Source organism: Leptonychotes weddellii, chromosome 3 (genome assembly GCF_054177405.1).
Source record: "Leptonychotes weddellii isolate Sample4059 chromosome 3, ASM5417740v2, whole genome shotgun sequence".
NCBI classification, from domain to species: domain Eukaryota; kingdom Metazoa; phylum Chordata; class Mammalia; order Carnivora; family Phocidae; genus Leptonychotes; species Leptonychotes weddellii.
Genome location: NC_138371.1, coordinates 100,104,713 through 100,174,760, shown reverse-complemented (window position 1 = coordinate 100,174,760; position 70,048 = coordinate 100,104,713). Strand labels below are relative to the sequence as shown.

General features: G+C 55.7%; 1 protein-coding gene across 1 annotated transcript; it reads left to right on the top strand.

The window, feature by feature from the left end:
- Positions 1–10,012: 10,012 nt before the first annotated feature.
- Positions 10,013–54,614, top strand: HS6ST1 (heparan sulfate 6-O-sulfotransferase 1). Its single transcript, XM_081814653.1, has 2 exons — positions 10,013–10,835; positions 51,040–54,614. Exons 1-2 carry the CDS (start codon positions 10,309–10,311, stop codon positions 51,746–51,748), a joined length of 1,236 nt encoding a protein of 411 aa, XP_081670779.1. The 5' UTR covers positions 10,013–10,308; the 3' UTR covers positions 51,749–54,614.
- The last annotated feature ends 15,434 nt before the right edge of the window (positions 54,615–70,048 follow it).

The window sequence follows — 70,048 nt, the reverse complement described above, 5'->3', positions numbered from 1 at the left end:
AAGATGAGTCTCAGAAAGAAGTAAAGGAAAAGAAGACAAGGTTGAAGACAAGATTCTCTTTGACTGCCATTAAGAAGTTTTTCTTTTTTGGGTGCCTGGGTGGCTCAGTTAGTTAAGCATCTGCCTTCGGCTCAGGTCATGATCCCCAAGTCCGGGGACTGAGTCCCACATTGGGCTCCCTGCTCAGCAGGGAGTCTGCTTCTCCCTCTGCCCTTCACCCCACTATAGTGCTCTCTCTCTCTCACTCTCAAATAAATAAATAAATTTTTTTAAAAAGGAGTTTTTCTTTGTCTTTCATTTTCACAAGTTTAATTATGATGTGTCAACATAAATTTCTTTGACGTTATCATATTTGGGGTTCACTCAGTTTCTTGAATGTGTAGGTTTATTCATTTTGCCAAATACAGTATGTTTCAGCCATTATTTCTCCAAATACTCTTTCAGTCCCTCCCTCTTCAGCTGGACTCCAGTGATACATGACACATATGTTGGATCTTTTGTCATCATTCCACAGGTCGCTGAGGCTTTGATTTTGATTTTGTTTTTGTGTTTTTGGTTTTGTTTTCAGTCTATTTTCTCTCCCTGGTTTAGACTGGGTCAATTCTGTTGTTCTGCTGTCAAGTTCATGGATTTCCTATTTTCTGTTACCTCCACTCTACTATTGAGCCCATTCAAAGGGCTTTTTCAAATTTCCATTATTATATTTTTCAGGTATGGTTTTTATAACTTCTATTTGCTAAGATTTTCTATTTTTTAATTTGTTTCCAGAGAATCTATTATTACTTGTAGAAGCATTTTCATCATGGCTACTTTAAAACCCTTGCCAGAGGGGCACCTGGGTGTCTCAGTTGGTTAAGCATCTGACTCTTGATTTCGGCTCAGGTCATAATCTCAGGGTCATGAGATCAAGCCCTGCATGGGGCTCCATGTTGAGTGTGGAGTCTGCTTGAGATTCTCCCTCTCCCTCTCCCACTGACCCTCTCCTGTCTCTCTCTCTCTAAAATAAATAAATCTTAAGAAATAAAAATAATTAAAAAAATAAAATAAAACCCTTGTCAGATAATTCCAACATCTGATTCATCTTTGTGATGGAATTAATTAATTTTCTTCTCATTTTCAAGTTGTAATCTCCCTGGTTCTTGGTATAATGCATGATTTATTATTGTATCCTTGACTATTAGGAGACATAGTGTACGATTAAACATTTAATTTTAGCAGACAGTTGCCAGTTTAGGTTCAGCATGCAGGTCCTGGCCTACTTTTGTGGTCTGTGTTTCCAATGAGAATATAATTTTCAGAACTTATGGCATTATTTTGATCTGCTTGGTTGGTCTAGTGCTGCTGGGGTTCCCGCTGATCCCTGCTGGTGCTTAAGGGACAGATGAGATTGCCTCAGGCCCAGCCAACTGATGTTCCTAGGTAGTGGAGGGATTCTCCATCCCACAGTGATGAAGGGACTTCCTAGGCTGGGCACTAGTGGGGGTAGGGTACCCCTTGCTGGTGCCATTGTTTCTGGGTAGGGGAGGGGAGTGTCAGGCCCAGGAGGGACAGAGAGCACTTCCCTTGGCCACTTACTGTTATCGGACCTCCTGGCTGAGCTTTCTGACTCACCTGTTTTCAGCATCACTGCCAGGGGAAAGAATGAGCCCACCAGGCCTCCTTACATTGCTAGCTTGAGGGCTGGGGTCCCTTCTTCTGTCAGGAGAGTTCATGAGCAGCCCTGCCGCTGTCTCAAACCAGCTTGCCTTCCTCCTCCACCTTCCAGAGTCCTCCTTTACTTGTGTCTGTGCCATTTCCAAGGTCTGTAGCTATATTTAGCAGGGAGGAGAAATGCATCTCTACCACTTTGTCCAGACCAGAAGCTGAGACATTGTTTTTTATTTCTCCATCTGCTCTGGTCTGCCTGAGAGCACCATCCCAATGTGCAACAGACAAAACCTGATTTCACCCATCCAGTCACTCCCTTCCAATCCAATGACTGTTAAGCCTTCATTTCTTAGCTTTTGTTTGTGAAAAGTTTAAATTCACACAGAAGTAGAGAGAGTAGCATAATGACCTGCACCTGCTCTTCCCCAGCATCTACAATTAGCAGCCCATGCCCATCATGCCTCATATGCACCCCTTCATCCCTGGGGCACTTTTTAAAAGATTTTATTTATTTATTTGAGAGGGGGAAGAGAGAGAGAGAGCACAAGCAGGGGAGAGGGGCAGAGGGAGATGGAGAAGCAGACACCACACTGAGCAGGGCCCGACGCAGCGCTTAATCCCAGGACTCTGGGATCATGACCTGAGCCAAAGGCAGATGCTTAACTGACAGCCACTCAGGTGCCCACCATTAGGGCATTTTAAAGTAAATTCTGTAAGTGCCTCAGTTTGTGTCTCTAACCAAGAGCGATCCTCAAACCCTCTCTTCAGACACCCTGGTCTCTACTTGCACGGCTCAAATAAACATTTGGTCTTTCAGAATTCAAAATTCTTCAAGAGACCCCAGAGAAAGAGGGCAGTCAAGATTCACAGGCTGCAAGCTAGCTGTCGGGCATGTCAGCCGCTGCCCCGCGTGGGAAAGCTGGTCGAGCCTACTGGGCAAGCGTGGGCAGAGGCCGTGCTGCAGGCCCCAGTCCTGGCCATCACAGGAATAGCCTGCCCCCAGTGGTCCACGGGGAGCCACCCTGCCCAGCCTAGAGCCCAGTCAGGTTCTACATCCCTACTTGAAGCATCAGGAGCCTCGAAGCCCCATCTCGGCCACAAAGAAACCAAGTTTGCTTAGGAAAGGAAACAGCCCGTGCACCCTCCTGAGCATGCAGCCCACCGTATTTTATCCTGCTGGGGCTTCTCCCTGTTGGCACAGGCAGCCCGGCATAGCAGACTACACCCAGCAGTTCCGAAGGGACTAGGCCCTTACAGACACCTCTGTATTCAAGAACAGCTGCTCCCATCTTGAAAATGTTAAAAGATAAAAGATTTAGAAAATCCTTGTCTCTCAACAATGTCTGCCTTTCAAGCCTACTGGCCAGGTGCAAAGTCAGAAAGCTTCAATGTGGCATTCTGAAACTGAATATTCACTCTTGCAAGCCCAAACCGCCTGAGGCAAAGGATGCCTCCAGCAGAAGAGGGAAAAGGCAGGACCAAGAGATGCAAATGAGATGCATGTATTAACATATTTCAAGAACTGCTGTCCCGGTAAAGCTGTGATGAAGACTATCTTAGGAACACAAGCAGGAGGGTCCCAGGTGGGAATACTGAAGTCCCAAACCCTGCCAGACCAAGGAGAGTCAGGCCAGCCCAGAAGAACCAGAGAGAACCTGGTTCTCAGGTCCCCAAGGACTGAGCTGTCCAGAAGTGGGACAGTGAAGAGTCCCCTCAGCCAAGACTCTTGCCAGTCAGGGGACAGTGTAACCTTGGCCAAGCCACTTACACTTGCTCAGCCTCAGCTTCCACATCTGTGAAACGGGCGAATGATGCCCTTAGGGCAGCTGAGAGAACCAAATAAATTACAGCACAGAGGAGACCAGCAGAGGGCCTGGCCCACAGGAGGATCTAAGCTGCTGGTATTTAATACACTAATACAGTGCTCACCCCGGGTCAGCAGTATCATTAGCCCTTTATATATGTCAGCTCACTTGTCCTTACAACCCTATAAAGTAGCTCCTATTATTATCCTCTTCTTATGGATGAGGAATTCGAGGCTCAGAGAGGTTAAGTAATTTACCCTGGGCCACACAGCTGGGTAGACAGAGCAGGGATGTGAACACAGTACCCCTTAGCTCCTAACAGCCCCACTTGACTCTGTTTTTATACTGTTGAGGCCAGGATTCTCCTCCTTGAGCCCCCAGCCCAGATGAGCCTCTAGGGACCAGCAGGATGGGGGGGAAGGTGGGTCCCAATCCCCAGTGACCCCAAAGATAAAGTCAGAAACCAAACACCTCCCGGGAGGCCCTCACCCCCAAAGATAAAGTCAGGAGCCAAACACGTCCCGGGAGGCCCTCGCCCAGTCCCGGGGGAGGGAGGCACCAGGACACCGAAGGCAAGTGTCACCGTGCAAGCACTCTTCCCCAGTTTTCCCCACCGGAGCTGTAGCCTCTCCCGGCCTGGCAGGCCTCAGCCCTGGAGATGGACGCTTCTGTTCACCCTCCATTCATGCCTCCTCTCACGGCTGGCTCTGTGGCCTTGGAGAGTGACCTGGCCAGAGCCTGGCTAGGCCTGTGTCTAATTCTCTTTAAAGGAGGGCAGTAAAAAGAGGGGAAAGAGAGAGAAATGAACAACAAGAACACAAAGGAAGGTGGTCAGTGCACAGCTGGGAGAAAGTGCCATGGCCAGCCAGGTCCACCACTGCTGGCGCTGGGGGGCCGAGGGACAGCGCCGTCCAAGGCCTGGTCTCCGGGACAGACAGCCCCCTCCCCACAGTGCCACTGGGGCGGGTGGGCCACCCAAGTGGCCTCTCTGAAACCTGCGCCCTCTCCATAAAGCCGCCAGTACCCCCTGCTTCTGAGCACACGTTCAGGGCCCTGACCCCATCAAAGGCCATGTGGCTCTGCCCAGGAAAGCAGCTTCTGTCAGAAAAATCAACTGACTTGTCTGCCAACTTTCATCTATCAGGATGGCAAATCTTTAATAACAGTCAAGATGAATCGAGTTAAAAAGAGCCAAGCCAGATAAGGGAGAGAGCAGGCTGCTATCTTCCAGCAAAGGGCCTCCGCAGCCGAGCAGGAAGAACACACAGGGTGAGTTTTGGAGGAGGTGCTGGGGCAGGCCTCCTCAGTGAGGGGGCCCAGTGGAATGCGGGAGGCAGAAAGAGAGGCACATGCTGTCCCTCACATAACATTCGGGTGAAGCTGCCTGGAGAGTGCTGACTCTCCGTACCTCCGCATTGCAAGGCATCAGGGCCTCTGCACGGATCTCCTTCACCCCATGTCCCGTCCCACGTGGCTGAGGGGAGCCAGCGTGCAGGGCAGAGGCATCGAGCACCCAAGGTCCTGGTGGCTCATCTCAGCCTACATCACTTAACTCTCAAAGGGCCACTAGCCCCCTGGGAGTATTCCTAGCAGTACATCTTTCCAAAGTGCCCCCACTGCCCTCCCGGCGGCCCCTCCACCCCAGCTGGGTTGGGCAGAAAACACAATAGCACAAATCAGGGATGAGGTCCCACTGGGAGCTAGACTCTACACTGACACACCTCTTACTTTTCACGCCACCCCTCCCTGTGACACAGGCTTTACCAGGCTTGACTTTGCTCTGGAATTTCTAAAGGTGTGTCCCTCTAGGAGAAGTTCCAAGTGTAAGAATGAGGACGATGCCCTCAGGATAACATTATGCCCATGCACAGCTCACTGAGCTGGCAGAACCTGCCCCTGCCTGGTTCAGGCACTGCCCTCTCAATAACCCCAATAGCAGGAATGCACCCAAGGAAGACGGGGGGGCTTCCCTGCTCCCTCGCTGATCCAGGTGGGGAGGGAGACCCAGAACAGGGCCTCCACTGCTGGACAAGGAGTCCACACCAGGCAACAGGCCAAGCGGACCCCTGCGCCACCTACTCACCCACTATCAGTCCTCCTGACACAGGAGGCCTGGTGTGAGTGGTTGGCCAGGGTAGACAGTCTGGGCAGGGCAGGGGCTGTGGAAGGGCCACAGCTAGGTCACAAACCTCTGCTCTTGGGGGCAGGTAGAAGATCAGGGCTATGTTGTGTCCATCTAAATTGCTCAGCTTCTCATTAATCTATTGATACTCCCACCTTCTTCCCCAAAGGGCTTAAGGAGGCCTTCAAATCCAGCAGAAGAGCGCACGAAGTGAGGAGGAGCTGCAAAGGCTCCTGCAGGATCCTGCTCAGGGCTGGCTGTGTTCTGCCTTCCCACCACTGCCCACTGGCAAACTGGGCCACCGGGCTCAGGACAGGCACGGAGAATTAGAGACAGCTGCTCTAGGGCGCCCCTCCACAATGCCTGGCCTGCCCAGGCCCTTCTGAAGATCAGGGGGAGATGGGGGCAGACATGGAAGACATGTCTGGAAGACATGGGCAGGTCTCTGTGTGGGGCTGGGGTGGGAGGAACGGGGTACCTCCCAGAGCCAGTGGTGCTAGCCAGTGGTACTACAGGACAGGGACCTGGTCACAGGGGCGGGTCTGCTGTGAGGAGGGCGGGCTTCCTGCAGGAGGAGACCTTAGACAGGTGGGTAGGACTCTCCAGGAGACCGGGGCAGCGGGTACAGAGTGGGGGGGGAAGACAGGAGGCACCAAGGGGCAAGCGTGGACAGCTCAGGAAAAATGGGCCTCCACAGGGGAGAGCGCCCAGGTTAAACCAGAGTGGCCACCAGTCGCCTGGCTCAGGGCCCTGGCGCCCCACGCCCCCAGGTCCCCCTGGGCCAGCCACTGAGGTCAGCGCAGGCGGCTTGCGGCCCCACGGCCGGCCCCTCGGGCGGGTCTAATAGCAGGCGACGCTGTCCGCCGCGATCCAAAGTCCCCTTTAAAAGTTTGTCCCTAAACAAAACCCCTCTCTCCGCTCCGCCGTGGGAATAGGAGCCATCCCCGGAGGAGGCTCTGAGGACAGGCGCGGCTACCCTCCTCCACCCCTTCGGAAACAACAATGGGCGACCGGACGAAAGAGAACGAGGGAATCAAGTGTGGAAAATCCCCCAGTCTTGCAATGTCAACTGCTGGGTGCCCGGCCCGCCCGCGGCCGCTGTGCTGCCCCCGCGCGCCCTTCCACGGGACTGCACGCCCGGGAGGGAGGAGCGTCGCGGGTTGATCTCCTGGTTCTCAGATTCTGAGGACGCGTGGCGCGTAGAGAGGGAAAGCTTGCGTTTGGGTTCTGAGGTTATTTTATATTCAAAAGAAATTCCATTTCACTACCAAAGCCGAAATCGTATCGCGGCTTACACTTTCCCGGAGCAGAAGTACAGTGACTTGTTTTTATTTGATCATCGCTTCCTACCACTAGCCGTGTTCTTTTCTTCTTCTTCAACATTAAGTCAGAGATCATACATTAAAGAATTTATGAAGTGGATATTCAGAGAACAAAGATAGTCACAGCAGAAGAGCTGCAATTGCTTTTCTCTGAACTCTGAAAATACTCAGGGCTGGGCGCTGCCTCCTGCAAACAATTAGCCTTCCTATACTCACATGCAATCTTAGGACTGTGGGAAACCTTTCGCTTACCCACCAGTCAAAAAGTGAGAAAACGCAGACAGCAAGGGAAGAGGACCTACTGAGTGTCAGGCCCTCAGCTGGGGGACCTCACTTGAAATCCACAACTGCCTTTTAATGTGTGTGTTTCTGCCAATTTGTCAGGGATGACACGGAGGGTTCAACATTCGTGGTAGGTTGAGGAAGCCCCCAGCCTGCAAGGGTTAGCCAGAGTCTGCATTCCATCCTGGTCCCAAATGTTGACTGACTTTTAGGATCAGTGGCTCATCTGACTTGACTTTGAGATATGAGAAAATCACTACAGCCTTGGGGTCTCACAGTGCAAGAGCAGCGCTTAAATCAAAGGGGAAAACTGAGTAAAATCCTGGAGGCAACTAGGAAAATTTTCTTCTTCCTAAGAGAATTCTAGGAATAAAAGATTTCCTGCCTAAATGGGGGGTTCCCTATCAACTCTCCTGGCAAGTACAAAGCTGGATTAAACAGTCTCCCTGGGGGAAGCACCTGGGCCTCAGTTTCCCCATTGGGACAGTGAGATTGTCCCAAGATGAGACCCTAGGCCAGGCACAGATGGGTTCAGTGGCCTTTCAATAAAACTTCAGCTCTCTCTTGAACACTCTGCACCCACATCCCTATCTGGCAGCAGAGACTCATTGGGAGCTGAAGAGCAGCTCCTCTAGACCCTCTCACTGCCCCCATTCAGCCTTGGCATCTGGTCTGGGGGAGCTGAGATGAGTACAGGGGTGAATAAGGGCTGGACTCTGAAGCCAGACAGCCCAGGATCAGAATTTTGACTATTATAAGAGTGAGAGGAGCTTGGCCCACCCTGTGGCCTCCCTGCTGGGCCCAGAATTTCAGGCCTCAAGTGATGAGGGTGCCCTTGGGGCAGGCTTTTGCTCAAGCTTTATCCACCCTGCTGTTGTGGGTCAAACAAAAGTAGCGCCCGGAGAGAGGAGACCACCAGTCGGCCATGTGACCCTCTGTTCACCCTTCTGAACCTCAGTTTTCTATTCTGTGAAATGGGTATTACAGTCTACTCCACAGGCTTGCCAATGGGATTGGAAATGACACACCTACAGGGCCTAGTACCCAGTAGTTGTGGATAAAGAGCAGCCTCAGTTATGATTTACTACTTGGTAGAGGATTGTCACCTGGGTAAGGCTGCCTAGTGGTTGGACCCAGGGCGGTTCTGCCCTCCATGGCTGAGCTGCTGCCTTTAGGCCCATGAAGGGAGACTCCTCAGGCCCCAGCCAAAAAAAAAAGGGGGGGGGGGAGGGGTATCAAGTAACTACAGGCAGAGGCAGGTACCTCCAGGCATACCACTGTGCCAGCCCTCACTCCTGGCAAAAATGAATCATTACTGGAAGGTCGGGCCAAAATGCCCCCTGTGGCCTCCCTGGGGCCACGGTCGGTTAAAGCAGCTTCAGTGTGGGCAGGGGCTTTGGGCCCCTGGGTCACACCCGGACTCCCCAGCTCACCCCCAGCAGCTCTAGGTCACTCTGCATTGTGTTCAGGGTGCTGCACGGGGCTGTTCAGAGCTGATGTTCCTTCAGCTCCTCTTGAAAACTAAATGCTCCCCTCTTTGTCGGGTTTTGGGGTGTTGGTGGTTATGTTTCCAGTTCTCTGGGTTTGCTTCCAAGAGGGCTTTCTGGTGTGATTTATTTTTTAAAAGTTAATTGCGGTATAATTGACACAACAAGCCCTTATCACCCCTCTCCTCCCATCCCCCCGCCCGGGCATGCTTTCAGGACCCCCACAGAAGGAAACCAGGGGAGCCCCCTGCAGGGGCTGATGGGAGCATTTGAGCCCATCCCAAGTGCTATTCTGGCAGGTCATTTCACCTCTCAATGGAGGTGCCACAGCCTCTGAACACAGTCAAGGGCCAGGGCCCTGCGCTTGGAGCGTGGCCTACCCTTTGGGGTTTCTGCAAGAGCCAGGTGGGGGGCCTTCTGTTGAGCAGCCGGCACCTGGCCCAAGCTGGAAGGCGTAAGCAGGCGGTGGGCGACAGGGCACGGAAGCCCGAAGCACCCACGACGGCGCCACCGAAAACAGCACAGGCCCAGGGCTGCCAGACCCTCTGACCGACCTACCAAAGCTCGAAGTTGGAAATTTTTTGTGGACTTCCGCGATTTTAAATATTGGCCCAACTCTTTATAACTTTTTCACTGGGGTTATAATAAACATGGAAAAGAAAAATGCATACTGGCTCCTTTCAAAGAAGAAGGTGGACTGCGTAAAGCTGGGCCCAAGGCCTCTGCGGACACCTCAGTATCTCTCCAAGGGGAGCTCCGGATCCTTGTCCCAAAGCCGTGGGGCAGAGGCATACCGATCGAGGCCGCGCGCCCCGGGCTCTGCGCCCCCAGCCCTCCCTTCTCTTCCCCTCGCCCGGGCCCCACCGCCCCCAGATCCCACCAATCGCAGCCCGCTCCTTTCGCATTTGGAACTTCAGAGCGCCCAGCGTGCAAGGTCAGTAGCTTTCCTCCGGAGAAGCGCGGAAGTGGGTATTCCATCAGCAGCCGGGACTTGGGGGGAGGGGGACCCAGGCGCCAGGGGTGCTGGTTGCTGCGCTCCCCGAGCTCTAGCCCAGAAGGGCCGCCGGCACCCCTGTTCCCCAATTCCCCAGTCGCTCCCCTCCCCGACTCTCGGACAGGAACCAGTTTCCAGTCGGCAGCGGCCCGCCTCGGAGCGCTCTGGCCGCGGCCAGGGACCCGGGTCCTGGAGCCCAGCACCCGCCTGAGGCCCCGCGAGCTCCAGGGGGCGGAGCCGAGGATCGGCGCGGGCGGCGACGGCAAGAGGCGCCACGGGGGCGGGCCGGGGGCGGGCCGGGGCGGGGCGGCGGCGGACTGCGGAGACGCGGCGGCGCGCGGGGCGGCGCAGAGCGTTCTCGGCGCGGAGCGGAGTGGCCGGCATCGGGCCGCCGGGGGCGCGGGCCGGGGCCGGGGCCACAGCGGAGCCGGAACCGAGCCCGGGGTCGGGCCCGGGGAGCCGGGGCCGGGCGGAGAGCAGCCATGGCGCCGCGCAGGGCCGGGGCCCGCGCCGCTGCGGGCGGCCTGGGCGCCGAGTAGCCGGGTCGGGCCGGAGCGCGGGCAGCGGCGGCGACGGAGGCAGCTGCGCCCGCGCCCCCCGCCCTCCCAGGCCCCGCGCCCCGCGCCCGGGCCGCCGGCGATGGTGACACATGCGGCGGCGGCGCGCCGGCGGCAGGACCATGGTTGAGCGCGCCAGCAAGTTCGTGCTGGTGGTGGCGGGCTCAGCGTGCTTCATGCTCATCCTGTACCAGTACGCGGGCCCGGGGCTGAGCCTGGGCGCGCCCGGCGGCCGCGCGCCGCCCGACGACCTGGACCTCTTCCCCACGCCCGACCCGCACTACGAGAAGAAGTACTACTTCCCTGTGCGCGAGCTGGAGCGCTCGCTGCGGTTCGACATGAAGGGCGACGATGTGATCGTTTTCCTGCACATCCAGAAGACCGGTGGCACCACCTTCGGCCGCCACCTCGTGCAGAACGTGCGCCTCGAGGTGCCCTGCGACTGCCGGCCCGGCCAGAAGAAGTGCACCTGCTACCGGCCCAACCGCCGCGAGACCTGGCTCTTCTCCCGCTTCTCTACGGGCTGGAGCTGCGGGCTGCACGCCGACTGGACCGAGCTCACCAACTGCGTGCCCGGCGTGCTGGACCGTCGGGACCCCGCCGCGTTGCGCACGCCCAGGTGAGCGCCCGGAGCGACGCGGTCCCAGCTAGAGGCTGCTGCCCCAGCCGTGCCCCCGCCGGGCTCCCCTAGGCCTGCTCTGCCCTCCTTGCCCTCCCTGCTCCCCTCTCCTGTACTCTTGGGGCCCCCACTCGCCGCAGCCGCTCTGGACCCCCTCCCGACCTGCTGGGCGCCCGGAGCTCTCAGTTCCTCCGCTGCGGCCCGTTGTCACCCTGCCCTCTATTCTCACCTTCTCCTCCTCCTCGCCTTTCTACTTTTCCCCCTCCACCACCCCCGCCCCCCAGGCTGCGCAGTGCCTGGGCTTCCCTTGGGTCACAGCCCACTGTCCTGGGGCCGTCACTTGCCTTGTGTCGCGGGCCAGTGTAAAATCTGGCCCGCCCCAGCTGTGGGTCCAGGCTAGCCTGGTGTCTTCGGGCGCGAAAGTGGGTTCTTTGGCGTGTGTAGCCCACCTGGAGTGTTCGCTTACCTTGGCCGCTCACACACCCGAAGCGGAAGTGAGAGAAGTGAAGTGCCTCTCCCCCTGCACCTGTGAGGCCCCCAGCCCCCCAGCCTACCTGGAGAGGGCTGGGGAGGAGCTGCCAGGGAGGGGGGTGGGCTCTGCCTGCCGGTGTGTGCAGGTAGAACAAAGGCATGAGTGTGACCTGGGGCTGGGGGCGGGGAGGAAGCAATGCTGCCTGCCCTCACCAGTTGGGCCAGAACCGGTTGCAAGCTCCCTCTGAAAGAGGAGCAAAAGCAGACCAACGGCTAGATTGGGGGAGCTGAGTTGGTCAGGGGTACCTATTCAACCAGACACTTTCCTTGGGGGCCCCCCATTTCTGTGGAGGTTGGAGGCACAGGGCTGACCTGTGTGGGGGGCAGCTCTCCTGGGAGGCATTTTGTAACCACAACCTCAGAGAGCAGGCTGGGTTTCCAGTGCTTAAAAGTTGGATTCTTTTCTCCTGTTCATATTGGTGCTCTGGGGGCCTTCTCCCCATGATATCTGGGCTGGGAAGAGCCAGGAGTGAGGTCTTCTTGCCTGTCCTTTGTTTATATTCTATATTTGTCTTAGGACTGCACTTACAGCCAGGCTGGGGGTGGGGGAGCTTATGTGAGCTGTGTAGCTGTGTTTGTTGGCACTCTTCTGGGTCAAGAGGGGGCAGGGTCTCTGGTGTGTTTGGGGGATAAAGGTTGAGGATCTGGCCAATCCACAGTGAAACGTGGTCCATGGCATTGCTCCTCTGCTCAGCTCTTCAGTTCTCCTGTGGTCTTTCCCTGACTGTCGGGAAATTAGGGTCGTGGAGCTGGGGACAGAGGTCATCTTACTTTCCCTTGGCTGCCCCACCCCCTGCCCCCAAATGGCAGCTCGAGCCTGCGAGGTGATGTTCCAGGTCTCTTAAGTCCCCACTGGTAACAGATCTACCACCCCAAAGCCCTTGAAGCCTTGCTTCCTGTTCAGCACTTGGTCTGCTCTGCATGGGTGAGCTTTCCTGGTGTAGCACCCACCTCCCACACCTTTGCCCCTGTGACCAGCCACTCTATGCTAGACTAAGCCAGGTCTGGAGTTTGCAGCTGCTGGCCTACCAGGACTGTAGTCCCCCAGACCTGGGCACGGACCAACCCAAATAGGCCCGGGTGGGCACCTCCCTGCCTTCAGTAGTGGGGATGGGGGTAGGCACCATCCTGTCTGCCAGAGGGAATTAGCGTGGGAGACTCCCAGAGGGGACAGTGTGCAGAATTTGTTCTGGGGGCTGCCAAGACTGGGACACTCTCTGCAGCCTATTTCCTGAGGCTGTTTCCCTTTGGGTCACCAGGATGAAGGGCCCCCTGACCTCCATTCTCTGGAGTTTGTCCACCAGAGAAGGAGGCCCAGCCACCCTTGCAGACAAGAGCCCGGAGACCAAGTGGAGCAGACAGAGCCCCCAGGTGCTGCACGAGGGAGGCCCAGCACCCCCTCCTCAGGGTGGGTGTGTGTAGCAAGAATAGAAAATGCCGTGCCTAGTCAGCCAGATGCCTCTTGCTATGGTGGGCTGCCATCCCCTCTGCCTGGAAGTTGCTGAGCTCAGCAGCATGCAGGCCAGGTGGAGGAGGGGTTTCCAGGGTCCTCAGGAGGCCCTTCCTCTCCTGTCCACTTTGGGAGTGGGCTGTGCCATGAGGCAGGGGACAGAGCTTCATCTTCCTGTGCTGTTCTCCCCCGCCCCCTTCATTTCTGTTCCAGGCGCTAGGTAGATTGCTTTTTTAATGAGCTTCCCTGAGAGGCCAGGGTAATCTTGGCTTTGTGTGTTTATAAGCCTATCAGACTGAGGTTCACCTGCTGAGTGTTCCCCTAGTCTGGGGCTGGACCAGGGTGCTTTGAAGGTCAGGATGCAGTTCTCCCACCTGCCCCAGGGACACAGCACCTCTCTGGATGAATATTGTCAGTGGCCAGATTCCATGGGATGCCTGGTTTCGGGAGCTCCAGATGTTACCCTCGCTCTCCTTCCAGCAGACCAGGGCTTGCCCTGCCCCATGGCCCTGTGGGTGCTGGAGTGACCACCTGGCTGGGTAACTGCGGAGGGGATGGGCCTGGCTCCAAGAGCCACCCTGACAGGGCCCTGGGGGTCTGGGCTTAGGGTGAGGACCTTTCCTTCCTCCCTGGTCCCCTGGGCCAAGCATGTTGCAGGGTGTGAATGAATGCTTCCCTGCCATAAGGAGTGCTTCTAGAAACTCCACCAAGCCTCTCCCACTCCTGGTGCTAGTGACTCAGTGGATTGGGGATTTCCACAGCTCCAGAACCTCCCTATCACACGGCATCAGCTTTGAGGGTTCTAAGCTGGGCAGGTGTTGAGGTCACAAACCTCAAGATGAGGAGACGTACTTTCCTGGAATACAGTTTTGCAGCTTCTAGCAGTGGTTAGTACTTCCTAAGTTGAAAGAGAGAAAAAGGTGCGTGAGCAAAGCATCAGTAGGTCCCTGTTATGGACTGTGTCCATTGAGGGGGCTGTCACACCTGCTAGCATCAGCCAGTGTGCTTGAAAGTCTCCTAGGAAGGACTGACCTTGGAGTAGTGAGGCTGCCCATAGGCAGCAGGCAGGTGGCCGGCCAGCTGTTGCCAAGGGCCGCTTCGGTTAGTGTCTCTGCACCCCATGCTCCATGTCACTTCATAGAATCAGAATGGCGCTCTTAACGGCCAGAATGTCTCTCCTTCCTCTCCCCATTTGCCTAAAGGGGACAGAAGAGAAGACACGGATCTGGCCTGGGTGGCCCTGGAAATGTTTCTGAAATTGTGTAGCCTTCATTTGGAGCCACCAGGGGCATTTGGGTCCCCAGTATGGCTTCCGGGAGCCCCTCGTGGGCTCCCAGCATCTGTGATACTGCTGTGTAGGAGCCCTAGAATCGATGGCCTGTACCCTCCCAGTCCCCAGCCTCTTTTCTGGTCATGTATCCTCCGCTATCCTGAGTTCCTCTGTGTTCCAGAAATCTGCCAGTGCTCTCAGCTGAGCCTTTGCTACCTTCTGCCCCGGCATGCTGTCCTCTCCTCCCACTCCTCTGCTGGCTCCTCCTCTGCCTCAGCCCTGCTGCCGCTTCCTCCAGGAAGCCTTCCCTGGCAGCACCCTGTTGCCTTAGATGCCCTTGGCCATCCTGACATGTCCACAGCATGTTGGCACTGGCCGGATGCTGAGTGGGTACTGCCCACATGTTGGCACCAACTAGAATGTTCTTTTCCTGGCCTCACACCCTCTCTAGGAGCTGTGCCCCTCCATGAGTCCTCTAGTGAATGAGATTCGAGTCAGCCTTGAGTGCAGTGCTGGGCCCAGCCAGGTTGGGCAGACTTAAGATTGGGGCATTTTTGTAACAATTCTTTCTGCAGCACTCAACAATTTCCAACTTGCCTTCACAATTACTCTCTTACGTGTGATCAAGGGACAAAGCCCGCATTTGCTTACACTGAGGCAGATGTTACCTAGAGCATGTGACTGGAACCCATGAATGGGGCCCAGCCACCTAAGGGACCTGGATGGAGTGTCACCATGGCCTGAATCGCCTAGGGAAGCCTTGCGTGGAGATGAGGGGACTGTGAGGTCAAGATTGAGTTCAGAATTAGATTTTCATTCATAGCCAAAACAAAACACATCTTTTTAGGCAAATGCACAAGAAGGCAAACTTTCAAATAGCTTACTGACAATTATGTTAAATGGTGCTCTGGCTTGTGGAATTAGCTAATTCATGCTTTCTTTAAAGCACCAAAGACTTGCAAGACCAGGGCTTCCTGTCCTTCTAGGCCCCTCACTTGTAAAACCTGGGGCGACGCAGAGTAGGCTGGACCACTGTGCTATAGTGGGGCTGGCTCTGATCTGGGGACTGTCTGCTCCCCGGTCAGAGAGCCTTTCCCAGGGGGCGCAGCTCCTACCCCTGGGGCCTGTGAGGCTCCTTGTCTTTTTCTTTCTTTCTCAGTTGGTGGTGTGAGAGGTTTAGCTGCTGTACTTGGGGAGTGGCAGGCGGTCAGCAGAGGCCTGGCTTTGTCATCCTTAAGGGACCCTGAGTCTTTATCTTTCACATCTTACCCTCTTGTTGTTGTTGTTGTGATGATTATGTGATAATTGGGAGGAAAACATAAAAGAGAAAAGAAAACTGACTATTCCTCACACATGCTTTTTTTTTTTTTTTTTTACTATAATTGAAACCTAATGTGAATTCTCCATAAATGTTGTTACTTCTTATTAAAAACTTAATGTTTTAGTAGCTGCAGACGACCCCCCCCGGGTGCGTTGTTAGTTCTGCTGTGCTGTTGAACGTGCAGATTTCCCGTTTCTGGCTCCTGTAAGTAATGCTGGAGTGGATGTTCTTGTGTGTAAATGTTTTGCCTAGCTCTCATTTCCTTTGTAAGTTCCTAGGAGTGGAATTTCTGGGTTGAAAGGTCTGAAGGTTTAAATACTGTCAGTGTAAGTGTGAAGTTACTTTTCAGAAAGTCTGTGCCTTACCATGTTGCCACGTGTGGTATTTGAGTGCCTGTTTAGTATTGAATGGTGTTGTGGGTTTGAAAAGAGTCTACTTTCTTAAATCAGCAAAATACGTCTCTCTGTGGTTTTTATCAAAAAGTCCTGCTTGGTGCAAGCACTGTCAGGGCTGGTCTAAACTTCAGGCGGTTTGGGAGGATCCAGGCCCAGTCACCACAGTACCTGCTCATCTGGTCACGGATATCTGCTTTTCGGCCCTGCCCAGAGAGCCAGGTGCAGCTCTGCCATTTGGGGTCTGAAGGAAAGGGGTGGTGGGCTATGGGGGACCCAAATCTGAGTAAGCCAGGGTGCAGGCAGGAGGCTGGCTCTTCTCCCCCAAGCACTCAGTGGGTACTTGGAATGGGTCATCTCATTTGGCCCCACCACCCCAACGATGCAGGCGTATGACGATTGTCCCAGTTTCCCATATGAGGAAGTCAAGGCCCAGAAAAGTTGGGGAACTTGCAGAGTGTCTCAGCTTGGAGAGTCTGTCCTGAAGCCTGTGTGCCCCACCAGCCCTCTGCTGCACCAGCTCCCCCCGCCCCCAGCCGGGAAGACTGTCTATGGGTGAGAACAATAGCCAACCGTTCAGGCAGACCAGCCAGGTTCAGCACATGCAGCTTCCAAGACCCTGGGCAGACAGGGGCAATTTCACGTGCAGGCCTGTGTCACTGCTTTACTGGGAAACATCTGGCGGCCTTCACCGGAGTAGCAGTAAGACAAGAATCAGGCCACATCCTCCTGGCTCTGGCAAGGTAGTGCCGGCAGGGTTTGCCGATGTGTGCACTTCTGGCTGCCATCTGCGGCAGCGAGCAGGGGCCTCCAGCGCTGTCTGGCCGGTGCCCCCCCCCCCATGCTGCCACTCCCATGTGATCGGCTTGTCCCCAGGTGGTCCTGAGGGCCTGCAGCCACCAGCCCACCACCTGGCCCTGTTGGAGGGCTGTGTGATTCCGGTTGGGACACGATTCCGCTGGTCTTTGGAGAATTCGAGAAACGGGAAGGGCACTCAGGCTCTCTCCTGAGAAGGTGGTTTCTGAGTACTTCTCAGCAATTGTTTATAACCACGTGGATCCTTCTTATTGGCAACCCTGCTCCCCTTTTCCTTGAGGCCTGTAGCTCAGCCTCACTTGCCGGCACTCACAGATGAGGAGATGTGTCTGCAGGAACGTTTCTGTCTCTCCAGACCCTTGTTCTTGCCTCTTCCAGAACTCCATTGGCACTTTTTCTTCCTGTTAAGTTTTTGCTCTCTGTTTGGGTTGCCAGGGCCCCTGGGGTGAGATGCGGTCCCAGCTACAAAGATACAGAGGCCCAGGCACTGGTGTCCAGGCTGTCCCGGAATGTAGGCCTGTCACTTTCGGGCTGTGGTCTGATTTCTCTGTTCTCCCAAGGTTCCCGGTGTGGCTGTGTCCCAAGTCCCTAGCTTGCAGGGCTGGTTATTCTGGAAGTGTGGCGTGTACATAGACACACACCGGAGAGTTAGCATGCTGATCCCAGGCCGCCCACCCACCATGGGCAGCTGTTAGAGGACATCAGGACCAGCCAGGTGGCGGTGGGCATAGGCTGCCCAGCCACTGAAGACCACACACATCCTGCCCCAGCCTGGGCCTGGGGCCTGTTTTCCTCGATGGGGGAGCAGAAAGCAGCCGGGGCAGCCCTTCTCTCCCACGCCACCCGCTGCCCCTGGCCAGGCTCCGGCCAGCTCTGGGTGCTAGGAGCTCTGCTTCGGAGGCACAGCCCTGAAGGTCAGCGAGCATCCCTTCCCTGCAGTACTGTCTGCTTCTGCCTCACTTGAGGCTCCCTCCAGAGCGCCTGGACCGCTTGCAGGCCCCACCCCCACCCCAGCTGCTGGTCCTTCATTCGTTTAGCCAACCATCCTGGGTCTGGGGCCTCTGTTCACCAGGGCTGCCTGTGGGCACTGACATGCCCAAGTTCCACAGGAGCTCATGGGCCGTCTCTATGTAGACGGGGCTCTGAGGCCCCAGTGAGGACAGAGAGACAGGTGGGACTCGACTTTGGGTTCCATCCAGAGGGTCCAGGCAGCAGCTCGGGGCCTCCACAAGGAAGCAGAGAAGGAGAGAGGAACCCCCTGGGCAGCCTTTCTCACCCTAGGTCTGAGCCTGTTTCCCCATCTCAAAAGTGGGGTATGGAGTTTGTCATTTGGTTCTCTAGAGGAACCAGTGACTTGTTATCCGTGACTTCCGGGACTGCGTAGTCCTTCCAGCCCCAGATTGTGTTTGGGTCTTAAAGGAGCCGCTCTCTAACCCCTTAGAATTCTGTGATCCGAGGGGGAGCACGGGCCTCATGGCCCAGGAGCGGGGCCCAGGCCCCCGGGTGTAAAGCGGGCTGTCAGTGGCTTGCCACGGCCCAGCGGGAGGCTGGCTGTGGGGACGGGGCGGGGGCTTCAGTGAGAGGCAGCCCCCCACAGCTGTGCATCTGGCCTGGCTCTGAGGGCCGCACGTGGGCCGCACAGCTGCCTCCGTGTCTTTTCACAGGGAACGTCAAAAGGCCCAACAGGGGGGGGGAATCACAGCAAATCAGTAATTGTCTAGAAAGATAGTAACTAGAGAGATTAAAATTCTGGAGCTAATTGTTTATAAAGCTGTAGAGTTGAAGGGGGTCAGTGGGCAGGCAGGAGCTGGGGACTCTGGTGTCTCTGGAGACGGCCCCAATGCACCAGGGTGGACATTTGAAATTCTGAGCTCTTGAGTCACAGCAGTCTGGGACTGGATATGCCTGGAACTCTCTGAGCCTTGTTGCCCTTGCCTGCCTGGGTGTAGCAGGAGGCGTTGGACAAGCCAGACCCCAGCAGGTAGCCAGCTCCATAAGCTTCTCTCTGCCCACCGTGGCCTGGAGGGACAAAGGCCATCCACAGGCAGCCCAGCAGCGAAGAAGCCAGCGGGAGGAAACGGCTCAAAGCAGGTGGGAGAGCAGGAACAGTGCGTGGTCAGGGTGGACAGCAGAGCAAGGGTGGGGGCCCAGGCTTGGAGCCGGACCCAGCTGGGTCGAATCCTGACTCTGCCAGTCACAAGCTCTGTGACCTCGGTTTCCCCATCTGTAAAATGGGCACACTGATAGTGCCTGCCTCAGAGTTGGAACTGTGCCTGGTGCTGGAGACTTTTTTGCAAGAGGCCACAGTGCATCCCCTCTCTCTGTGGACAGGGAAGGGCCCTTCAGGGCCCGCTAGGCATTTGGCACCTGTTGTGGTCAGCTTGAGAGCCAGCAGGGGGCTTCCTTACAGCACCCGAAGTCTGGGTAGCTAGGGTCCCATTATGTGGGACATCCACCAAGCATCACTGGCCTTCCAACATGACAACCTGAGATGTGAGATGTGCCATGCTTCGGCCATGGGGGTGTCCTGCTCACCCCGGGCTTTGGCATTGGGGACCACCCTGTTCCTTCCCATCAGGGGCTTCGCTGTGCTTCCTCCCTGGATGTCGAGAAAGCCCTGGGCTGTGCTCACCCTCCCACAGGTGTTGATGTGTGATGTGGCAGGCTCGTGTTTTCACTTGGTGATGGCCGCGGTCTGTGCTGCCAGTCCCTCTGTCCTCACCGCGAGTTTAACACAGGGGCACCAAGGCAGCCTGCTGTGGCTCCCCTCTGCCACCCCGCCCCCTCACCACTGTGTGCGTTTCATGGTTTTCGGCCCCCTTTTTTAGATTTCCACCTCAGATGCGTATCCCTTAAACAGCACCCAGCACTGTTGACGCGCTCTCCAGAACCTGCATCAGACTGTACTTGATCTTCTGCAACTTGCTTTCTTCACTCAGCCTTGTTGTTGAGATTTATCCACGTTGGTCCATGACATGCATATTTAATTCGTTGACCGCTGGACTTAACATCAAGTTTGTCTAGACGCATCTCTTTTCCTCCCGTGCTTTGTTCCAAGAGCAGACAGGAGTAGCGTCTCACAGACCAGGTGGCAGTGGCCAGGCCTGGCCTCCCATCCTCGTGTGTCCCTAGGAGTGGGCTGGGGGGCAGGTGGTCCATGACTGGTGCTCTCCAGTCTGGCTCCTCAGACTCCCAACACCGTGCCTGAGGTTCATCCCCCACACCGTGCCGGCATGCCCCCACCGTGTGGCCTGTAAGACACGGTCATCTTTGTCAGGCCAGCAGCTGTGAGATGGACCGCTGTGGTCTTAGCGCCTGACCCTGTGGCTGGTGAGACAGGCATCCCGTTACCAGGTTGCCGCCACTGAGGTTCCCCCTGCCACTTACCTGTTTGTGTCTCTGGGCTGCTTAGTGCCCTGAGGGGTGGTGTGTCCTCCTCGCGTCTCCTGGTACCAAGTTCTGTGGGTGCCGTGCTTGCCAGGCCTCTCCTCCCTACTGTCCTTCCACCCTGCAAGTCATCCTGAGTGGTTTACTGATGCCTGTGCCGGTGTGGGCCAGGCGGGCCCACCAGGCCTCCTTCCTCCAGCCGATGGCACCGAGTGCACGTGCAGGGGATGGAGGGGGTGAGCCCCTGTGGGACCCCACGTGGTTGGAGCTCAGCCAGAAGACTGAGTAGATAGACAGATGGCTGACTAACCAGCCGTCCTTCCTACAGGAGGAACACCCCCAGGGCCTTCCTTGGAAGTCCTCAGCAGCACCGGGCAGCCACTGCCTGAGCCCAGCCCAGAAGGCCAAACAAGTCCGCGGTCCTCCTGCTTGTCGTCTCGCACCCATAGATCCTGGTTGTTGGGGCCCCTGTGAGACTGGAATGGGAAAAGGATCCTGCACTCAAAACCAGAGCCTGGAACCCACTGCTCTGAGGTCACAGGAGCCTCCTTCCTGCCCAGTGGAAACCTAGGCAGGGCTTCCCCAGAGCAAGGCCTATGTCACTCCCCAGCCTGGCCAAGGAGCCAGACACCACTGCCTTGGCCCCAGTCTGGTGCCTGGTCCCTGTCTGCTGCAGCCGCACCCCAGGGCTGTCCCTGCATGGCCCTTCTCTGTGGATGAGGTTCCTGCACCCTCCTCTCATCCCTGGGCCTTAGAATGTACCCCACCCGCTCTTAGCCCCACGTGGCCCCAGCCCAGTATGTGCAGCATTTGCTTCTAGACCACATCCCCAGTTGGCCCATACATCGCTGTCCATCTGAGAATTAGCTCCTGCCACCACAGGGCTCATGGGGCCCCAAGAACAAACGTGGGCAGCGGGTGGGCATCTCCCCTCTGAGTTATGAGCTTGAGAGCCTCACGTATAAATACTGACTTTTCTGGAGCACTGGTGTCCTTGGGAGAGGAGGACCAGCACACATTGAGTTTGGCGTTTGCATCCCAGCAGCAAGAGGTGGCATGGGGTGTCGTCTTAGAGCAGTGAGGCCGGCTGAGGCCCCGTGGCATTTTCTCTGGAATTCTGCTCCCCATTCCCCGTGGGGGAAACTTTGCACCAGTAGGCGGAGGCCCTCCAGCCAGACAGCACCTAATGGCAGGGGGTTTGTGTGAAGTGAAGGTGCTGTGCCACATGCAGCCCGCTTACAGGACAAGCAGGTGTCCTCGCCCGGAGGGCACAGGTCAGGGGCAGAGTGACTGTCCTGACCGCCACGCTCGCCCATGGCCAGGCCGTCCTTGCTTACGCCTCTCTCTCAGGGGCCCCACTTGACAGATGAGAAAACCGGGGCTCAGAGAGCCTGAGTAACTTGTCACTTGGCCAAGGTGGGATTCACACACAGGCCTCTGGCTCCGGGGCTTCCCGTTAACCCCTCCCCAGGGTCCCCACCTGGAAGGCGAGAGCCAGGCATCTCCTGGGCACAGGGTTCAAGCCCAGCACTCTGCCTGCCGTGGTGAAGGGTAACAGGGCTGCTTCAAGGGTGGGCTTTCTCAGGAGCCCAAGATGGTACAGTGGGGATCAAGGGCAGGTGGAACAGAGGAAGGGCAGAGCACATGGCTTCCCAGGGGAGTCTGCTGTGAGGAGAGGCCCTGCCCAGGCAGGCACAAAGCCGGGGAGGCGGAGGGCGCTCCTGCCCTACCTGGACAGCCGAGGCCTCACCCATGCAGCCTCAAACCCTTGCCACAGCCCTCCTTCCTGCCCAGCCCACGGCAGCCCTCTGGGACCCCTCGTCCCAAAGAGGAGTGGCCACAGCTCCAGGCACAGCCCCCCCGCCTGTCCTGTGTTCCGTCGTGGCCGGCAGGCAGGCGGGCAAGCAGGTCTGGGCAGCTTGTTCTACTCGTACAAGTCCAGACAGAAGGCTGCTTGCCGGCCCACCATCTGAACCCTGAAAGTTCAGGGCCTACCGAGTCCTGCTCTAACCCATTCAACACAAGCATTCAGGAAGCCATCTTGTAAGGGAAAGTTTGTTCCTTCGCTTTCCTGGAAGCTAGGCTGACAGTATGCCCAGTGGAAAACGCCGTTTTTATCAAGTAAAAAGTGGTCAGGTTTTAGCCAAGTTGAAACAAGAAGGGTGGTGGGATGGATGTGGGGCTGTTCAGAGCAGAAGCAGACGCCTGTCCTCGAGCAGTTGAGTGGGCGGGGAACCCAGTGGGCATCAGGCAGGGCTTCACCCAGAGGCACAAAATGCACACCAGGCCAGCAGAATCCCAGAATATGAGAGCTTTGCAAAGAGGCCCCGGTGTCCTTCTGGCTCATGGGCCCTCTCTCACCTCATGGAGGTGAGATGCACAGAAGACTCGAGAAGCAGAGACCAGCAGCCAGTGCCTTGGGCTCCCTCACATGCCACCACGTCTGTCTGGAGGACGGGCACCGTCCATGCGGCCCAGTCTGAACCACAGAGCAGTTCCGCATTTGGCAGGGGCTCCCCACAGACCAAAGAACCCCACCTGGCTAGGGGAGATGGGCCTTGTGTGGCGCGGCAAGGTTGAGCAGGCTCCTGTCGTCCCTCTCACCAGCCCTCCATTCTCTGCGTGCTCCCCAGCCTGAGCCCTGCCGTCTCCAGCCACTGTGTCCATCCGCCCGCCAGGCCAGAGGCAGCCTGTGGTGGGGCTAGGGCTGCAGACAGGGTTGACTTCACGGCCCTTCCAGTGTGCCACAAATGGGATGGCCAGGTTGGGGTGGCGCTGCAGCCCAGCCAGCCTCCTGCAGAACAGTGCCCTGGCCATTCAAGACACCGTGTGAGCTGTTCCGGGTCATTTCCAGAGGAAGTGCTCCCCGGGAGGATCAGTGGCTTACCAGAGAGCTTAGGGATGATGGCCTTCTCCGGCCTGCTTCAGCTCTGAGCCCCGGCCAGGCCACACAGCCAGCTGGTGTAGGAGCCTGAGCCTTGTGGGCCGGCAGCTGTTGCCTGCCGAGGTAACAGGAAATCCCGGCCGTAACCAGCCTGGGCTTTGTGCATGGAGCCTTGTGAGTTGTTTTAATTCATTCAGTAGGTTTTTCCTGAGCCCTCGTTCCATGCAGTCTTGAGAGGGGTACCAACATCAGATGGAGATCGCGGTCCTCGCCTTTCTCCGCCAGGGCTGCCCAGCTGTGTCTGACAGGCAGCCCAGAAGCACGAGGGCCCAGGGGTCTTGGCAGTAGGCACATCCCATGGCTTGCACTGTCAGCTCCCTCCAGTTCACAGGGGCAACGTGAGGGTCTTGACCCCCTCGGGTGGCGTTTCTGCTGTCCATCTGTCAGGCCAGATGCAGGTTTTCTCTAGGTTATACCAAGTTAGGGTCCTTTGACATCTTGCTCTGGCTTTAATCAGGATGCATCCTGAACCCCCAACTCACCCTGCCAGCGACTTGGCACTGGCCTGCAGGGACCGAGGGGCAGGCACTGTCCAGGTCACTGGGAGGTGGCTCCACTCTTCTCCCGTCACAGAGGCCGAAGCAGAGGCGCAGGGAGTCCACGTGACTCACCAAAGGTCACGTGGCTTAGGTAGCAGACCCAGGACTTGAACTCAGGTGTCCTGGAGCCCCATCTGGGCCCTAACCATACCCATGGCTGCAGCTGCTTGGCAGTTGTCATTGTAGAGCGTCCTCAGAGAGGGAGAGACGGTCAGGATGGGCTCGGGTGCTGCCCCTTATTGAGGGCAGACCGTTGTGGGAACGCACCCAGCCTCCTGGGCAGAGTCAGAGGTCACCCATAGCTCACCTGGTCGATCTCACAAGCGGCAAAGAGGAAGCTCAAGGCTATGGAAAATTTTGTGGTAGATCTGGAAGCCATGTTTTAAATATTTATCTGCAGGGTTTTTTCCTAGAACAGTAGTACACGCTATAGCTGGGACCTGGCCGGGGAGTCTCAGGCCTGGGACCGGGCATTCTGCCCTTGCGCCGCCTCTCTGAGTCTGTGGGATGCAGCAGCACCAGCTGAGAGTGCAGGGCCTGGCTGAAAGCCTCTGCACTGGGCCGGGCAGCGTGCAGCGAGGGGTCAGGAGGGCCGGCAGCCTTCTGTGTTCCCAGCGCCCGACTGGTTTCCAGGTGCCGGCAGGCGTTCCCAAGGGACAGGGTTGGCTTTGTGGCTCAGGCAGGAATGTTTTCTCGTTGGAGCTTGACGTTAGCTAGCGAGAGGACCCTGAGGTCAGGAGAAGCCCATTCATCTCCCTCCTCTGCACAGATTATGTTCACAACCGGCAGCCACTGGCTGATAACCACAGCATCTCCCCGGGCTCCCAGCCCCCTCCCACCCTCATGCCTGCCGTGCACATCACCCAGGAGAAGAGGTAACAGGCACGTGCTCCCGCGGCAGGTGCCTTGGCCTTTCTCGTGGCCCGTGCCGCACATCACTGCTGATCACAGGCCATCCTCCGCCCCCCAGGGCCGCAGCCTTAGGCTGGGGCTGCGTTCATGGGGGCCTGGGGGACACCGGCCCCTCCCCAGGAGGGAGAGCGGCTGACCACGGGCTGCACGAGGCACCACCCTCACATAGCCACACAACGGCTGCACACCCACACTCACACACGCTCTGGGCAGGAGCTCGAGCTGGGGAGCCAGCAGTGACTCAGAAACATCCTGGAACAAGAATTCCTTTTTTCCTTGTGAGTGGTGGGCACTTGGGGACGTTTCCTCCCGTTTGAAATTCCTTCCCGCTAGCCCCCCTTAAGAGCTGAGAGATTTTTCCACTCCGTGGCTGGGCCATCCCTCCGTCCCCACCCCCTCAGAGCAGGCCAGGACTTTAAGGAAGTGTCTTTTCAAGGGAGATTTGCTGCCGTTGCAGAGGGGTGGAGGGGCAGCCTGGAACGAAGGCAGGCCACCCCTCAGGTGCCCTGCCCGAACAGAGAGGTAGGAGGGCCGGGCTTTGCGGGAGGCTCTGTCGGGGGTCAAAGACCAGACTCCTCAGACAGCTGGACCTTGGGGCTCACTTCCTCCTTCCTGCCCTCCCAGGAGAAGGGGCTCTGGCTATGACAGTGACAGCCATCCTTGCTTCTTAGGCAGGCATGACGGGCAGGGTCCAGTGGGTGCTCTCTGTGGCTGCCATCACCACTGTCCTTACCACACCTGAGACACGGTGGTTGTGCTCCCATGGGCAAGGACCCCCAGGCCGGGACAGGGTAAGAGGCTGTGCTGCGTTGGTGGGCTGAAGCTGGAGTTGCCGTGGCTGCCTGGGTCTCATTCCTGGGGTGGCCTCCTGGAGTGAGCGTGGGGGCCCCTGGCACTGAGGGGGCCTGGGAGCATGTATGTGACTACGGGGCTGAGGGCATGGGTGACTCTGCCGGGCAGGAAACCAGGCTCCGGTCATGGAGCCTACCCTGTGCACCTGCATCAGCCTGTCACTCCTCCATCCCCCGCGGGATTTTTCAGGTCTGCTTGAAGAGATAAATACAAACAGGTAACTGGACAGATAGTTGGGTCTGAAGGCCCAGCTACGTCTCCCTTCCCCACTGGAAGAAGGGGACAGGGGTGACTAGAGACAGGCCTGGGGCAGGGGCTGTAGAGCTCCAGCCACAGGAGCGGCTCAGCTGCTGGGCCAGCAGCCCCAGAGACACCCCACACCACCAGCCCCCAACGAGGCCCACGCCCACTACCCCCACATACAGCCCCCCAGGTAGACACACCCACTGCCCCCCCATCCCCCTCCCCAGTAGACACACACCCACCACCCCCAACATGGCCCCCCACAGTTAGACGCACACATATACACCACCACACGTCAGGTAGACCAGAGGTTCAGGGTCAGGAGGGCAGGCATCTCCAGGACACCACACCTTCCCACATGGCACGCAGTGCTGGGAAAGGCCCTGCAGTGAGGCCAGTGTGCCCCATCCCTGCCAGGTTCTAGCAGGGTGGTGTTCTTTGTCCTGGGCAACAGTCTCTACTTTATCAATCCCCAGTGTTAGCCCAGGGACCTGAGGGACTTGGGGGACTGCCAAGTTGGGTTGGGGACCAAGGTCCCAGCTTCCCAACCCAGGAGCCTTCCTGTGCAATCTTGCCTACACCAGCCATGCCCTCGGTGCATGCCTTGTGTGCCTTTGATTCTGTGCAGAAATTTGGGGTTGAAATCTAAAAGTCCCCCATTTTGCAAAAGGCGTAGGAGAGAGCCGAATGAGGTTGGCAGAGCGGGACATAACTCATCCAGACCAGGGCCTGACATCTCCCACTGTCCCAACCTGGGCCTCAAAAGAGAAACCTGATGTTGGTTGGATGGGAGGAAGGGGATCAGTGGTCCCTAGCCCCAAGATGCGGTGTAGGCTTTTTGCCTGCTGGGGGCTGGCGTTTTTGCTGTTGTCGACCTCGTTTCTCTGCCTGGCAGATGGACAGTGTTTGCAGGGCTGAGCTTGGGTGAGGGGCCATGAGCTGCTTTCCACCACAACCCCCACCCTGTTGGCCTCTGTCCCACCAACAGCTGGAGTCCTTCAAGGCAGGCTGGGCCACCATGATTCACTTATGTGTCCTCGCCCTTTGCTGAGGACCTGGCACAGATTAGGTCTTGACCTTCAGAGACAGCCCTTCTTAAGCCCCACTGTGCTCCTCACCAGTGTGTGACCTCAGGCAAGGGTGACCTGTCTGTGCCTCGGTTTCCTCATCTGTCAAATGGGGCTGGTATGGATGATGCAGCCTGCTGGGGTGCCTGGAACCCAGGGGAAGGGTCCTGGGTAAGAGAGCTGTTCATTCGTCTTCCGTAAGATGTCTGGTTTGGGATAAGATTAAATTCGCAGTTTTTGTAGTTGGTAGTGCTTCTTGCAGTTTGTTGAGAGCTGGGACAAAGGGCTCTGGTCCTGCAGCCAAGGGCCAGACCAGACCCTTCCAGAGCCTGTTCATTCATTTCATTCATTTCATTCATTCACAGGACAGGGCAGCAGAGCACCACCTCAGGGTTGTTAGGGGTGTGAGGTCCCCTCAGCCAGTGGACTTCGGGTCACCAGTATCACATGTGATGTGAGGCGTGGTACAGAGGCTGAAGAGGGGGCTCTGTGCTCCCTTGTCCTCACAGTGAGGGATGGGTGCTTGCTGAATTCCTGCTCCGTCCAGTTAAAGAACAGAAACGGGGTTCTCAGGTCACACCCAAGTCCTGGGCTGGGTCTGTGTGCATTTCTGCCCCATCCAAAGCCAAGCCTGGTGCTCTGGGTCTTCTCTTTGGTCCTGTCATTCCCCAGGAGAGCTGAGGAAGTACCCCCCCCACAACACACTCCCGCTGGGGGCAGGTTTCACTGCGTGGACTCCCCTTTGTCGCGCAGTCACTGAGGGTCCCTTGGGGTGACTATACCCAGAGAAATGGCTTCTCTCCTGAGAAGCCTGCCGTGGTTTTGTTCTTGAGGACTTGCCTGGCCCGGGGCTGGCTGCAGATGCCCCATCATGGAAGAGCCTTTTTTTTTTTTTTGATTGTGTTCATATATGCATAACATAAAATTTACCATTCTAACCATTTTCTAGAAGTGCACAGTTCAGTGGTTTTAAGTTCATTCCCATTGTTGTACCACTATCACCACCATCCATCTCCAGAACTTTTCCATCTTCCCAGCTGAAACTGTGCCCATTAGACACTAATTTCCTAGTGACCCCTCCTCCAGCCCTTGGCAACCACCGTCTACTCTCTGCATCTGTGAATCTGATGACTACATACCTCCCATAAGCGGAATCTACAGGATCTGCCTTTTTGTGGCTGGCTTATTTCACTTAGCGTCACACTGTCAAGATTTATCCGCGTTGTAGCACGTGTCAGGGTTTCCTTACTTTTCAAGGCTGGTCAGTACGCGGTTGGATGCATAGACCACATATTAATTACCCACGCGTCTGCGGATAGACGCTTGGGTTGTCTCAACCTGTCGCTGTCATAGGTCGTGCTGCCGTCAACATAGGTGCACACATTTCTGTTCAAGCCTCTGCTTGCACTTCTTTTGGGTGTATAGCTGGAAGTGGGATCGCTGGGTTATATGGTAATTTGATGTCTCACTTCTTGAGGACCTGCCGTACTATTTATATTCCCAGCAGGAATGCTTCAGGAGTCCGCTTTCTGCACCGGAGCAAGTTGGGCAGAGAGCCCTGACTTGGGGCCTCAGGGGAGGAGTCTGACAAAGTCCGGGCCAGACTCTGGGCCCAGAAGTTGGGGAAGGCAGAGGCACAGGACAGCTCTTAGTGGAGTTTGGGACAGGTGTTTAGCAGAGGGGATGGGGTAGGTCCCCACCCTTGGGCCCACTGGCCACCGGGCAGAGCTGAGGAGGGGCCGCTATCACAGTTGGCTTGTCCCTGCAGTGGTCTCAGGTGGACCCCCCACTGGGCCCAGCCCACTGCCACCACCACCGCCTGAGAGGTCTAACGTGGCCGTGCAGCTTCTGCCCGGCTCAGCATGGCCACAGACCCCTGCTCACGGAGCCCTCGCCTCCATGTAGCTTCCTGCCACGGAGGGTTGATTGTCAGTTCTCAGCGCCCGTGGGCAGCCCTGAAAATGTCTGCGCTCAGGTGTATGAGGTGCTGTCTTTCACCAGTGGCCTGAGGCCGCACACACGTGGGCTCTGCATGCCAGGCCCCTTTGACGTCCTCTCCACCTGTCTGTCCTGTAGGCCCTGTGCAAGCCAACCTGCAGGAGGCTGGGGGTGCATGCCGAGTTCTCACGGCTTCAGAAACCCTGGATTTATGAGGGAGCCCTGCATAGGGTCATTTATGGCTCTGGAGGCTCCCGGGTCTCAGGCGGTAAGAGACTTAGTGCTTCTCTCCTGGGTGCGGGGGCTCCTGATGACAGGCAGGATGCTTATGACCCAGCTGGTGCCGCCTGCTGGCCTGCCACCTTTACATGGCTGTGTTTCCTGATTCCCACCAAGGTTGGTGTCACCTCGGGGACAGTGCAGGGGCCTTTGCCTCTGGGGACACTGCTCGGCAAATGAGGCCCCAGATGCACAGAGGGGAGCCTTCTCAGCTGGCAGGAAGGGCCACAGTAGCCCCCTGGAGGGGTGGAGGCCACCACCCTGCTGCTAACCTTCTAGACACTCTGTGGGCTGTGTGCTTATTCCCCCACTTTGAGAAGTTTTAGGAGTATGTCGGGGTACGTGTTCCCACCTCTGAGTCCCCCGTGGGGCCTGGTGAGGCCACCCCTCCCTGTGGACTTCACCACAGAGCCCCAGGTGGGACCGGCCGTGGCTCACAGAAGGTGTGGGCACCAGGAGGGCATGCACTGGGGCCTTCATGCGTGCTCCAGCGTGTCCTGACCCATACGCCGTCTCGCCAGGCCTTCCTCTCCCGGGTCCCCTGGGTACCATGCGTGCCCTCAGGCTGTGGCCTCAGCAAGCAGAGGAGCCATCCCTAGGCCCCTCGGGGCCCGTGGTTTGCTGCCGCGCCCTCCTCAGCAGAGAGAGGCCCCTGCCCTAGTGGGGGCGGAGCTGTGGCTTCTGGGAAGTCCGGAAGCTGCCCTGGTGACCCCCCCAGCTCTGTGCGAGGAAATTGGCTGATAGGTGGGTGGCAGCCACCAAAGCAGCCACCACTGCCTGCTTTTCCTCTTGGTTTTATGGAGCAAATGCCTGCCCTTTTGTCAGTCTTAGTCCAAGACTTAGCGCCTTGGCTTTTCTCTGAGTCTTCGCTTTGCCCAGGCCCCAGGTGGCCCTAGCGCTGGTGGGGGACAGGATGGGAGGGGAAGAAACCACGTTGTGTGACATGCCCGTGGCTGAGAGGTGGGCCAGGGCAGGAGTGTCTGAGAGGAAAGAAAAGGGGAGAAGGAGGTTCACTGAAACCGGACTGGGACGAACAGTGCTTTTTGACAGGAGGCCGATGTGCAGGGGGCATGGGAAGGAGAGGAGAGCAGCTCCGCCGGGACCGTGAAGACAGAAACCCACAGGCCTTGCACAGCCACACAAAGGACCCCACACCTGGGCCTGGGCCTGGGCCAGCACCCAGGGCAGCCTCGGGGGCTCATTTGCAGCAGGAGTTGGAACGGAGCTGGAGGGGCAGGCATGGGGCTGGGCAGGTGGGTGAGGAGAACACGGCCAGACAGGAGGAAGGTACCCAGGGGAGGGAGGCCAGCCTGGACTCGGAGCCCTAAGGAGCTCCACTCTGCTGGGGGCCTGGCAGGCAGAGGGAAACCGTTGGCCGCACCCGATGGCTGCAGCTGCGCGACCCCCGCCTTGATGTGTTAGCCCTTGCTCCCAAGGGGGTGATGTGGGGCTGATCGGGCACCCGTGGCACAGGCTGGAAGGGGTGTGTGTCTTCAGATAACTCCTGGGACCCCTAGAGCCCCGCAGAAGTGCTGAGAGGGCCTGCGTTCAGCTGCACCGGGCTCAGCGGCAGTAGGGGTGGCTCTCCCTGGACCCACCCTGAGCTCCCGGCCAGCCAGGCCCATGAGGAATTCCACCAACAGGCCTCAGCCATGGGCTTTGCCCACTCTGAAGCCTGGGGAGACACACGTGTCCAGCTGGGAACCTTGGTGGGAGGGTGTGGCCAGGGGGAGGAGAGAGTGGAGCCCTCCCTCCAGGGCATGGCCACTCTGTGCTGCAGCCCCTTGGTCTTGTCTGTGGATGCCCTGGGGTATGTGACTTTCTGTGGTCAGGGCCCTGCAGTGTCCCGCTCGCTAGGTCCAGGCTATGACCCTCCTTCCCAGGCTCCCACACACTGGCATACCCCCAGTCTCTGAGCCTGGGAAGGAGGTTCCCATAGTTCTCTCTGCTGCCAGCAATGGGGAGGCAGGGCGGGCACCGTGTGGGTGCTGGGGACCTGTCATTACCAGAGAGGAGGAGCACCAGTGACCAGGGGCATTCATGTGGACAGCAGAAGCCCTTCCACAGCCCCGCTGGGAGGCTGCCTGTTTCAGAATCTCCTGCAGTGCACGCACCCTCCTGCGTGAGTCAAGCCATCTTTTCCAGCTGGAGCCCGTCAGCTGACGGTACCCCACCTGCCCCCTGAGCCGGCCCCCCATGTGCCCACTGAGTCACTGGCCCTCCTCCTCGCACCACATGCCCTAGCCTTCAGCCCTTGGAGGACCCTGACTCTTCTTCAGACGCTGCTCCTTTTGCTTCAGTGTCTCCACCCACGTGCTGGGCCCAATCCCTGCAAGGTGGCCCGGGCTCAGTGCCCACAGCCAGGAGAACTCTGGCCCTTTCCTGCAGGCGCCTCCCCCACCCCCGACCCTGCACCACCCTCCCCTGTCACCCCCATCACCATGCCCCAGAAAGCCCGGCTCATGGGCATTTCCTGCCTGCTTCTCATGGGAAGCAAGGTTTCTGAGCTTCTGGGCACAGAACACACTTTCCCCTCCAGTTCAGGACTTGAGCCCTGGCTTGTTTCTGTGTCCAGGCTGGTATGGGCTGAGGCCTGTTCCTTCCTTGTCTGCACATGGTATGGGTGTCCCTGCCCCATGGGCTGCCGGGTTTCCTTAAATCCCAGCCTAGGAGCCTGTCCTAGCCAGTGTCCTACTGGGCTTGGACTCCAAGAAAGGATGGGCAGGTGGGGCACCTGGGTGGCTTAGTGCGTTAAGCGTCTGACTCTTGATTTTGATTCAGGTCATGATCTCCCAGGGTCATGAGATCGAGCCCCACATCAGGCTCCATGCTCAACAGGGAGTCTGCTTGAGATTCTATCCCTCTCCTTCTGCCCCCCCACCAGCTCTCTCGAGTGCACGCTCCTTCTCTCCTTCTCTCTTTCTCTCTCTCTCAAATAATAAATCTTTTTTAAAAAGTGGGGGGGGGGATAGACAGAGCCTCTGGAAACAGTCCCTGTCAGACCCCTTGTCCCACCCCTTTCACCCAAGCTGATTCCTGTGCTAGTGGGAGGGCCTGGGGCTTATGTGGGTCTGCCCCTGCTCTCCTCTCCCAGCCTCCTCCCCCACCTGGCTCCCTCCACCCCAGACGAGGTCTGGCTCCTCCACCAGGAGGGCAGGGGTCTTCTCCTGGGATCAAGGAGCTTGGCAGGGTTTCACCCAGGTGGGGCTCAGGAGGACTGTGCATTTGGAGGACCCTGAGCAGTGAGAGTTGGACAGAGGAAAGGGAGGATCAAGAACCATTTTCAAGGAGATGAGCATGTGGGCCCCTGGCTAACTGAGATAAAAGTGTGAGCGGGGCCCAGGGCCATTTGTGTTCTGGGCCCTGGGGCAAAGCTGTTATAGCACATGTCCTTTCAGGGATGGTTTTCCTGCAGGTCTGTCCAGAGGCCTTTCTAGGGATCCTGCTTGCCACCTGTTTCCTGAGCATACCCACACCTCCCACAGACGGAGAAGGGTCCAGCTAATGTAAAGCAGCAAAGGCTGGTGCCATGAAACAGGGAAACAGGCTTAGAGAGGCCCTGGCCCCACATCCTGCCTCCATGTGGACCCTCCCAATCTGCTTTGCTCCAGGAAGGCATCGGCCTCTGGAGACCCCATGTCATACAGCCAGGGGTTCCCCCTCGGGGCTGAGGCCAGCTAAGCTCACTCGGAAGCAGGCACTCTGGCTGACGCACCTGCTGAGCTCACCTGGTGCCTGGGGCCCTTCCTGCCAGACACCTGGCCCCGGGGAGGCTGGGAGCAGGGAGGATGCCAGCTGATGAGGCCGCTGCCTCTTGCCACTCGTCCAGTGGTGTGGCTGCCCCAAACCTCCAGAACCTGCAGACCTCTGAGAGCAAGCCAGACCTTTTCCTGTCAGACCCTCTGGGACTCGGGACAAGGGCCCTGGATAGGGGAAGTAGGTCCCTCCTGCAGTTGGGACTCTGAGGGTGAAGCCCCCGGCCCAGTGCCTGCACATAGGTGTTTAGCAAAGATGAGATGGACAGACAGGCTCCATTTTGTCATTTTATTGTATGAGGTGAGACCCCCCCCACCATACAGAACGGGGCGTGGGCATTTTCACCCCGTTCCCATCTTAGAGGGAATGCATCTGACTCTTCCCTGAGGACTGTGTTGCTTCTAGTTTACTTTGTATGCTTTATCGGGTTAAGAGAAATCTCATCCTATTGCTACATTACTGAGAGGTTTTTTGGTGTTTTTTTTTTTTAAGATTTTATTTATTTATTTGACAGAGACACAGCGAGAGAGGGAACACAAGCAGGGGGAGTGGGAGAGAGAGAAGCAGGCTCCCCGCTGAGCAGGGAGCCCGATGCGGGGCTCGATCCCAGGACCCTGGGATCATGACCTGAGCCGAAGGCAGATGCTTAACGACTGAGCCACCCAGGCGCCCCTCATTACTGAGAGTTTTATCAGGAATAGGTGTTTCATGTTAGCAAACGTCTTTTATCCATTTGTCCAGATCTATGATCTATTGGTATGATCAATCTCATTTAGGAATTTTTTGGCATTAACCCATCCTTGCATACCTGGGGTAATGTGACTTGGTCATAGTGTGGTATCTTCCATGTGTTTTGCTGGATAGGATTTAGTAAGATTTCTGTGTGGGTTTTTTACATCTGCATTGTGAATGAAAAGGGCTGTAATTTTCCTGTCTTCTCCTGTGTTTGTCTGATTTTGGTGCTGGGGTAATGTTGGCCTCTTAGAATGGGTTGGGCGGGGTTCCCTTCTTTCCCATTGTCTAGAAGCGTTTGTGTAAAGTTAGATAATCTGTTATTTAAAAATTTGGTAGAAATTGGGACGCCTGGGTGGCTCAGATGGTTAAGCGTCTGCCTTCGGCTCAGGTCACGATCCCAGGGTCCTGGGATCGAGTCCCTCATCAGGCTCCCTGCTAGGCGGGGAGCCTGCTTCTCCCTCTGCCGCTGCCTCTCTCTATCTCTCTCTCTGACTCTCATGAATAAATAAAAAAATTTAAAAATAAAAAAAAAATTAAAAATTTGGTAGAAATAGCCTGGCATTTTCTTTGTAGGAGTTTCTTCCCCCCACACCCACCACCTTTTTATTTTGAAAAATGAACCTACAAAGTAGTAAAGCCTTCGACCTTAGGCCAGACACACCAAATGTTACTGTTTTGGCATTGGGGCACCCGCGCTCGTGCACATGAGCTCTCTTGCTCCGCGTACCGGCATGTGTCTGTGTACGTACGTGCTTACGCGTACACGCGTAGGTGTACTTACATCCCGCGCTCGTGCACATGAGCTCTCTTGCTCCGCGTACCAGCATGTGTCTGTGTACGTACGTGCTTACGCGTACACATGTAGGTATACTTATATGCGTGTCTGCTTTTTCTTTCTTTTTGGCAGCATAATTTCAAAGTAAGCTGCAGACATTTCTCAGTACTTGACTACTCGTAGGAGGATTTTTAACTACTGTTGTGATTTTTTTGTTGTTAAGGTGAAGGGCTACTTACACTTTATATATTTGACTGATGGCTTTTCTCTCTCTCTCTTGCATGTTCTCCTGGTGCCCCCACCCACGGTTGGCAAGAGCAGGTGAGTCCATTGTGGCTGTTTGTTCTCTAGAGGCCTTTCTCTCCTTTCCTCATGGCTGGGTCCAGGGGCCCTGGAATGGGCTACCTATCAGGGCCACACAGCTGCTAAGTGGCAGAGCCTTTGGCAAGTTAAAAGACCACACACTCGGTACCCTGTGCCTTGCCCAGCTCCTCTCAGAGACCATGCATCTGAGATTGCTCAGTGGTGTGGATGCCCCTGGTAGCTAGGAGACTGGCAGAAGAAGCTCTCCTGAGCCTCAGTTTGCCCATCTACAGAGGGGGTCTAATGGTGGTACCTACCCCAGAGGTTGTAGGAGCAAAGCTAGTGAGTGCCCTCTAGGCCCCACTCCTCACACCAAGCATCAGCCTCTCTTCTCCCACCCGCATAGAAGCACTTGATGGAGGGGTCCATGGTTCGAGACAGGTTGGTGTCCCCAGCCCCCAGGATTAAGGGTCGCTGCTGAGATGGCAGCTCTCCCAACACATCAGCCGGAGGTGGCCACCCTCCCTGGGAGAGCAGAGCTGGGTCAGCAGGGACCACAGGGTGGAAGAAAGAAAGTGGGACACTGCAGTTAATTTGGGCCTCAAATGAGTCTGTTTAGCGTGTGCTCTGTCTGGGGAAGAATAGTTTGCGTTCAGAGAACACACAAAGCCTCATCATTCCCTGGCACACTGTGTGCTTGTGCAGGTGAGGGGTGCATGTGGAAAAGGGAGTGTCCGCCCGCTCCTGTCCATTCAGAGGCTCTGTGGGGTCAGCGGGTTGAGCCTCAAGGAAGTCCCAGTGGTCCTCAGACCAGCTCCGGCCCTCCTGACCCCTAGAAAAGCAGACAGCAGGTAGTCTCATGGCTTCGGAGACGTCTTAGTGGCTGCTGGGGAGGCCCAGAGCTTCCCAGGCATCTGACTCTGCACCTCCTGTGAGAAAAATCAGATTGTATCAGGTATATAAAAGGCTTTTACTCTTTGTATCTTGTTTGTTTCGTAATACATGCCTGTTCATATAAAATAGCAAAAATAGGAGAAAAGTGAAACGCAGAAGAAAAAGCACTAGGCCCTGGGACCAGCCCCCTTTGCATTTGCATTTCATCTGTGCTCGGTTTATGTGTTTTCCAGAATGGCATCAAGTTGTAACACGGGCTCTGATGGGGTGCTTTCGCTCATCATGCACACATGTATGCTCCCGTGTTACTGCAGAGTCCCCAGAAGGGCCGCGTGGCCCAGTTGCCATGGAGCTGCTGGGCGCAGGTATCAAGCTGTGTGCCCCTGAGCTCGAGTTAAGCCCTGAGCTGTTTGTAGCCTGGCAGGGACCGTGCCAACCAAGCTGTATCGTGCTGCATGGGCCTTCCGTGCTCGGACTTAGCTGTAGGAGCTATCTTGGCACAGAGTCCCAGAAGCTGCTATTATTGCCTGGTGAATGGCAGGAGCAGGTTCAGCCCACACGCGTGCTGCCCAGCCTGGCGGGGCCCAGCACTGCCTCCTGCCTCCCTCGTGGGCCCCCGCCTTATCCTCCTTGGGTCCCCGCCTCATCCTCCTTGGGTCCAGGAGGCCGTGGCAGGTCTACAGGTCCGGGCTGTGTGGATGTGGGGAAAGAGCCTCAGCAAAGGTCTGGAAGCTGCAAGAGCAAGCCCATGAGCCCGGCTGGGATTCAAGCTGATGACAAGCAGAGGCCGAGGCTCTGGAGGCAGGTCTCGGGCTGAGTCAGCAAGCACACGGCCCCACCCAGGGAAGGAGTAGGGCACAGTCACCTTCCCTTTACCCCGAGGTGTGAGTGTGTGTGTTCAGGCAGAAGTCTCACCTGCTGGGTGTCAGAAGCCAGGAAGTGCCAGGCAGGCAGGCATGAGTTATGAAGGGGCAGCCACCGTGCACCGTGAGCAGCACGGTGGGGTCTGGAGGCCTGGCTGGGGTCACCTGCTGGTCAGCCCCGACTTCGCTGGAGCACTGCCTGGGAGGGCAAAAGGAGACGTGAGGAGGTGGCTCTCACCCCCGGAGCAGAGCACCACTTGTGCTGCTCAGGCAAGAGTCCAGGGCTGGGGCTGACCCCGGCCGTGACTGGTTGGGGGATAGCAGGCAGTCTCCCATGATGCCATCAGCCAGTCCTTTGCTCATGGGAGAAGAGCTCTCTGGAAAGGTCCACACTTGGTTTGGTGGAGAGCAGCCCCAAGCCTGGCCTTGCTGGGAGGACGTGCCCCCCCCGCCAGGGTGGGGCTTCCAGAGCCCCGAGCAGCCACAGCCTTTCTGGTCGCCTGCCAGGAGAGGCACTTGTGGGCCTGGCACCCCAGCCCTCACTGTCCAGCCCCCGGACACCTCCGGTGTCAGCGCTGTCAGGAGAACGGCTCCCCAGCAAGAGGCCTGCTGGGGGTCTCCTGCGCCCTCACTGTGCACAGTGGCACGTAGCCCTGCACGTAGCTGGCAAGTGCATCTCCAGGGAAAGCAGCCCTAACCAGACGTCCTCGGCAGAGCACCCCCAGCCGCAGGTCCTAGATGTGTCCCCTGAGATGCTTTTACCGGGAAGGGGGATCATCCCTGGTCAAGAATGGAGAGTGACTAACACACAGGCTGGAGCCAGGAGGGCCCCTCATGGCACCCCAGCCCTGGTGTAGGACCTTCCCGCAATCTGTGGCAGCTCAGGTGTGGTGGGTGTGGCACCCCACAGAGCATGTTGGCCTGATGGGTAAGTCACCTCCTGTCCCCCAGACCTCCCAGGGGCCTGGTGAGAGGCCCACGGGATCACAAAGGTCAGGGGCCTTGGGGAAAAAAGCTTGGGCTTCCCCAGGCATGGGGCCCCACTCCCTGGTCAGTTGCCCCAAGGAAGAAGGCGAGGGCTTCAGGCTCCAGGATGCACTGCTCTGGGGTCCAACCAGGGGCATGGTGCCTGCCCAGCCAGTGCCTCACATTCTCTGTGCCACAGAGCCAGGGGGCTGAGGTCGCCTGTTCTACTTTCCTAAAGCTTGGCTAACCTTGTTTGTAAACGAGGGAATATTTTCCTCTGCTACAGATGTTGTCAGGCGAGGAGGAAGGGGCTGTTGAGGTATTTCCTAAGCCCAAACTAACCCACTTGTTTTTCTTCACATTTTGTCAACAACTTGGAATTTCTGAACAGAAATTTTATTTTTCCCACTGTTTAATAACAGTGTCCTTCCCTTACTGAAATCACGAACTCCCCTCTGCATTTGTGCGCTGCCCTCCCCATCCCACCTCCTCTTCCTCTGGAGATTTGTCAGGAATGCTTGCTCCTCCCTGTCCTTCAGATGTCACACCTCAGAGGCCCCATCAGACCCGGAGCTGGGATTAGGCATCCACCCTTTCCACTCCGGGCACTGGCCACTCTTCCAGCCCTTCCAGTGCTACAGGAGGGCAGAGCTGTACTCGTCCTGTATGCGGCAGGTGCTCCTTTGAAGGAGAAAAGAAGAAGACCGAGGGGACCATGGAGCCCAGGACGGGGTGCTGAGCCCTGAGGCAGAAAGGTGAGGTCACCAGGCTCCCACCTCTTGTACCTGCCTGCACTCTGTGCATCTGACTGGGCTCGAGGCTCCTCACCATCCCGGCTGTAACGCTCTTTTACCGACAGCCTTTTTACCAGGACTTTACAGGAGGTTGGGAGGTCCAGGAGGTGGTAGGTAAGGCTCAGAGGGGTCTTCACTCTCCCCAGGCCTCATAGTAGGGGAGAGAGCCAGCAGAGTCTGATACTGGAGCAGCTCCCTCCATGAGGATGCCTCTGACCAAATCAACCTGAATGCAGAGAGCTCCATCTCACCCCAGTCTCCCCTTGACATTCCCAGCCTCCTAACCAGGAAGCCTACCTGGGGGCACGCGATGAAGAGAAGGGGTGGGGGCTGTCAGCTCCCAGTACCACTCCCTGTGGGGAGCAGGACCTCACTCAGCTTGAGCCGGCAGCAGGCAAGAACTGGCAGTCAGGGGTGCCCATGTGCTTAGAGGAGTCAGTGCACGCACCTGCAGGCAGGGGATGCCTGAGGAAGGTCCTGGAAGGAGGATGCTTGCTGGAAGGCCCTGTCCTCAGTTTCCACTGGTCCTTGGTCAGACAGCCCCTGTCACCCTGGCCTGCTGACACCCCCACACAAGAGCTCTGCTTCTGTGTCCTTTCGTTCTGACAACTCCTCCTAAACAGGAAGGGCCCAGCACCAGACTGAGGTGTGCAAACCAGCCCCTGGGGTGTGGGGTGTGCACAGCGTGGGGAGCCATACCACCACTCCCCTACACACCCTGCCTGTCTTCAAGACCTTTGATCCCAGAGACCCTGGAAGTTGGTGGGGGCAAGGTCAGAGAGGCCTGTCTGGAACTGTGAGCCCACGTGGCTCGTGTACCCTGGGCACACTTAGGGCCTCTAGCTGGGCCCTCTTCCTCCGTCCGGTGGGGACTCCTCGGGGCACGGACTTCTCCCTGGGAGCTGGACTGTGTGACAGCAATGGGGAAGGCGTGGGGACTCATGGCAGCCCTGCCCCTGCCCTGTGAGAGTCACGCCCGCTGCTCCCTGCCTCTGCCCTATGAGAGTCACGCCCGCCACCCATGCATCCCGCAGCCCTGGAGGGACAGGTCTCCACCCACCAGGCTTCCCGGCAGGGGACACAGTACAGCTCCCTGCCTGTGGCAGTGTCAGTGGCCATCTGGCCTCAGGCAGGAGGAGCTGGAGGGCCCTGCAGGACCGGCGGAGAGCAAGGTACTGCCCGGGCCGGACCAAAGTCCAGGGCTTCGGCTCTGTCTGCTCCCCGTGACCGGCGCCCCAGGGAAACCGTGTCAGGAGGACAGTCACAGCGGCCGTGTGAAGCGTAGCGCTCCGTGTCGGTGCATCCTAGCTGCTGGTCTGGATAGGTATTTTTCTTTACGAAGACCGCTCTGACTCTTAATGAGCTCACTGTACTTTAAAGGAAAGGGATTGGAAATTGTGTTCATAGTTTACTTTAAAAACTACCACCGCTCCTGGCCTATGGTTTGGTGAGTGGTCAGCAGGTGGCTGGGGGCCAGCCTTGCCGGGCGACATGTGCATGCCTTCTGGGGGCTGGGGCTCTGTGGGGAAGCAGTTCTCATCAGGCACTTACGGTCTGGGCCCAGGTGGGCCTGGGCTCGAACTCTAGCACCACCAGCAGCCAGCTCGGTGGCTAGGTTTGCTGTTTAACCTCTGTGGGCCTGGTTTCCTCATCTGTGAAGTGGGAATACTTCCTTCCACCGGATGTCTCTGAGTGTCCAGGATGACCATGGTAAAGCACTGAGGTTCACCAAATTAATTAATTCAGTCGTTACTGAGCCCTTGACACCCCGGGCCCCACCCCAGACCTGGCTGGCCCCACCCCAGGAGCTTACCCTCTGATCACGCCCCAGTCCTTATGCTTTGGCCCTGAATAGATGGATTAGGTTCAGAGACCAAAATAGAGTAGCCATTTATTCCCCTCCCTTTGAAAAGGAGCCCAGTGTAGGCAGGCCCGAGTGATGGTGCAGCCACAGGAAGCACCGAGAACCCAGGTTCTGTCAGTCCCACCATCCCCAAAGAGTAGGGCTTCTGCCTCACGATCCAAGATAACTGCTGGCGCTCTGCAGGCACATCCACATTCCAGCCAGCAGGAGAACAGGGGGAGGAAGCTGTCTCCACACACATCCAGATGGCCAGACTTAGTCACACAGCCACACCTGGCTATAAAACATTTCCTGGGCTGCTTCCTCCTCGGCACTTCCTTGCTGTTTCCTAAGCCTGAGGAGTCACCTGGGGCCCATGTGAGTGCTGCTCCCTGTAGCCAGACTCCCTTCCCACTGGAGGAATTTAGCTCATGGGGTGAGGCAAGGAGGCCCTCCTCACTTCGCCAGAGGTGGGTGCGGCAGGCCAGCCTAGTGTGCTGCGCCCCCTGCTGGAGGGGCACGGCAAGGCACGTGGGTGGAGGCCCTGCTGCTCAGGCCCTGCCCAAGCACAGCTCAGCCTTCAGGGGCCAGGTGGTCTTGGGCCAGTCTTTTCTCTCTGCACAAGCCACCCCCACCCCCCATCCTCTCCAGCTGCCCCCACAGGTCACTGTGTGGTCGATGAGGGGCTCGGTCAGACTTGGCTTACCCCAGAGCTCCCATTCTGGTGTTTCGCCAAGGGTTGTGTCAGCCGAGGGCTCTACCTGTCCTGGGAGGAGGGGCGGAAAGTGGCCATGCCTGCACTCACAGCCCCTGATCACAGACCCAGGTATTTCTGGAAGCAGAGTCAGTTGATCACAGCTGCTCTGTGAACACGTTACCTAAGAAAGGGATGGCCTTACGCAGGCATTTTCTACCATGCATTCGGAGAGGGGGCTCCCCAGCCTGCCACTGCCAGCTCAGCATCTGGTGATGTAGGTTTCTGCTGCAGGTGCCACGTGGGGCCTGCTCCCGCGGCACTGGGTGTGGTGCAGGGAGGTAAGTCATGGCCAGAGCCAGTGGACAGTCCGTTCGCTGTGTCAGGTGCTGGTTCACTCTTGTACTGCCTAGGAACTGGCCCATCTCCTCCTGTCCATCCTCCCACTGCCCATGCCAGCACTGAGAGGGCCTCACCTCTCCCTCCCACTCTGCTCCCTCTCCCTTCGGCCTGCACTGCTCACCAGCCAGGCCCTGTTGAGGGTGCACATGAGGATCCTGGCTCAGAGAGGAAGGGTGACCCAGCTGACAGCCAGCCAGCCAGCCAGTCAGCTGCTCCCCCTGGGGAGCTGCACCTGTGGGCCTCTTCCTGTCACAGGAAGGAGGCGGCCACCGGCCCCACAGAGGGCAATCTCAGGGAATCAGAGCTAAAAATCAGACTTGCATTTTTGTGAGGCAGTAAATTCCCCATCTGGATTCAGTGCTTGGTCATTTTACTGCATGAGCTCCATTCCCCAGAGCTGGCCTGGTGTACAAGCCGCCCTTTCCAAGTCCAGCAGGCCAGTGAGAACAGCAGGCCTGGGCTGCTGGGTGCTGTCAGGCATGGGTCCTGGGCCACCAGCACCTGGCCTAGAGTCAGCAGCAAGCAGCCCTGCTGGGGCTCAGCTCAGTGAGCTAACCACAGCAGGTCAGGCTCCCTGCTCCAGCCACCCTGAAGGTTGTCGTTTCCTTCTTGTTATGTGGACCCGGGCCTTGGTGAGGGTGCCGGCTGCCCTGCCCTGCAATGCCCCACAGGCCCTGGGGTGAGACAGTAATCAGAGCAAGACTTTGGGGAGGCAGGGCTCCCAGCACACCAGCCCCAGCCAGCCCGTGAGCAAGGGCTGGAGTACTCGGGTCAGCTCTCACCCACCCGGGCAAGCTCTCCTCAGTCCTCCCTCTGAATTCCCAGATACTTCTCAGAGTAGATCCTGGCCTCATGGTGTGGCCTCTGTCCCCACGAATAGGGATTCCTGGACCCTGAGAGGCCAAAGTACACAGTTGGGGGTGGAAGGGGGTGTGAGTACCCCTCACGGAGCTTCCCTGGCCACTCTGGGACCCCCCGCAAAGGTCAACCTTAGGGGGAAAAAGGAGCTGGTCCTCCAGGGGCTCTTCTTGTGACCCATGGCATTAATTTTCTTCCAGTGTCTATGTATCCAGAAGTAATAACAGTAGTATGTCTTTTTTTTTTCTCTTTCAAAAACTTTGTAATTCTGGCTGTAAATGACAGTGTCCTCACTCGCAATTAGGGAGCTACAGCTCTGTTGTCACTGGTTAGACAAATCTGCCTTTATTTCAGGGTGTGAGTTTAGAGACTGGTGGGTTGGACCCTCGTTCACAAAACTCCTGCTGCACGAGCCTGCAGCCCAGGAAGGTGAGCGGCAGCATGCCCGCGCCTCTGAGATGCCAGCCAGCTCGCATGTTGTCACAGACGATGAACAACGCAAAACTGACCCTTTCCTGTGGCCTCTCCATGCACCAGCACCCCATACCAGGCAGCAGAGATGTTTTTATAATGCCTGTTCCTTTATTTCAGTTATTTCAACAGTGTGCACTCATTGTAGACAATACAGAAATGTATAAAAATGTTGAGGTAGGGACACCTGGATAGCTGAGTCAGTTAAGCGTCTGCCTTCGGCTCAGGTCATGATCCCTGGGTCCTGGGATTGAGCACCGCATCGAGCTCCTTGCTACGCAGGGAGCCTGCTTCTCCCTCTGTCTGCCGCTCCCCCTGCTTGTGCTTGCCCTGTTTCACTCTCCTCCTGTCTCTCTGACAAAGAAATAAAAAATCTTAAAATGTTAAAGTAACCCATTTGGGCATATGGGTATTCCCTAGACTTTCAACTTTGCTGTGAGTTTGAAAATGTTTATAATAAAATGTTAGCAAGAATCCATAACCTCACCATCCTAAAGCAGCCCCTTAATCATACACTTGCCTGCTGGGTGGCGATCACAGAGTGCAGCTCGGGGGTCGGCAGGGGCTCTTCCACACATCTTCGCCTACGAGCGGCTCTGTTCCGGCAGTCTGTGGTAGGTGTCTACGATCTCCTCCCCGCCTGGCTTCCACATCTCCTGGGTAGCCAACGCGCAGCCAACATTCTGGAACAGCTTTGCCACATCCCAGCCCTTCTTGTTAGGGCACAAAGCTAAAGCCCAACCAGCTCTTCACCCAGCCACAGAATCCTGTGCATTCACCCAGCTCGGGGCTTTTTTCTGCCTGAACCAGGTTCAAAGTCTGGTTTCTGGTCAGAGCCCTGGGCTGCCAGGGGAGGGTAGGGAGTGGGTGGGTTCAGGCATGGGGTTCAGATCAAACCCACACTCTCGGGGCAGGAAAGGGAAAGTGAAGCTGCCTCTGGCCACTGGTGTCACCTGTGGGAGGGGCAAGGGGGCAGGTGCGGGCTCTGGCCTTAGACCATTCATTCACCTCACCCCTGCGAGCCCAGTTGTCACATAATTGATAAAGTTTGAGCTATACAGAGACGGTGGTGGGCTGACTTGGCTGATGCCCATGGGCAGGTGGGAGGGGGAGGAGCTCCTGAGGACAGTGAGAAGGTGCCATCTCCCTGATCCGAGCCCCAGAGCTGAGCAGGAGCCTCCTCTCGGCTATCACCCACTTGCCCACCACCTTCTCCTCCAGGAAGGAACTCGGAGCTCATTCGCCGCACCTTGCAGAATTTTTCCAGAGACTGTTATGTTGTCGACAAAGCAGGGCTCCCAGACAGCAGGGGTAGAGTTGTCCTGTAAAAACTCAGACTTAAAACTTTAGAGCCAGCCACTGCCTGACAGCAGTGTTTGGACTTAGGAACAAGACACATTCCTTGCCCACTAGGATCTTACACGATTGTGAGATTCGCTAAACCAGTGCACACGAAAATGTCAGAGCAGCTAAGTGCACAGAAAGCATTAAACCTAAGTAATCAAACACAAGAATGCATAGTACAGGCAATAAATCCTGTGGACTGTCAGGAGTGATTGCAGCCCATGCAGACTAGAATTACGTCACAGCATAAAATTTCTTTGAAATCCCACGTTTTATCTTTGAAATCCATGTGAATGCTGCACCCCATGCCGTTACCCATCTGAGCTGGTTTTCCTATCAAATGAACAAGACCCCTCTTGGTCTGGCCCTGCCTGCACCTTGAGCCTCCACTGCCCCCCTCAAGTCACAATAGGCTGTGCCCCCACCATCTCCGAGAAGCCCCCCTGACCCTGCCCCATTTGGGAGGAATACCCTCCGCCCTCCCCCCATTTGTCGCCTCCCACTGTCCTTGTGGGTCCCACCCAGCCCAGAGCACTTGGACACTGAATAACTGAGAGCCATAGCCCCCCTCTAAGCCTGAAACTTGTCCTCTGTGAAAGGGGAGAAAGGCCTGCCCACCCCCCCACCCCCCGGGGCCGTGCCTGGCATGCTGTGAGCCTCAGTGACCATGGCTGCCGTTGCTGGTGTGAGGGACCTGGGGGCGTTGCCAGTTTGTGTCCTTTGCCATGCAGGGCACTAACTGGATGAGTGGTGGTGAGCATCCCCTGTGCCTCAGGCTTCAGGGGAGAAGATGTGGGCAGGGCTTCCTCGTCACCCCTCCAGTTCCAGTATGTGCCTTGTTTGGCAGTGTCCCAGCCACAGGCAGGACAGTCTGGGCTGGGCCGTGCACTGGGCAACTTTCCGGGCCTGTCCCAGGGCAGAGCAGGCAGATGTGCTCCACAGAGACCTGTCCTGGAGGTCAGGGTCCCATGGACACCCACTTAGGCCAGGACATGGTTTAGGGCTGTGCTCAGAGAAGATGCCAGAAGCTTGCCACCCCAAAATAGCATCATTTGCCAACCAAGTCACTAAACAGGGTCCCTGCATTGGGACTGGCAGTGCTGAAGGGGAGCCCCCAGAGTGGAGCTGACCCTGTTTGCACCCCAAGGCCCTCCTGGGTGGGAAGCCAACCACCAACTGGATGCTCTATCTTCAGAAAATTGCGGTTCCTTCCTAGAGAGGCCACAGAGCAGCCTGCTCACTGATGCATGATTAGCTCACGAGCCAAAGCTGATGCCCATAGTGGGTGCTCTACTCGCTGTGGCAGTGTTAACAAGTAGAAACGGCGGGGGGGCGGGGGTTGCAGGCAGAGGGAGCATGGGAGCAAAAGTAGAGGGGACTGGTGCACTTTGGAGAACTGAGGCTCCTCGTTTGACAGAAATGATAGTTCACCTGCAAGGCCTGCTAAGGAGAATCTTGGTTTGGTTTGTAAAATTTTTTTTTAACTTATTTATCACAAAGTGTTTTATAAACATACAAAGGCATTTGCATAATGTTTGCAAGAAGTAAAACGTAACATAAACCCTCACCCCCCCCCATTGCCTGCCTTAAGGGAGTGGTTGATGCCCTGGAAGCCGCCATGTACTAGTGCCATCCCCAGCGCCCGCCCAACCCAGCACACACCGAGGCCGACTTCTGCCTTGAATTTGTGTGTGTATCACCTCATCACCTTTTTTTTAAAAATAATTTCAACATCTATGTATGTATCACTAAATAGTACTTTCTGTGGCTGTGTTTATATTTGGAAATGATAAGTAGTATCATCATACTCTGTGGAATTTTCTTAATTTGCTTTTTCTTCAACTGACCCGAGCTGTTGTAACTAGAGTTCATCTGCGTTGCTGAGCAGTATTCCAGCGGAAGAATATACCACTGCTTACGCACACATGCCACTGTAGCAGACGTTTGGGGCAGTCGCAGGCAGGGCAGCCATGGACAATCTTACCCACACCTCCCGGTGAGGAATCACGGGTCACAGGGTACGTGTGCCTTCAGCTTTCAGTGAAGACAGTCCATAACAACTGTCCCATAAGCAATTGTTCACAGTGGGCATTGGCCCGCTTCTGGTTTGCCTGTCTAGTGGGTATCACTGGTGGCTCAATGTGCCATTTCCTCAGTGACTAATGAAGGGGAGCATCTTTCCATACGCTTTTTTGGCCAGTTTCCTCATTGTTGTATTTTTAATGTTTTAGTTAAAATAGTCTACATACAAGCTTCAAGACAAATCATTCCAGGAGGCTTATAGTAAAAACCAACAGATCTGCTTTTCCTTTCCATCCTCCCCAAATTATCACTTGCAGCTCTTCAGTATTCTTCATGTACTTACTTCCATATTTCTAAATAATTTATCGTCCTCTTTCTTGATTTATTGATTTAAACATTATCTGTTTGCTTTTTATTTTGGTAGATGAAGATTAAATGTTCTTAAGCCTTTGCACATCCTTCTCCGTACCCCACCCAGCCTCCAAGTAGAGTAAAAAGCTCAAGTTTTTATTAAATCAGTAGTCACTGTTTACATTATGATGTCTCTAAAAGCATTGTTTACTTCCTTTGCCTAATAGAATGCTTTATTTTCTTTTTTTATATTACTTCTTGTTTTTTCCTGGAATTAATGATAGCCCTATTTTTTTTTACTTGCTTTGTTTTTTATCTTCATAAACGTAGTTTTTTCCATGTGAATTTTTTTCCACAAATGTTCTGATGCAGCAGGTAATCTGTCCATGCCCCTTTTTTCCTGGAACCCCTGCCCCTCTGCTCCTGGGAGGCCCAGTGGGATGCACAATTGACACCCTCGATCTCTCTCCTGGGTTGGAGTTCCTGTCTCCCATGCAAAATTCTTTGTTGTTATTGTTTACTAAATAAGATACCTAGTCCAATATCTTTCTAAAACAAGATTTATGGAAAATAAATGTCCTGAGTTTTTGCATGTCTGAAATGTCTCCAACCTCCCCTCACATTTGCTTGATAGCTTGGTGTGGTCTGACATGTCACTGGTCATTTTCCCTCAGCATTTTGAAGCCGTGGCTTCATTGATTTGTAGCATATGGTATTGCTACAGAGAAAGTGGGTCCCTTTATGACAACGAGTCCTCTTTATGTATTCCGTTTCTCTGTCCAGGTGCTGCATGGGTCATCTCTTTAATCCTGGGTCTGGTCCCCACATTCACTTGCTGGGCACGTGGGGAGCCATTTCAGGCTAAATGAATTATATACTCCAATTCTCATTATTTCCTCATCTCCTCCCCTCTGCCTCCTCACTCCCCTCTTTCTGGAAACCTTGTCGGTTGGCACTTCAACCACCTGAATGGACAGATCCTGCTGGAGAGTGATAGGCAGAAAGCCCCCTGTTTTAGGGGGACCCCAGATGTCAGTGCAGGAAGAACTGTGCTCTGGGGCAGGGTCTAGATTAGCCTGGTGGCAGCTCTCTGGGCACGGGAGGGCAGGTGCTGGGGACAACAGTGAGAGTGCAGACTGTTGTTTGGCCCCTGCCCAGTTCTTCATATCCCTGAGTCATGAGCCCCTTGGCACCTTCATAGAATGTACATCAGGTCACATCTTGGGCAGGAAGCTGCCTGATGTGGTGTGTGGTCGGGCATCTGGGGTGGTTCTTCTGGCCCACACCACACTGCCCTCTGTTCATTTCTGGACAGGGCCCCTATTACTTCTTCCATCAGACAATAAACCAGAACATAAACAGCCAGTGTGTCTGGTGGTGTGTATAACGGGCAGGGAGGGCAGAGTGAGGGAGACAGGAGCAGGGCTCCTGGGCAGAGGACGGCCTGTAGCCAGTGGTGCCTGCTGTGTCACGGCAGCAGTGAGCGAGGACCGGGGCGGACAAGGTGGAGGTGGGCGTCGGGCTCATGAGTTCCTGAGGGGGCCGACAGACTATGGGTGTATGCACCTGCAGGGGCTCCTGCATTGCCCAGACGAGAGCTGGAGCCTGGGGCTGCTGGCCCCTTGAGCAGGTTCCAGAGTCTGCCTGAGCCCTTTTTTTCCACCATAAGCAATGTCTGGCGGGGGACAGATTCGGGGGGGGCATTCCCCAGGGCATGGCAATGTCCTGCACGGAGAAGGTGCCACATAGCCATCCTGATGCCCTTCCCAGTCACTGTAGCATGGGTGAGCCCCTGTTCCTGCCCAACTGGGCCAGCATCCAGGGATGCAGCGAGGAGAGAAGGCACTCTGCTTAACACGCACGTGGTGCCCAGGGTGCTGTGGGGTCAACGTGAGCCCCAGAGGCTCAGGGGGAGTCAGCTTCTCAGGCTTCACCGGGGACCACAAACAGGAAGCTCCAAGGACCAGAAGACTCATCTGCATCTTCTGGAACCTGCCAGACACACCAGCGCCTACTGTACCCTTGGAGACCCCTCAGTGACCCCACCCATGGGCCCTTAAGCCTTCAAACACCCTGGCAGCCCAGCTATCTAACCAGGCACAGGGCAGCTCGCACCACGGCTCGAGGAAGCAGCCTGAACTCGTCCTGCCTATTGATTTGCTGTGTGACCCTGGGCGAGTCACACACCCTCGTGGGCTGGGAGCAGAGGGACTTGAAAAGCAGGCTGGCCTGCCTCCGTGGACAGGACTCCCACCAGTCCTGGCTGTCCAGATGGCAGCTGTAGGTCACTGGGTAACCGTTGCCTCGATGGCCCACATCAGTACAACCGGAGAGACTCACAGCCAAGGGCTTCGGGGATGGCCACACCTGGTCTCCCCAGGACCTGGAGGCACCAGCGGTGGGAGGGCTGATGGCCCTGTTCCCACCACAGGGACCCGTGAGGGTGTGGGAGCAGCGAGGGCTCTGCCAGGCCTGCCCCCATCGTGGGACACAGGACCTTAGCCTGAAGACCGTGGGGGCACACGCTGGGAGGGGAGCCCGTGCTCTGTGTGCCCGGTGTGTTCTTGCCCTCAGAAGTCACCTTGGGGCATGTTGAACTCCAGCTGGCCTTGGCTGGCACCAAGTAGACAAGCCTCTCTGTCAGTTGACACCTCAAACTCTGGTTTTCTGTGTTCAGGAGGAACTACCAGGCTGGCCCATTTCCATGTGAGTGATCAGGGCCCCCCAGGCCTCCAGGAGTGGAGGAAGTCCCGCAACCCTCAGCCTGCCCTTGGGGCCTGAGGACACATGCAGGACCCGGCAGGGCAGGCAGCAGACACCTGCACATGGGGCTGTGTTTGTTCATAGGTGTGTTTCTGGGTGCATCCCTGTGTGTCCGTCTGTCTTGGCCTCTTCAGAAGCACTTGACATGGTCAGATTTATAAATGTCTTCTACTTCATTCCTAAAAAGTTGACCCTTAAATGAACTGACCTTTCTTGTCCTGGCCACATTTAGGGGCTTTCTCACCGAACCAGGGTCTGCAGAGGAGAGGCCACCCACCCCACCCCAGTGCTGAAGCTGCTGGGGACCTCCAGGCAGCGGCGTAACCTCTCAGGCTTGGTGTCCCCCACTGGGGGCTGAGGTGCTGTGTGAGGTGACCTCCTTGAGGCGCCTTCTGTCTTGGATCCTCTGACCATCTCAGTCTCGACCCTGGGGAGTCATGTTGGCCCTGCTGAGCACACACACAGGAGCCAGCTTCCTTCCTGCCCACTCCCTCCCCTGAGGGAGGCTCTGGTCAAGTGAGCTGAGAGGTCAGTGTGAAGTTACCGCTGGGACAGAGGCCCACGGAGGTGGCACCAGCTGAGGTCTGAAGGATGAGCCGGAGTCAGCTGATGAAGCAGAGAGGGAAGAGAACACAGCTTGTGCCAAGGCCCTGGGGTTTCTCCCCAGGAGCCAGGGAGAGGGTCAAAAGGAGGTCCGCTGGTCACAGAGGGCCTAGGAGGGTGCAGGTGGCCCTTTGTGCATCTGCCAAGGGCAGCAAGAGCCCCCGAAGTGTGTCCCGCGGGAGCTGGGGTCAGATGTGGGGTGCAGGGCTTCCCACACTGTGGGAGCTGGAGCACCTGAAGCAAGCGGTCAGTGCCGAGGCTGGGGCCCGGTACGTGGGGAGGGCGCTTCCAGTGCGAACGAGGGCCCGAGACGGCAATCACAGAGCAGACCCCAGGCCTCAGAGAGGAGTTAGTGGTCAGGATGCCCGCCGTCCTGCCCTCCACTCTCTGCTGAGGAAGACGCCCCTGACCCCCACTGCCCAGGTGCTCTCCACCGTCTGCCTTGTCCCCGGGGTGACCCAGTACCAGCCAATGGGAGCAACAGGGAACGTCAGGTGGCCGACCCCTGCCCTGTCTCCTCAGCAGTCTGCATAGAAGGACCAGTCTTTCCCTCTGCTGCCCCTCACCCCCACCCCAGAGCCTTTGGCAGGCTACGCCTGGCTCTGCTTAGGGGATCCTGAGGCCCCTAATGAAGGTGCTTCAGACCCGCCCCCCTGCAGTTTTGTAGCTGCTCCTCTCTCAGCCTGGGGTGAGCTGCAGTTGTACCCCACCACCTTTGCTTTTGCCAGTTGCCATGCCCACCCCCCAGGGCCCCCTGGGAGTTGTGTAGTCAGATCCGCACACTGCCAGCAGGCCCCTTGAGGTGCTTTGTGCCCCTGCAGCTCTCGCAGGGGGCAGTGTGAGGGCGGGGAAATTATCGGGTGCTCTTCATTGGGCCTCAGTGAGGAGGGGCAGTGTGGATGCACTCTCACACTGCTGTCTGGGGCAGAGGGGGCAGTTCCTTCCGGGAGCTTCCCCGCCCCAGGAGTGGCGCTCCTTGGCCTGGGACTGCTCCCACCGGGCACAGGCCGCCGGTTCTCCCAGCCCAGGAGGAGAGGCTTCCAGGAATGACCTGTCTGGGGTGGACCCACCCACTCCAGGCCTGTCACAGGAACATCTGGCAGCCGCCCCACTGTCCGCTGTGTCCTGGTGCCATCAGGCCAGTCATCCTGCTGGGCAGGGACATGCCTGTCATACAGGGAGTCATTTCTCCCATGGTGTGGATGCCCCTTCCATACAGCGCAGGGAGGTGGCATCTGGAGGGATGCCTGACTTCCTGGCGTGGAAGCAGTTCCTGGGGCACAAGGATAAATGGTGGGTCCTGGGTTGGGTGGTCTACTGGCGCCCCTGCCCCACTGGAGCGGGGGTGGAGTGGGCCTGCTGGAGGCCCTGACCAGGCCTGCACGTGCAGCCTGGGACGGTGAGTGACTTCTGCCGAGTGGCCCCTTGAACAGCACCTAGCCGGCCACTGTGAGCAGCTCTTTAAACCACTGGTTCCAGGTGGCATTGGCTCTGGGGCCCCCTACTCCGCCCCACTGCAGGGCAAAGACAGGTTGTCCCTCCTGAGGAGTGAGCAGACAGGAGGGCGGCCTTGGGGCTCAGGAGAAGACCCTGGGCCCAGGGTTCAGGAGGCACTGAGGCCAGGCACTACGGGACGACACCGTGATGGTCACGGCTGACAGACACAAGGGTGACTGTGTACCCTTTGCAGGTTAGGTCACCTCTCCGATCCTGGGTTTCTCACTCAGAAGTGGCTGTTTGGAGGACATAATGGTGGGTCCCCCAGGATACACCCAAAGCAGTCAGATTTGTGCCCTTACCTTACCCCCGTCCCCATCTCATTACAGGAAGTTCTACTACATCACCCTGCTGCGAGACCCCGTGTCCCGCTACCTGAGCGAGTGGCGGCACGTGCAGCGGGGGGCCACGTGGAAGACGTCGCTGCACATGTGTGACGGGCGCACGCCCACGCCCGAGGAGCTGCCGCCCTGCTATGAGGGCACGGACTGGTCGGGCTGCACACTGCAGGAGTTCATGGACTGCCCCTACAACCTGGCCAACAACCGCCAGGTGCGCATGCTGGCCGACCTGAGCCTGGTGGGCTGCTACAACCTGTCCTTCATCCCCGAGGGCAAGCGGGCCCAGCTGCTGCTGGAGAGCGCCAAGAAGAACCTGCGGGGCATGGCCTTCTTCGGCCTGACGGAGTTCCAGCGCAAGACGCAGTACCTGTTCGAGCGGACGTTCAACCTCAAGTTCATCCGGCCCTTCATGCAGTACAACAGCACGCGGGCGGGCGGCGTGGAGGTGGACGAGGACACCATCCGGCGCATTGAGGAGCTCAACGACCTGGACATGCAGCTCTACGACTACGCCAAGGACCTCTTCCAGCAGCGCTACCAGTACAAGCGGCAGCTGGAGCGCAGGGAGCAGCGCCTCAAGAGCCGGGAGGAGCGCCTGCTGCACCGGGCCAAGGAGGCGCTGCCGCGGGAGGATGCCGAGGAGCCGGGCCGAGTGCCCACGGAGGACTACATGAGCCACATCATCGAGAAGTGGTAGTGGTGGCCGGCCGTGGGGGGGGGGGGTCCTTTGGGGGCGGGGGGCGGGAGAGGGGAGGTGAAGTGAGACAGACAGACCACCCCACCCTAGAACTCTGGTGGGAAGGGGGTCCCAGATGCGCTCTCCAGAAGGTAGATGCGTGCTGAACAAGGATGAGGGAGTGGGACGTGGCGCCGGCGGGGCTGGTTCTCACGGTTCCCTCCCAGACCAGGGCTGTGAGGAATCAACCAGTGCGACTCCCCCCAGGCCGGAGGAGAGTGTGCTTAGGGACGCCCCAGGCAGGGGCCAGGGGCAGGTCGCGTCCCCGTTTTCCTGGCCTCAGCTCACTCACAGCGGCCGGAGGTCTGAAGACAAGAAAAAGAGAGTGGAGATGAGACTCGCCCCGCCAGGAGTGCGTCCTACCCCCACCATGCACCCCTGCTTGCTCTCTCACCACCACAGGCCAGCAGCGGCCTGACACCAGCTCCAGGCGCCTTCCCAGGCTCAGGCCACCCAGGCAGTCCCTTGGCCTCTGGTGGCCCTGGTGTCCCTGGGCCTGAGTGAACCCCTTCCCTGGGCACACAGGCAGCCCCTTGAGGTGTCCTCAGGAATGGAGCTCCTAGCTCACCCATCTTCAACGGTCAGGGCCCACCTTGCCTGAAGCCGAGAAGACTCTAGTCCTTCCCCTGGGAAGCCCACTCTCTCTCGGGCCCCAGGTCGAAACGCACAGTCTGGCTTCATGCTTTGGGTCAGGAGATCAAAGCACACCATCTGGGGCCCCTCCCCCCCCATTTCCCTTAGTCCTCAGGCTGAGGAGGGCTGCAGGGAGATGGGCCCACATGCACTACCCCCCATTCTGTGGGCAAAGTGCATCCCAGGAGTGGGAAGGCTGTGTCCAAGGATGCTGCCACCTGTGTCCAAGCCTCCCCCCTCAACTGGCCTTTGGGGGTGACCACCTAGCCAGACCAGCTAGACAGGAGGAGAGTTTCCCCCGCCCCATTTACCTTTCTGACCCTCTGAGATTTGGTAGACTGTCCCTGGCCCCGGGCTCATCGCTTGGACATTTATTCAGGGCTCATACCCCACTGTTCCCACAACCCCATGTGCAAAAGTACAATCAAGCCTCCATTGGCCAGAGCACGGCAGACTGCACCTGCTGCCCATGAACCATATCTTGGGGCCGTGGTGGTTCTGTATGGCCAGGAGAGGGGACTCAGACCCTCAGATTCTCAACTAGAGTTGGAAGAAATGCTCTCGGTGGCTCCCTAGCACCCACATGCACGGCCCTTCCCACCCCAGCCTCTCCCTGTATTTCCCTTTGACCACCCCCTGCCCACAAGCTGGTCAGGCCCTGGTCCTGGCAGCCCTGCAGATTGGAGAAGCCATGTTCCATATCCGTTGTAGACACTTCCCCCCCTGCCCTATCCCTCTTGTGCTCCAGGAGGCCAGGCCACTGTCTCCTCTGGGGGTGCTCTCCCCACATGAGGCCCAAGACCTGGGCTCTGGGAGCAGAGTGTGAGTCCCACACCCGAGGTGGAAGAGTGCCCTGTCTCTCCAGGAGAGGACCCACACGTGCCTGCAGGCCCAAGGGCAGTGAGGGCCAGGGCTGGCCTGCTGGAGGGCAGCAGCCTCGTGGGCAGATTCTACCAGGGGTAGAATTCTCCTCCCTGCCCCAGGTTCTCTTCAGCCATCACAGCTGTCCCACCACAGAGGCATGGAAGCAAGGAAACTTCCATAGCACAGGAAATGCTAATGTGCTGTCAAATGAGGTGGCCACCCAGGAAGAAGCAGCCTTTAGTCTTTGCCTGCCTGGCATAGGGATGGTGCCCATACCTCCTGCTTCCTACACCGACCACTTCATCTTGTAGTCCAAGGGCAGTGGTCAGCAGCCTGGGATGGGCACCATGCCAGCCCAGCCCGGGACTACCCCGCAGAGTGGGTGCATCATGCTGAGCAGGCGAGCGTCCAGGTGATTTAGTGGTTCTTTCAAGGGGTAGTGAAGGTCAGCTTGGGGCATCTGTTCTAACACTCATCCTTTGGGATGGGCATGCTCCAGGGAGGAGGGCGGGACGCGTTCATGAGAATTCTGGGGTCTTGCACAAGCACGTCAGGTGCTGGAGGCTTGCTGTGGCCTCCATCAGGAGGTGGTCAATTCCAGGGCATACATGGAAAGCTCGGCCCTGTTCTGCCCCAGTCCCTGGGCACCCGGCCCTCCTCGAGGTGGGCTTCCTGTGTGTGCAGGCTTGAGTGTAAGATCTGTTTTGTACATATTGGAATGTTTTAACTTATGATCCGTTGTCCCAGTTCACACGGAAACACGGGTCTCTCCTTGGTTTCTTTGCTGCCTCTGGAAAGTGGTCCCGTCTGGGGCCAGCACCCAGGCCAAGGTGCCCGGAGACAGCACCAGCTGCCAGTGCCCCTAGGCCCCTCAAGTCTCCAGTCCAGCACTTCGGCTCAGGCCGCCTGCGTAGAGGTGAAGGTTCCTCGTGCCTGCAGCATCTCCGACGCTGCCACCCGCTGGGGCCCCACAGAAGGGGTGCCCTGCCCAGGGCCCAGAGGACAGAGGCAACACGCAGGGAGCAAACAGCCCACTCCCCACACAGACCTGCAACGGCCCCTTCCGGAGGAGAACCAGGGATGGCAGAACTGTCCGAGCAATGAGTCTGTGACATTTTTGGGAACTGGAAGTGTTTAACTTGAACCCAGGAGTGTTTAAAGCTTTATTTATTTATAGCTTCTTATTAAAAAAAAAATGTTGAGAAGAAATCTTTTGGTTATTCATATAAGACAAACAAGTTGGTGATGGAAAAGCAAGTCATAATCATCTAATTGTTTTTGTCTAGGTCAGGAATGAATGTTAGCAGATGAAATAAACCTTTGACAAGGAGCGCAGGTGTGCTGTGGTCTGTGGTGACAATCATCCGCCCAACGCGGCATGGCCGGACCTTCGGGGTTTGATTGTCAAAGTGAGCATCCGAGCACAGGGCTGGTGGCGGCGGCGGGGGCCTCCCTTGGGTGCAGGCAGCCCAGGAAGGAGGCATTCACACACTTTCTCACTTATGCAATGCTTTGTGAAAGGCACCTGTTGTCACCACAAAGCCCGATTTAGCTGCAGCACTTGAACACAGGGCCCCAGCTCAAAGTAAGGCTGAGTAATGCAGACACCGTGTGCTTCTCCTCAACTTTTAATATGGAAAGACTGCCAACGACAAAGCGAAAGAATAGCTCGTGGTTACCCACCAACCCTTAGCCTAGATTTGCCTGAATTAACATTCTGTCAGGTTTCACTGTCCTGCACTCACACTTGCTCTCTCTGTACACACATGCACACACGAGTCCACACAAACACGCGTGTACACATTCACACATACACTCAGACGCACGGTTTTCCGAAATATTTGAAAATAAGTTGCAGTCCTTAGAATACTTCTAACCACATCAGCGTGTAGCTCCTGAGAAATGACATTTTGCTATAAAACTCAACCCCATTCTCATCTCCCCAAATTTACCATAAATTCAGCAATATCAGCTAACATACAGTCCGTGTCTACATTTCCCTGTTACCCCACAACGTCTTCAGGCCATACTTGTGAGCCGAGGGCTGTGCTATCCTGCTGCTCTGGTCTCCTTTCCCCTAGCCCACACCCCTTTCCCACCCCGCACTGCCCACTTTTTCCCTTTCTTAGCGCTGACATTTTAACATAGACCAGTTGTCTCTTAAAACATCTGCGTAAGTCGGGTTGTCTTCTCATGATCAGATTCCGTCCAACACTGGGCCACAAATGCCACTCAGGGGAGATTGTTCTGGCCACTAACTCGGATAGATTTTAGTTCTCTGATGAGACAGGGAGAGTCCTTGCTTAACTTCCCAGTCTTGATGTGACCACAGGGCTGATAAAAGCAGTCAGCTCGTTGCCTTTTCTTCGGGGGAAATGGATCTGTTCTGCTCAGAGTGGGGAGCTAGCCATTGCTGGATGGTGCTAGGGCCAGGGGCCCGAGTGCACCAACTTTGCATTTCCATGCGGGTCCTGGGAGACCCAGCAGGCTGAGTCAGTCCCCAGTGACTTCACATGCAAGACCCCAGGAGAGCTATGTTGGAACTAGTGGTTCGGACCTCAAGCCTTTCTCCCCCTCCCAGATTCTGTATCTGGACATTCCTCCCTCGTCCTGTCCACGTAGGGGGAGGAACTGAGAGGAAGGGCAGGGTGGCCTCATAGAGGAGCCCCCGAACAGCTGAGGGGCGGAGCAGAAGCCCCTAGGAGAGGGGGGTCACCGCTGGTCCCCACAGCAGTCCCAGGGCACAAAGGTGGCCGCTGCCTGGTTGCTAGAGGCCTCCCACGTGGGGGGAGAAGGGAAGGGGCAGACACAGCTGACCCTTAAAACCCCAACCTTCAGATCCAAACAGAGCGTTCTTGATCATGTGAATCTGTGAGGGAGCGTCTCTTTAGAAAGAGAGTCCCACAAGGGAGGCCTTCCAGGTGGAACCCCACTGTGGAAAGACCTGTGTGGCACACCAGCCACACCCCCATGGCCCCCACACCCCCGGCTTTGGCCTCCCTGAACGTTTCATCTGGAGCCTGCAGCCTGATTCCCCCAACACAGGATGGAAGTGTCCTCCCCTTTCCCGCGGTGCCACTGCGCTCTGCGGGGCCAGGGTCCTGATGAGACAAAGACAAAGTCAGTCCTGAGGATACCTCCCCTCAAGGACGAGACTTTTCATCTTCCTACTTCTGTTTACGTTAGAGGTGTCTGGGTGGCCCCACCGGTTAAGCGTCCAACTCCTGATTTTGGCTCAGGTCATGATCTCAGGGTGGTGGGATCGAGCCCCGAGTGGGGCTCACGATGGGCATGGAGCCTGCTTAAGATCCTCTCTCTTCTTCTCCCTCTGCCCTTCCCCCCTCCCCCCTTTGCACAGCTCTCTCGCTCTCTCAAAAAAATAAAAATAAAGTTGGAGGCCCCTTTCAAACCTTCCTGAGACTGAGGTGGGGAGGCTCCTGGGTCCTGCCCAGCCCCTCACCCCCTCCCTGCATTCAGCAGTAGCCTCCCCTGTGCCACCCAGCAGGTGGATGCCATCCTCCCATTGTGCGCCCCGCCCCTCCCGCGCTACTGGACAAACTCGAGTCTGACCGAGCTCCTCTGATCTCTGGGTTTGGACCAGACCCCCTCCCCATCATGGCCAGGCCACCCGGTCCCATCCAGCCCACCACTGCTTCCCCCACTGTCCCCTCTCCACACCCGACACTCCTACCGGGACCAACAGCTGCCACTTCCTGGCGTGGGCCTGCTACTAACTTGCTTTCCCTGGATCCTCACCCCAAAAACCTTCTAGCAGGCACTTGTCCTCACACAGTGCTCTCTGGTTCCAATTCTGTCTTCCTGGAGGAAAGTAGCCTCTACTCACCCCACCTGGGCATGGTCCCCTTTTTGGTGGCACAGGAAGGAGCCCATCTTCCACCCCCCACACTCCCCGCCCAGAGCACACAGGCTCCCTGGGTGCTGAGGACCAACCCCAAGGGAAGGCAGCCCACAGTCCCCTCCTGGGAACACACACCTGGTCTCGGGGACCTCCAAGCCTAGGTGGCCTCCAGCGGAAGCCGTGTGTATCGATGTCGTGGGGACTCTTTGCCCACATCCCCTTCTGGCTGACCAGCCCCCTCCCCACAAGCTCCTGTCCTAGTGCACTGGGGTGGGCACCCAGCCCCCCTGACAAGGCCTAGCTGGAAGGGCTTCACCTCCGTGGCCCAGGAGACCGCCCCCTATGAGGAGCTGGTCTTGGATCCTCTCCCTGCTGTGGCAAGAAGAAACCTACAGCCTGTTGTCAGATCGGGGTTCGGATTCCGACTAGACCACCGACCTGCCTTCAGCACCTCTCTGTGGAATGAGAAGGAGGAGCCGGACCCGGGCAGGGCACATCGCAGACTGGGTCTTCCTCTCCTGCTCCAGCTCTGACCCCGAACAAGCCTCGGGGGAGGGCACACAGACTCCTGATCCTTCCCACCACCAGCTCGATCACACCCGCTGTGCCGCCCACCATCGAGCAAAGCCACACGGGCCCCAGCCTATGGGCACACCATGGTTCCTCAAAGGACCATGACAATTTTCCAGGTCCCCTGCCTGCCTGCCCTATCCATCCCCACCTGATCAGCACCATCTTGTTTCCCGCTCCTAGAAGTTGGGTGGGTCACCCAGCCCGCCTTCTCTCCCTGCCAAACCAATACAAAGACTCTCCTGGCCCCACACCTGCTGGGCCTCCCACTTCCCTCCATTCCCAGTGCAGCCCACCCAGTCCTGGGGCATCCTCGGCTGTGGCTCTAGGCTCCACGAGGGACCTGGACTCCTGGGCAGGCCCAGGGGAGGAATTTACATGGCACTGCCCACACGTGCCCCAAAACATGCCCTTTGTAAAGAAACTGCTCACATCCTGACTTCAACTCTCCAGTCCCTCTGACATGGGTTTAATTTTTTTTTTTTTATTTGTTCAAGTTAACAGTCTCTACTAGTTAGAAATGGTGTGTTAGGACTCTCCCTGTCCTCCCCTGCTTCCCCTCCTCTCTGGATGACATCAGGGCCCAGAGGACGCTCCTATCCCCCAGTGATGGGTGGCAGGGTACTCACACATGTACCCCCCCTTCGCTGACCCCCCAGCCACCTTGTCAAGAAGGCCATCAGGTCCTGCTTAGGACCTCCAGCCTCTGTCCTCACCAGCTCCATTGCAGGGTGTCCAGGACAGTGAGGACTCGGGGTCTAACCTCATGTCTTGGGTGAGGCACAGAGATCCCTCCCGAGAGCCAGTCTGTCCCTTCTGATGATCTGCTGATGAGCCCCCACCTCAGCTCTCCCGGCGCTGCCACCCCTCTCTCCAGCCCCTCCCCGTGCTGAGGGGACCCCCACCCCCAGGGCAGGCAGGGTTCTTGTTACCCTCCCACCAGCCACAGGAGGCCTGCTTTCCGTCCGCATTTGCCAACTGCCATTTCTACTCCACTGCAGCAGCCCCATCCTGCAAATGCACGGCTCCGAGGTCCCAAACAGGTTGGGGGATTGTCCCTCTTCCTGCCTCGCTCTCAGCCCATCCATGTTGTTTCCAGTGCCTGGCCCTGGTGAAGGCGGTGGACACAGAGCACGGAGCCCCAGGGTGCCTTCCCCTTCCTCTCTTCCTGAGTCGTCCCACCCCAGGGCCCCCAGCTTCCCACCCTCCCTCCTGATGGGCTTGTCCTCACCAGCCCCATCCTCCTGCCCCACTCTGTAGCTCATCAGAACCCTGGAGACTTCTCTGTGAAAGGAAGCCGAGGGAAAGAAGCTACTTTTCTTTCTCAAACAAAAAGCCAAGCTTTCAAGACACAGGCTCTCCAGGACTCGAGGGAGCCAGCCTGGAGCCTTGCGGCTGGGGCCAGGCAGTGCTGCTTTGTTCTCGATGGTGCCCGCCCTTCCCCAGGAGCCACGAGGCCGGATTCAGGGTCCCGGGAGCTCAGGACAGCATTGTTTGTGAGGAGCCAAACATTTCAGCTTAGCAGTTCCACACTGCCATCTCCAGGGAGTGGCCTGTGACAGAGCTGCACACACGAGGGCTGCTCTGAGGGGCCCTGGCAAGAAGGGCCTCCAGGGGAACAAGGCTTCCAGAGCAACCAGACCTGCCTGTCTCACTCACATTGTTCTTGCTGAGCACGCTGAGAGGTGTTGCTCGGGAAGTGGCCTGGAGTCCCTGCCTGTTTGCAGCCAGCACTTCATGCAGGAAGTGGATTTTAAACTCGGGCGTCGCAGGAGAGCCTGCCAGCTATCCCTTGATACCTTTCCTCCCCTCCTTCTGTAGCGATAGAACCTTCACGGATCAATGGGACCACAGCCAGCCAGCAACTACACTCCCCAGCCCCTCACAACAAGATGTGGCTACACCACTAAACTCTGGCCAACAGTGTGCAAGAGATGGCACTTGCAGCTTCAGGACACAATCCTGAAAGAGGAGCAGTGGACCTTCCTTCCTTCCTGACAATGGCTAGGATAAGGATGTGATGGCTGGAGGTGAAGCAGCCATTTTGGACCATGAAGTAGAAGCCTCATGTTGAGGATGGTTGAGCACCAGGATAGGTCCCTGATGATTGTGGAACCACCCTACCAGCTTTGGGCCGCCTACCTCAAAACACGTAAGAGAGAAATAAACGTGTACCTTGCTTAAGCTGCTGCTTGGAGCTTCTGTCTCTCTTAGTAAACTTAATCCTAACGACAATGAGCTACATGGCATGGCCACTAAAGATGGTATTTCTGCAAAGGCAACACAGCTGAAGGCTGCAGCCCAAGTAACAACACCTCCATTCCAGCAATTGCTGGGGAGGTGCTGTTTTAAGACTGCCCACCTGCCGCTCTTGGCTCACACACATGCTGGGGGACGTGGGGAAGGGCTCTTTCCCAGGTATCCTTTTGTCCCTTCTGAATTTTGAAAACATGAATAAATTACCTGATCAAAACACAGATGGCTGAAAATTAAAACTAAAGCAAAATGGAAGACAAGAGGTAAATTCATGACAGTGATTTTCTCAGAGTTCACAGAACACAGAGAGAGTGGGATTCAGTCTAGAGGAATATGGGAACTTCAACTTAATCTAGAACATTTTACATATTATAAGGTGAAAACAAGGTAGAAAGAGGAACGGCAACTGTCATTTCTGGGTACGTGGGGGTTTGTCATGTTATGCTTTGTACTTTTCTGTATGGTTTATGTTTTTCAAAATGAAACCATCATGGTAAAAAGCCTGCATGTGAGGCAAATGCAGACACTCGGGCTGCCATTCAGGCTCCAAGCCCCCAAAACAGGAGGGGACACCGGCCGACAGCCTGGACCAGGGTCTCCCAGGTTCTGATGTGGGGCTCAAGGATGTGGGACTTTGCAAACACCTGTTTCACATCATTTTGCTGGAATAATCAGAGAGTAATCCTGACCAAGTCTTTCTTTCTTTCTTTATTTATTTGAGAGAGAGAGCAAGAGAGTGAAAGAGAGAAAAGCACGTGCGCACAAGTGTGGGGGAAGGGCAGAGAGAGAAGGAGGAGCAGACTCCCTGCTAAGCAGGGAGCCGGATGCAGGACTCCATCCCAGGACCCTGGGATCATGACCTGAGCTGAAGACAGATGCTTAACCAACTAAGCCACCCAGGCACCCCTGACCAAGTCTTGATTTTCCCTTCATTCTTGAAAGATATTTTCGCTGGGTCTAGGATTCTGAGCTGATAGCTCTTTCTCTTTGCGCTTGAAAAATATTATAACACTACCTCCTGGCCCGTCGGCTCCTGATGAGAAACCCACTGTCATTCAAATGGTTTTTTCCCTATAGGTAATGTGTTGGTTTTCTCTGGCTGCTTTTAAGATTTTTTTCGTTGTCTTCAGTTTTAAAAAATTTAATGATGGGGCGCCTGGGTGGCTCAGTTGGTTAAGCAACTGCCTTCGGCTCAGGTCATGATCCTGGAGTCCCTGGATCGAGTTCCGCATCAGGCTCCCTGCTCGGCGGGGAGTCTGCTTCTCCCTCTGACCCTCCCCCCTTGCATGCTCTCTGTCTCTCACTCTCTCTCTCTCAAATAAATAAATAAATTAAAAAAAATTAAAAAAAAAAATTTAATGATGATGTCTCTTGGAGTGAATTTCCTTGTGCTTATCCTGTTGGGCATTCACTCAGCTTCTGGAATCTGCAGTTTTAGGTCTCTTGACAAATTTGCAAGGTTTTACAGCCATTATCTCTTCAAGTATTTAGTGCGCCCCATCTTCTTTCTTCTCTCCTTCCAGAACTCAAATGACATTAATGTAAGATCTTCTGTTATAGTCCCTTAGGTCCTGAGGCTCTGTTATTTTTTTTCCCCAGTCTGCTTTTTCTCTCTGTTGTTCAGATTGGGTCATTTCTATTGTCTGTCTTCCTGTTCATTGATTCTTTCCTCTGTCTCTTCCATTCTGCTACTGAGTCCATCCACTGAGCTCTGTATTTTGGTTATTGTATCTTCAGTTCTGAAATTTCCACTTGGTTCTTCTTTATATCTTGTGTTCTTTGTCAAGACTTTGTTTTTTAATGTCTTTCAAGAGAGTTTGTAACTGTTCACTGAGCATTTTTGTCATAGTTTCTTAAAAAATCTTTACAAGTAATCTCTGTCATCTTGGTGTTGCCATCTACTAATCGTCTTTTTTCACTCAGCTTAAGATTTTCCTGGTTCTTGGTATGACAAATGATTTTCTATTGAAACCTGGACATTTTTATATTATAAAACTCCGGACCTTATTTTAACTTTCTGTTCTAGCTGGTTTTCACAAACACTGCACTAGCAGGGAAATAAGGGGTGCTGCCTCGTTACTGCCAGGTGTAGGTAGAAATTCAGTTTCCCCATTTGGCCTCTCTTGACACGTGATGAGGAGGCTCCTCATTACTAACACTCTCAAGGTGCTTTTAACAGCCAATGGTGATAAAAGTCCTGGCTCCCTATTTGGCTTTCTCTGACCCCACTCTGGTAGGGACGTTGGGGCCTTGTTATAGTCTAGGATCCTCACTTGGCCTTTGCCGTTGGAGGTAGGCATGGGGCCACAGATTTTCCTGTTGTGTTTGGCTGGAGTAGAGTGGCTAATGCCTGAGTTTTCTGTTCTTCTGGGCTGCTCTTTTACTGGTCTTTTGGCTAAGAGAGATTTGTTGTCCATGCCCATTGGCATTTCTGGGATGCTGGCTGTTTCTGATCCAATTCTGGGACACAGGAGGCAAAAACAAAACCTAGGGACTCACTACCATTTCATTCCTTAGGCCTCAAGATCCCTAGCTGGTCCATCTTCCTTTCTCTGCTTTCAGGGTCTAGATATGATAGATAGATGATAGGTAGATAGATAATAGGGGCGCCTGGGTGCCTCTTGATTTTGGCTCAGGTCTGATTTCAGGGTCATAAGATCAAGCCCCATGTCAGGCTCCCCACTCAGCAGGGAGTCTGCTTGGGATTCTCTCTGTACCTCTGCCTCTGGCCCCCACTCCCCTTGCTCATGCATGCTCGCTTGCTCTCTCTCCCTCAAATAAATAAATCTTTTTTTTAAAGATAGATGATATAAATCATAGATAGATTATATATTGTATATAAAATATCTCTATCTCTATAAAATATTTAGGGTTTTTAGTTTTTCTTGGCAGAAGGAATGGGGAGAAATATGTCTGCTCCATATTCCCAGAAACAGAAGTTCCCTATCTAGAAGTATTTTATTTTAACCAAGCTGCCTTTGGACATGGTTGTTCTCAACCCAGGACTGGCATCAACCTTTCCTTCAATCAACTTAAGGGAGGCTCCATGCTGATAGACCTCAGGCATGGTCATGGAGAAAGTTGGGGTGAGAACAAAACGATGACCATATCAAGCCCTCAGTGCCCCCCCCACCCTGGCAGCAAGCATCGGCTGGAACAGCCTGGCCTCTGGCCCCAGCCCTCCTGACACTGCTTCTGACTTCCCGGCCAGAGGGAGGACTGACAGGCCTCACAGGCCAGCACCATCTGTCTGAGGGCCTGGCGAGAAGCCAGACCACCACCGTCCTTTCCCCTGGTTCTTGTTTCAGCTCCTTTAAGGGACCTGGTTCTTGGAAGGCCACACTGTGAGCTATATATGCAGCCAGTTTCTCAAGTGGGGGCTTGGCCTCCCTTCGGGGCTGGGCCACTGTGGGGCTGTAAGGCCTCATCAGACAGGGTAGAGTGAGGGGAAGGCACTGAGTCAGGTCGTGGGGTGCTGAGGGCTCATGCGGCAGCCCCACCTCTGCTCCCATCCCGGCAGATCAGGAAGGAAGGGGCTCTGGGGGTGTGCCCCACTGCCCTCAGGCAATCCTACACACTCACCTGTGGCCATCCCTGGGGCCCTAAGCTTCCCAGCCTAGTAACCTGTGCAGAAACCAGAGCTCCAGTTCCTCTACTTAGCAGCTTTGGGGCAGACTCTTATTTCACTGAGCTTGCGTTTCTGCTATAAAAGGACCGTCAGATTCGACTTCAGAAGCAAGCAGCCAGCAGCTGCTACTTGCCTGTGACACGGCGTCTCTAGCAGGAGAAGGAAGGGACAGACGTCCTGGGGTCCCAGGGGCAGTGACCTCTACAGGCCCTCCCTCACTTCCCCATTCACATACTGGAGCTTCCTGGGATCACCTCCCGGAGCCACTGCTTGCAGTTGAATCCCTGATCCAGGTCTGCTTCTGGGGAACACAAACCTGAAGACCCTGAGTCCAGGGCAGCCAGAAACCCTCCTTCCATGTTGCCTCTCCCTTGATGGGGCCCCAACGGGGCGAAGGGGAGGAAAGCCAGCCCACCTCACACACTCAGCCTGGGGGTCAGGCCTGCAGGGCAGCCAGAGGTCTGGTGCTGCCAACACTGACCTCCACGTGCTAGTCCAGAAAGAGCCTCTGGGACCATTCTGCTCATAGCCATGTTTCAAAAGTTTCCTCTCCATCCCAGCTTATTCAGGCCACATCTCAGGAAGGAAAGAAAGGGTAGAGGGTAACAGGTGGGGCAAAACAAGCCTGGTTATGCCCACTAGAAAAAGCTACTCCCCGGCCAGCCCAGCCAGGGCAGATGTCCCTCATGGAAGGGCGAGCCACAGCCATGGAGTCTATGCTATGCACGTGCAGTGCTAGATCTGGTACATGTTCTATGTGTTATATGCTATGCGTTATGTGCTACGTGTTACTTGCTGTGCGTATGATGCATACATGTTAGATGCAATGTACATTATGTGCTATAAATGCCTGCATAGTATGTGTCACATGCTCCGTGCGCCATATGTTGTGTATGTGGAATGCTATGTGTATTGTATGTGATGCGTGTTATATACCGTGTGTAGCATATAGCACGTACTCTCTTATGTGTCCCATGCTATACATACTATATGCTATGTACGTTACGGGCTGTGATATTATTCACTGTTACATACTATACATGTGCACACGCTATATGTCACGTGCTATGCGTATCTTACACTGTGTGTGTTACTTGTTATATGTGTTGCATGCTATAAGTTATATGTCATATGTGTTACATGCAACTCTTTGCAGACACTGGCCGGTTGAGTCCGTCCCAGGAGGAGATGGTGGCTGTGGCAGGCTGAGCCCTCTCCAGCTCTGAGCTCCCTCTACTCCCAACTATACCCACCAAGGTGCTGCTGCAAGATCCCAGCCAGGCCCAGAGCCTTTTAGCTGTGCTAAATGATGACAGCATGGCCCACAGCAAAGGACCTTTGTTCTTTTTTATATCGGTGACATTTGAATGTTCCGTAATCTCTTTACCCACTCTGCTGTTGTTGGACATTGGGCTGTTTCAAATTTTTAGCTATTTATAAAATAGTTGTTATTAAGTTGTTTATGTTTTAATTTCTCTTGGGTTACCAAAGAGTAGAATTTCTGGGCCATATAAAAGGACATTTTGACTTTATAATAAATTTGCCCTGTTTCAAAGTGTTTGAACTAATTTACCATCACATGCTGTTTCCCATTGTTCCCTAACCTGGCCAACCTTTGTTCATCAATCTGTTCCATTTTAGTCATTCTACTGGTTAAATAAAGGCATCTCAGGTGGTTTTTAATTTTTATTACCCAGATAACTGATGATGTTAAGTATCTTTTCATATGCTTATGGGCCATCTGGATATCTTCTTTTGTGAAATGTGTCTTTCGCTCATTTTTTAAAAATTGGGTTGTTTGTCGTTTTCTTATTAATTTATAGGAACTCTTTATATATTCTTGATAGAAATCCTTTGTCAGATGTATGTTTTCTGAATGTCTTCTCCCAGTCTTTGGCTTGGCTGTTTATTCTCTTGATGAACTCTTTTGATGAAAAGAAGTTCTCAATTTTAATAAAACCTAAATTATTAATTTTTTGTTTCTTTTGGCTAGTATTTTGGGTCTTTTTGTCCAAATAAATATAAGCATGAATGATATATAATACTTCCAGGAAGCCTCTTTAAAAGGGATAGGGCATGCTCTTCACCTTTCTTTTTCCTGTCCTGCTGCCTGGAGCACATATGTGATGGTTGGTGCACTAGCATCCATATTAGACAATGAGGTGGTCTTGGGAATGGAAGCCACATGATAAAGGAGCCTGGGACATCATGAGGACACCAACTAGCCCTAAAACTATCTACTTCCAGACTTCCTTTATATGAGACAAAAACGCACTTCTGTCTTGCAAAAGCCTCTTTTGACCGATACATAAAGATCAATTAGCAAACCCACTAATTATTCGTCTGCTTTCACTTTAGTTTCAGAATTTCTCTAAATCAGCAAGTCTTCATCCTCATCATCCATCAGAGTCACATAGTAAGCTTATAACAGTGGGAATGCCCATGATTCAGTTTAGGCCTGAGTGGGAGGCCCAGGCACCCTGTTTTTCAAACAGGATGTAAATCTCACCAGGGGGTGTCTCCATGGGCTGTCAAGGTTGTGAAAATTGGTGCTTGAAATCCGTGCTTTATTCTTGGCTTGAAAGTGTGAGCATTATGATCTAAACAGCTGCGCTTTGGCCTCTGGTGAGAAATGGACCAATACTTCACAAGTTATATGAAGTAGAATTGAACTGTTAAGTTCTAACACGTGCTTTGAAATACAGGCAAAGCCTGCCAGCCGGCCAAACAAAATAGCTTATTTAGAGAGTATATGCAGTGGGGAGCAGTGGAGCACCCAGGTCAGGAACCCGAAGGTCTTGGCTCCCAGAGGAAAGACTTCGGGCCAATTATGTGAGCCTCAGTTTCCTCCTGTGAACTGTGAGTCTATTAGAAATAATAACTGCCTGGTGCCCAGATTATTGGGAGGAAAAAATAAGACAGATGATGGACTTCAAAGGGCCAATACGCAGGCATGTTCCTGACATCTCTGTACTGCGGGCAAGGAGGGATTCTGTTCAGCCATACAGCATGTTGATGGACCCCGTGCACAGTCGTGCTCCCTTCAGAACTTGGTGTGGGGCCACCAGATCTAGGCCTAGCTCCCCTGTCACCTGGAACAATGGTCTCTATCATCTTTTGAACTCAGAGAATCAAGTGAAAGCTGTTGATCTTCTCCCTGGAAAATGCAAAAGGCACAGACGTGCATCCCCACAAAATATGCACACAACCTCAGTGCTCAACGTCACCAGGAAGCCCACCATGGACTTAAAGTGAGAACACATGTTCTATCATGTCACCTCCACTCAGGACCAGAGAGAGAGAGTGGCCACTCCAGGCGGTGCGACAAGCTGTTCCCAAAGGTGAGGGAGAGAATAAACCAATGAGTGGTAAGTCCTCAGAATGGGGATTGCTCATGGATACCTTGGGGCAGGTGTCCCCCAGCCTCACCTCTAACAGGAGGCAGCTCTCCACCTTTGGTGCCTATTATAGACTGAATTATGTGCCCCTCCAAATTCATATGTAGAAACCCTAACTCCCAAGTGACTGTATTTGGAAATAGGGCCTTCACAGAGGTAGTTTAAGGTCAAATGAGGTCATAAGGGTGGGGCCCTAATCCAGGAGGACTGGTGTTCTTACAAGAAGAGGAGGTGACACGGAGTGCCTGGGTGGCTCAGTTGGCTAAGTGTCTGACTCTTGATTTTGGCTCAGGCCATGATCTCAGGGTTGTGAGATCTAAGCCCCCATTGGGCTCTGAGCTGGGCATGGAGCCTGCTTAAGATTCTCTCTCTCCTTCTCTCTCTCTGCTCCCCCCGCATCTCCCCATCTCTAAAAAGAAGAAGGAGGAGGAGGAGAAGGAGAGGAAGAAGGAGAGAAGGAAGAAGAAGAGGGAAGAGGAGGAGGAGGTAACACCAGGGATGTGTCACCACAGAGAAAAGACCAAATGAGAATACACTCAGAAGGTGGCCATCTACAAGCCAAGGAGAGAGGCCTCAGAAGAAACAACCCTGCCAACACTTGATCTTGGACTTCTGGCCTCCAGAATTATGAAAAATAAATTTCTGTTGTTTAAGCTGCCCAATCTGTGGTATTTGTTCTGGCGGCCGAGCAGACTGAGACAGTGCCCACGCAGCCTGGGGTTTGCTCTGGACGTTGGGATGGGGCTGGTGCGCGGGCAAGTGAAGGGTCCACAGAGCACAGCTTCACTGGCCCAGCTCCCTCCAGCACTGCCAGCCCCAAACCATGCCCCTCTCCCCCCACTCCATTCACAACACCTGCTCATCTCCCAACCCTCTGGGTCCAATCCGGGTGCCTTCATTTCTTCTCCGGTTTTATTCCATTTTTTTAAGATTTTATGTATTTATTTGACAGAGAGAGAGAGAGAGCGAGCACAAGCAGGGGGAATGGCAGGCAGAGGGAGAGGGAGAAGCAGGCTCCCTGCTGAGCAGGGAGCCCGATGCGGGGCCCAATCCCAGGATCCCAGGATCATGACCTGAACCAAAGGCAAACACTTAACTGACTGAGCCACCCAGGCACCCCTTCTCTGGTTTTAGAAGGTAGATTTACTTAACAGCTTTCACCGAGAAGGAAATTATAATCCCATTGTGGAAATAAACAAAGACCACCCAAATGAGAACAGGCAAAGACGATTTACTCAGAGTTTGCTACGCGTTTTGGCTCTGCCAGCCACCATCACATGCGTTTGGGCAGAGACTCAAAGGCAGCCAGAGAAGGACGTGAGAAAGATTTATAGTGGAGCCAACGTCAGGCTTCAGGTGCACCCTGGCGCAAAAGCTGAGGGTTGAATCTGGGTAGTGGGGGTATGGGTGTTAGTTGAACTATTTTTTCAACTTTTCTAACTTTATACACATTAGAACATCTTCAGAAGTTGGGGGAAAATGCTGGATCTGCAGTTTTACTGAAACAGAACACTGACCAGCAGTTGCAGAACGTGAGTCACCAGCTTGAATCGAAAAACCTACAACATTTGTATTTCCGTGTTTACATCTTTGTTTTTACAGAGCAGTGCCCAAGCATCGGGGAGCGTCATCTGTGGCCTGTCCACGCTGAGAGCCCTACCACTGCACTGCACAGGGCCACCCTGCTTCCTGGCCCCTACATATTCCCACACACTCTACCAAAACCCACAGGCAGCTTCCTGTGCTGAGGCCAGTGCTCAGCGCTCAGGCTTCCTGGCCCTGGGCCCCCTCCCCACACACATACTCGCCCTCCCTTTTGGGTGGAACTGGCCTCCACTCCTACGAAAGGCGCTCACTCCATCTCCAGCCACAGCCGCCCCACCGCACTCCAGAGCAGCCAACTCACCCCTCACGTCCCCCCCACCACAGAGCTCCTTGGCCCCAGGTCAGGATGGCCACACAGGGCCAAGTGCTAATGAAGCATCTTGATTGGTGTTTCTCTCTAAGTGAATTAATCAATCAAACAATCTGCGTCTAACTTCGAAGCACATGTAATCCCTCTCAGCCCCAACACCAGCACCCTGGTCCCCCAAGCCATGTCACAAGCCTCCTCTTTGGGCTCTGGCTACCCTCTGGAACCCTCCCTCTGTCCTCCACACAACAGCCAGAACAGCCCTGTCAAAACTGAGCCATGCTGGTGATTTCTCTGCTCAAGAGCCTCCAAGGGCTCTCAGAGGAAAAGCAAAGTATTAAGCATGGCTCTCAAAGCCATATGTCAGCAAACTACAGCCCAGGAGCCAAATCTGGCCCTCAGCCTGTTTTTATAAATGGAACACAGCCACACACACTCACTCACGATTATCTGTGGCTGCTCTCCTGTTACCACAGTTCATCTGGGGCTGCCCTAGATGTCGCCGGGAAGACACTCAAGTGGTCCCACGGATGAGCCCACTTAGAAAGCAGCCAAAGCCCACAGCCAACAGCCAGCACCACCTTGGAATGTGGGTGCTCCACCGGCGAGCCTTCAGATGCGCGGGGCCCCAGCTGACATCTGACAGCAAGTGCAAACTGCCCAGCTGAGCCTTTCCGCAGAGCCTGACCCCCAGACTCGCTGAGCATAATACGTGGTTGTTGTGTGCCAATGCCACGACATCCACACCTGAGCTGCTTGTGATCCCGTTCCGCCTTCTTTGCACGGTAAATACACCTTCAATTACATAAAAACATCTGTTTTTCCTTGATAATACATATGGACAGCGATACATATGTATAGATAGCGGGTTTTGGTTAGTTTGCTTCACCAAGTGGGATCTTGTTTCACACATCGTGCATCTTGATTTTCTCACTCAATATCTTCCACAAATCCCTCAGGAATCTCCCGCCCCACCTGCTTAATGTTCCAGGTGCAGGTGACTGTAATGTGCTTGGCCATCTCTGGCAGACGGGCGGTCCCTTTGCTCTACTTTGGGGATAATGGTGCCCTCCCTGTGCACCCAGCTTCATCCATGGCACTTTATTCTGTTGCCATGGCTGGGCCGGAAGACAGATGGACT

What these genes read in the sequence shown, in the direction of transcription:
- HS6ST1 (XM_081814653.1), top strand. Translation starts at nt 10,309, where the DNA reads ATGCGGCGGCGGCGCGCCGGCGGCAGGACCATGGTTGAGCGCGCCAGC. An exon ending in GCCGCGTTGCGCACGCCCAG is followed by an intron (nt 10,836 to 51,039) that starts GTGAGCGCCCGG and finishes ATCTCATTACAG; the next exon opens with GAAGTTCTACTACATCACCC.